A 59,941-nucleotide genomic window follows, 5' to 3' on the forward strand; every position below is an offset into this window, starting at 1 on the left:
CTGGAAAAAAACAAGAGACCACTCCACTTTTTCTTTTTCCTTTCCAAGTTTTGAGTGAGGAACAGTGGCGTTCAATTTGCAGTGGTCTCTTAATTTTAACCCATCTGTTCCTCACTCAAAACCATGCTTTTTGCCTTTTTTGGAAAGAAAAGAAAAAGGTGCAGGGGTAGAGCCGAAACCAAAGCAGAAAAACCAGTTAGTTTGTATGTGTGTGGGCGTGAGTGTGGGTGTGTGATTGAATGACTGACGTTGTTGCTACATGTTGGATACACACAAGTTACACGTCTTCTTTTTATTGTAGTGAGCCATTTCCCTTGGAAGATTCTACCCTTAAAACTATTTTACAATAATTAAATTAAAAAGTATCATAAACTTAAATCTAAATTGTCCAGTACTTCAACAAGAACAGCCAGTACACATAAGATGTGAGTGAATCTATCTGGTTCCAACAATGAATGCAATGTTCCCTCAGTACCTTCAAGATGGCAAAGATAATCATGAGGGTTTAAAAAGTTGATTTAAATAAATGGTTTGGATAGACCCTAGAACGTAGTCTCTAGTAAATTGGTGTTCACACTCGTTATTATGTGAGAAAGACATCTAGATCAGTATTAATTTCAGTTTTATTTAATATCAGGAGTTGGCTAAAGAGTAGTCAGAGGTATAGGCTGGGGTCAAACATGGAATGGCAAATATACAGGCAGGTCTCAAAAACACAGGCAAGCAAAATAGGTCATATACGGAAACAATGATATCAATATACTTTTACTATTAACTGAATAGTGGGAGAAAACAAAGGAAGAGGTAATTGACAACAGGTAATCAATATTCAGGTGGCGTTAAAGGGGAGGTGCTCTGGTTCCAGGTGAGGGGTGATGTAGACGGGGCTGTGAACGGGACACCATTGTGTGTTCAGGTTGCATGGAAGTTACTGAATCAGGGAGTGAGCTAGTTTCTGAAGGTGTGTGACGTGAATGGGGCACAGACCTTACACAGGCCTGAATAATTATTTTGGCCTGGTCCAGTCTGGGTTTCATTTTGAATCCCCAGGAAACCCAGAACTGTTGTCCCACAATAAAGTCTACAGGGTTTTGTCCATCCTTTTAACTTTCCTTACCATCAGCAGGACAGTGAGAACAGCATGGTTTCAGGCAGTAAGAATGTCTTACTGATAACCACAAGGTGAAGCTTAACCAAAGAACCCAGTGGAGGATGTTTCAAATAACTGTGTCCTCTTCTCCAACAAACAGGCCTTAACCCCATTCACCACAATCAGTAGACAATAACAAACACCTTCTCTAGTGCAAGGCAGTGGTGTATGTGTGTGTATGAGTCTGTTTCTTTGTGAGTGTGTGTGTGTGTCTGTGTGTCTTCAGTGTGTGTCTACCATGGCTGGTAACTCCTGTCCCATTCCCTTCATGTTTCACTTTCTACCGGCTATTTAATTCCACTCAACTGCTTTACTAGGTCTGAATGACACACTGATTAGGAGAGAATAACATCACCAGTTTTGGACTTCTAACAATGACATTGAACCTGGCTAAAGCTTTATGCCCTTCTCCTCCATGTCTTGAGTGCAGATTCTCCCAAGGGTGTTAAACTTTGACCCCAGGTCCCCCAGGAACTCCAGGTCATCTCCAAGGTTGCTTAGTGACAGCTGTTCCAGTGACTGGCATTTGCTCCCTGTCCCCTCGTTGGCGTAAATGTGGGGTTGTTCAACAACATTGTTTCCAATCATGTACAGCCCCTGAACATCAAGAAATTTTAGAACGCTATCAATTCTTATGTTCTTTATAGTAATAATTAGATTTGACAGTAATTTTATTTTAAAAAAGCTGAAAGAAAACAATAGTACTAACTAAATTATTTGGTATGATGGAGAGAAATGTTTTACGTGACTGAAAGTTTGTAACGGAAATATCGCCACCTAATAGACATTTTGACCTATCTGTTGTCTGATCCCATGGCAACATAATTGTTTTCTAGATAACCATGCCATTATCTAAATGTCACTGGCATGTCAGTCCTATGATGTGCTACGACCTCAAATTGCAACAATGTCTGATCTTCCACCACAGTTAAGGGGTTCTGCTAAGATGCCTCTTATAGAGGATTATGTTGTCTCATTGGGGCTGGCCAGAGGGGATTTACCCCTCAGGGACACACTGTTCCCTCCATGGGGCCTTTCAGGGCCAGTGTACACAAAACTGCTGTACAGTCTGTGCTGCTGAGTGAAAGATATCTTACCCGCTCTACTCGCTCTGAGATGCTCTGGTCTGACAACAGGCTGAAGGAGCGAGTGTACTTGGAAGAATTGGCCTGAGGAGAGAACCAAGAAATAAGTGAAAATCATGAGAAACAAACACGGAGGGTGGAAAGAGGAACCACAGTGTTTTCTAGTGTCCACGTTATGTATCAGAGGTTTCAAGTGGACCAGGTTCTGACACTGACCTCACAGCAACACTTACCCTCACGGTACTTCTCCTGCTTGAATTCCACGTCTGGTACTACAATTAGAATAAACACTCATATTGTTGATTTCTGAAAGATTATCAGCAATAATGCATTAACTTCACTAGAATAAACCTTGATTATCTGGGGTTTATCTGTAGTAACCTGTCATATATTACAACCCTGTTTCCCAAAAAGTTAAATAAAAACAGAATGCAATGATTTATCCCTGTATTTATTTGAAAATAATACAAAGACAACATATCAAATATTGAAACAGAGAAATGTCATTGTTTTTGGAAAAATAAATGCCCATTTTGAATTTGATGCCAGCAACATGTTTAAAAAAGGTTGGGACTGGGGCATGTTTACCACTGTTTTGCATCACCTCTTCTTTTAACAACACTCTGTAAGGAACTAAAGAGACTAGTTGCTGTTGTGTTGAAAGTGAAATGTTTTCCCATTCTTGCTTGATATAGGATTGCAGCTGCTCAACAGTTCAGGGTCTTGTTTGTCATATTTTTCATTTTATAATGCGCCAATTGTTTTAATGGGTAACAGGTCTGGACTGCAGGCAGAAAAGCTTAGCACCCAGACTATTTTACTATGGAGCCATGCTGTTGTAATACGTGCAGAATGTGGATTGACATTGTTTGAAATAAGCAAGGCCTTCACTGAAAAAGATGTCTCGTTGGTAGCATAGATTGCTCCAAAACCTATGTTGTTCAGCATTTATGGTGCCTTCCCAGATGTGCAAGTCATCCATGCCATGTGCACTAATGCAACCGAATACCATCAAGGATGCTGGCTTTTGAACTGCGCACTGATAACAAGCCAGATGGTCCCTCTCCTCTTTAGCCCAGAGGACGCGGCGTCCATGATTCCTAAAAATAATTTCACATTTTGATTTGTCAGACCACAGGACAGTTTTCCACTTCGCCTCTGTCCATCTAAAATGAGCTAGAGAAGTTCAAGTTCAAAAGATTTATTATAACAAGTTATGGCAATTAAATGCTTGGTTTTCCTATTCCCGACAGTGCAGTTAAAAGTTAAAAAAGTAAGAGTAATTATAATATAAAAATAAGATGATAACACGAACTGTACACTATACACTATACAAAAAACACACATCAATAATAATAACTATACAACTGTACAACCGTAGTGCAATGTAAAAGTGACAGGTGTGCATGATATGATTGGCAGATGTGCATGATATAAAGTGACAGGTGTGCATGGGACTATGGATGGAAGGGAGGAGGGGTTCCTGAGTTGAGCAGCCTTACGGCCTGAGGAAAGAAATTGTCCAGTAGCCTGTTAGTTTTGGACGGAATACTCCTGTACCTTCTGCCTGACGGCAGCTTGGTAAACAGTCCGTGGCATGGTTGGCTGGGATCTATAATAATTTGTTTGCTCCTACACAGAGATCCTGCAAGGATGGCAGGTCAGACCTTGTGATGTGCTCTGCTGTTTTAATCACCCTCTGAAGTGCTTTACTGTCGAGGGCGATGCAGCTGCCATAAGGTGCCAAAAGGTGGCAGCGTTTCTGGATATTGTTTATATACTGTATGGTTTCTTCTTTTCATGGTAGAGTTTTAACTTGCATTTGTGGATGCTGCAATGTACTGTGTTCACAGACAATGGTTTTCGGAAGTGTTCCTGAGTCCATGCAGTGATTTCCACTACAAAATCATATCTGGTTATAATGCAGTGCCACCTGAGAGCCCGAAGATCACGGCCATTGAATACAGTGATTTCTCTGGATTCTCATAATCTTTTAATTATATTATGTACCGTAGATGATGAGATCCCCAAACGCTTTCCAATTTTACATTGAGAAACGTTATTCTTAAATTGTTGAACTATTCACCTGCACAGTCTTTCACAGAGTGGTGAACCCCTCCCCATCCTTCAGACAGACCCATCCTCTCTGGAAATATCTTTTAAAACCCAATCACGTGACTGATATTCCACCAGGTTTAGTTTTTTAGCTTTACACAACTTTTCCGGGCTTTTGTTGTCTCCGTCCCAACTTTTTTGAAACGTATTGCAGGCATCAAATTCAAGGTGGGCATATATTTTTCAAGTTATTTTCAAGTTTGAACATTTGATATGTTGTCTTTGTACTATTTTCAATTGGATATACTTCTACTATTTCTTTTTAAATTACTTGTACATCATTGTATCCTGTTTTTATTTGCAATTTACGCAAAGTTTAACTTTCTGGAAACAGGGTTGTACATCAACACCACAAATGTAGCTGTACCACGGTCTAATCATACAGTAAAAGGAAAATTTGGGCTATGCAGTCCCCTTGTGGGTTCAGAAAGCAGATGTCACTCACTCTGCCTCGCCGAATTTGGCTTGTCTGAGTTCCATTGGCCTCACCCACTCTCTGGAATGTTCCCTCTCTTGAGAACCTCCTCCCCCCACTGGAAGACACAGTGGTGACCTGGGGAGATGGAAAATGTAGACTAAAACACGAGCACTACTGTCAATGTACTGTACCTGATAATGTGTACTGATATCCTTCTCATTTTTTTTATTGAATTATGTAACACAGTAATGCAATTATATAAGCATGTAGGTAATGATGTGGTGATGATGGGAAATGCACACAGTATGAAATCTGGGAAGTGTAAGGAAAGCGGTGATGGAGAAATATGAAGATTTATTTTGTGAGTCCCACTCAAGTGGATACTGTGGAAAGTATTCTACTGAGACATATAAGAAGAACATTTAAGATCTAGACAATTTGAGAAGTTACTCAATTGTAGTTGAAAGAGGTCAAAGACTATTGCTATTAGGCCTTGTGATTTGGACAGATCAGATGTTGTAAACAATATATTGTAACTAGTCCTTTTAGAGAGAGAGAGCGTTAAGGAACAGAGGTTATGTAACAGAGGTTAAATGAAGAAGCAAGTAGACCAGCATGGGAATTTAAATGCTCAATAATTCATTTCAGCATGGATGGTCATTTTCTATTGGCAAGCTGATAATATGTTTATAAGCACATTCAATATGGGAGATTCTGCTCCATGTAACTTAAAATCTTCTAAATCTCTCAAATGTGCTTCACCCACCCTGTATCCCAGTGTCCTAATGCATGCTATGAATTGCCCTAAACAAAGCAATATTCCATAAATCACCACAAATCACTAGTGAATCTCCTAACTCTAAACTAGGATTACAGACAGTATTGTCAACAAGCCCATTTTACAGTGTAACTGCCACATTCTTTGGATTCAGACCAATTCTGAGTCACACGCAAATCATATATGCAAAACATTTTAGTTTCTCTCGTTGGCACAGTATAAAATATTCCTGGAGATGTGCTAGTTGTGAAATAGCCTTGGGGAATCCACAACAGACAACATGCCAAATGGGGGAGGGGGGGAGGGGGGGGCAATTATACATGTAATTGGACTGAGCTCCAACTGTGCTCACTCAATAAGAATCGTAGTAGTGCAATGGTGCTACAGGGTGTCTAGGAAGCCACTGAGTAAAACTATCAAAATATGTTGATGTGTTTTGATATTTGGATAGAGCACACTTCACAACAAAAACGATTTTCTCTGCATTGTTGCAAATTGGCAGATGGAACAGCTCTGTGCCCAAGGTGCCTTACTTAGTCTAAAAACAGTAATGAAAATGAAAGGCTGCAGAGATGGGCGTCCGAGGAGCTTTAAGTGAGGGAGCATGGGTTTTAAAACAATTCTTATACTAAACCGTAGCTTTAAGATTTACACTAAACTTAACCTTTACCTAACCTTAACCCTTATCCAACATTTATTACATGTATAATAATCTGTTGTTCATTTCTAACTGTAATAGACAAATGTCTGTTTATAATGTTGCAGCGCACACACTCAAACACACCTGAAAACTTCAGACCCTGTTGGTACAAGAAATTTGTGAGAGAAAAACAAAACAATTTGAGTAGGAAGTTACAGTAGGCCAGTTGCCGGTTTACCAGTATGCTTTGGTTGGTCTGCTGCATTCCGCAATCTGTCTTGTCCACGGTTTCAAAATTGGGCGGGGTGGCAGTCAGGGTCAACATAGGCTCACTCTGAGACAGGTGGGCAGAAGGGAAGTAATTTCAGCATTCAGATGGGGAGAGAAGCGGGAAAGGGTGAAGAGTGGAGAGGAAATGAACAGAAGAAATGCCAAGAACAATTAAAAGTAATTACACTCATGGGAGGCACATTCCAGAGAAACTGCTGCCTGTTGGAGGAACATTAAATATATGTCTTTCAGGTGTATATTGCTTGTGCCAACCATTAGAGAACATGTTATTCCTGTTAATCTGTTGTGTTGTATTGTCGTTAACGTTTAACACGTTACATACATGTACGAATTCCACCACAGCTTATGTGAATACTTACAAACGTTATTGCATTTAATCAGGCAACGTAATAGTGCAACCCATATTGTTTTTATTATATTCAGTGGTATAGAATAATCATAAATATCCAAGGACAATTTTCATATGCTCTGTACAAACACAATTTACAGGAATTACAGTTATGCTAATGAACAGCCAAACAGAATAATTTGAGAGCCACATTCCCAATGTAATTGTGTACTATCTTCATAATGTGTTATTAAAAGGTTCTCATCAGAATCCTTCAAGGAACCTTTTTGAACTGGAATGGTTTCAAGGCATGGCAACCCAAAACAAGTACTTTCTGTCTGTGTGCTAATATACTTATAGTATTATTACACACAGACACACACACCCAGTGGCACACACACCCAGTGGCACACACACGTGAACCAACAACCGTGTCGTACAACCTCATGCACGGAGGCCCACACACCTTGCATGCGGAGCCCCCTCCCTCCTCATTGTATTTGATGAGTGTCTGGTTCCCCTCGTCTTGCAGGTAGACTGGGATTTTGGAGAATGCCCTGCCACACTCACACTGCAGGCAGAAAAGCAGCAGCACTGGGGAGAGAGAAACTGAGTCGCTAGCAAAAATGTTACCGTAAAAACCTAGTTCAAAGTGGCTGTCAATCGACCTATTTTCACAAGTCTGAAATTGTATTTAAATAGTTAATTGATATCTGTTGATACTCTCCACTCCAGATTTCAGGCCATACATATGGTACTATGAAGAGTACTAGCTAAAAGAGTACTTTCTCTCAAACTCTCCCATACCTCTGTCTACAAGTATTCCATGATATATTGTTGTTACTTACGTAAGAGAAGCAGCAGTCCAGCTAGCAGTAGCCCAATAGCGGCCCAGCCCAGGGTGGATGTCCTTGGCAGAAGGGCCCTACAAATATCCACTTCCCCACAGTCACACACCAGCACATGGACAGTGGAATTTCCCACCTGGCCCTGCTGGTCCTGGACCACAAGAGGTACCGTGTAGTTACCATACGGCAAGCTCTTCAAGCTGACCAGACCCACCTCCATCCCTGATTCACAGAAGATGGAAAGAGATAAGTTAGAAGAAGAACGTAAGGGTTAATGTGATTACATTCAATTTGGGTATTTTTTGTGTCTACAGTTGGGTTTGAGACCAGTTCAGAGCCTGAGAGTTGGGGTGCAGAATGGTAATGAAGTTTTGTATCTACCATTCAAGAGTATTTCTTTAGCATTTTTACTACCCACCTTTGGGTAGTATGATGACAACTATGATGACATGCCATTAAAAATAGAAGGTACTAATTTGGGCCTAATTTAAAATGCATATATGCAATCAAAACGTTATTTCCTAGAACGATTTTCGGTGGGATGTTTCTCGGTTGCTATCTCTGTTTGAAAAACCCACTGGAAGTTAAGAGGGTAGGGACAATGGCCTTTTCCTTTAATGGGTTTTAATAAGGAGATGAGAGAGAAAGTGAGCACTGTTAAAATTTCCAGGTAAGACATTTTTAGTTGATTGTTCACATATATTTATTTGTATCATTTTTATTAAAAAATGTAACAGAAGTTCATTGAATGCTTACTCAGCACCACTACATGTTTAGGTAAATGCCCAAGGTATTTTGACATTAAACATCTGCAAAGCTGGCTTGTTGCATACAGTTTCTTTTTTCTGAGTAGTACTGATGACAATGGTGCCCTCTACCTTTCAGGAGATAAAGAAACCTGTGTGAAAACCCACACAGCTTCACATTACTGATTTTGGAAGAGGTCTGTGTCTACTACGCAACCCCATGAGCTATGTATGCTTTACTGGTAGGATAAAAGCAGAACTGGTTTGTGTTTGTGATTATACTGACCATTGGCAGGGTTCAGTTTCCAAAGGCTCTTCAGTGAGTTTTTATTTTTGTCTGCTCCAAGTGAGAAGGAGCAGGGACATCCATAAGGAGATTGGTCCTTGTCTTCAACTGTCACATTCACCTTGTTACCACACATGACTAACTCCTTCTTCACCACATGAGGAATGTTATCATTGATGTCTCCCAGGTGGATCAAAACAGTTCCTGTGGCCGTGGCAGGGGGCTCACCTGAGAGACGAAGATACAGTCATTAAATACTTTCTTTTGTTTGACACCATACACATTTACACACACACACACACACACACAACCAGATACAAACACACAACCAGTCACAGACAGACAGACAGTGGAATACACACACACTGACCGTCATCTATGGCTCGCACTAAGATAGTGTAAATGTTGTCTTTGTTGACGTAACTTGACTCCCGGTCCATTGGCTTCACTGTAGTCACCGCCCCTGTCTTGGGATCTATAGTGACCCAGCCTGCTGGGTCAACCAGCTCATACCTGGTCGGAACATGGAGTGAACAGAAAGAAAGACAGATGACACTGTCAGTACATGCATACCTGCAATGTCAGTTGTGGGACTCATTATCACATCCCGTAACATTTCTGAGACATCACATGTGCCCACTCACCTGATATTCTTCACATCTGAGTCAACGTCTATGACTGTGGGCTTGTAGAGCACCTTCCCTGGTTGGTCCTCCTCCTTCACGTACACTTTTGTTATATTCTCCTTGAACTCCGGTGGGTCATTCACATCAATCACCTTAACGGTCACGTTTACTGTCTGGGTCCTAGGAAGAGATGTGTCCTGTCCGGAAGGACACACAAACAGAGGCTCCTCGTTCTCCACAGCGATCTGCACGTTGGTCAATGTTGTCCTCTCAAAGTCCTTCCCCTGGGTAGTGTATGTTGGAGCGAAACAGTTTAAAATACAACAGAAATAACTGCTTGAATCTAAGCTGTCCCTTGAAGATTTAAATGTGGTAGTCCCTGAATAGCGCAGCAGACAAATTGATAGCAAATTGCTTTGGAAAGTGCCGAAGGCCTACTCATACAGTGCATTTGCAAAGTATTCAGACCCTTTAATTTTCAAAAATCTTTTCCACATTTTATTACAACCTTATTCAAAAATGTATTTAATAGATTTTGTTTTGTCAACAATCTACACATAATACCCCCCTATGACAATTCAATTCACACTGTGCTCCTGGGAGGTTTCAATTCTTTAGCAATATTTTTAGAACGTTCCCCAGGTCTATGCCATGACACAATCTCGGAGGGCAACAAAGAGTACCCTAGACTTCTTGGCTAGGTTTTTGCTGACATACACTCTGACAGGTGGGAACTTTCATATAGGTGTTTATGGTTCTAAATCATGTTGAATCAACTGAATGTGCCACAGGTGGACTCCAATCTAGTTCTAGAGTATCAAAGGACACAGGATGCATCAGAGCTCAATTTGGTGTTTCATGGAAAATGGTCTGAATACATATTTACCTGAGATATATAGTTTTTTGCCACATATTTCGAAAAATAAAATGTCACTTGTTCATTATGGATGATTGTGTTGTTGTGTGTAGATTGATAGGAATAATAAATATTATTAAAAATAATAACACAACACAATTTGGGGGAAGTGAAGGGGTCTGATAAGTTTCCAACAACGGCATAGGTTTGTATTGTTTATTGGGGGGTTCAGGGTCAATGGATCCCAGGGTTTTCACTCTTTTCCAGGGGGGGTCACATTGACCTGTCTATAATATTGGGGGGGTTATGACCCCCCCACCCCCCCCTAATTCTACACCCCTGTTTTATAATGACTGAATATGTTCCTTAAGTCAAACGGACTCACCTTGATTACACTCAGTACACCCTCATTGGTCTTTGGGTCAGTCACAATCTTATAGTTCCCATCCTCATTCCCTTTTACAATGGAATATACGGCCCGCCATCCAGGGGTGTTAGGGGTGTCTGCATCAGTCACAGCTACTCTTACAATTTCCTTATTTGATTCCATCTCTTTTATCTCAGCTTTGTACTACAGAGAAAGATGGTAAAGTAAGCGTGTGAGTTTCACAAATAAATAAATAATGAGATGTTTAATCTGTTGATAAATTGATTTGACAACCAATCAAACAACAAAACATTCAACCATTTAATTAACTATTCAAGCAATCAACCAACCGGGGACTTACAATATTTTCTTTGAATACTGGTGGGTGAGTGTTGGAGTCGACTACGTCGAGGTAGACCACTGCTTCGGAGGACAATGCTGGTTCCCCACGGTCCTTTGCTTCGACAACCAGTTTATACTTCTTTGCTTTCTATGTGAAAAGCAAATACATTAACTGGTGGTTGATGATTCAAAAATGTCTACATAGAAAAAAATTAATTTGAGTGTGTTGCAATGCATCCTCACATCGTAGTTGAAGCAGCCGGTCAAGGTGAGCTGGCTCATCTTAGTGCCCTCTACATGCTTTACAGAGATCTTGGGCTCAGCAGGATCCTGAGACAACAGACTTATTTTGAAATTTGAGTTATCTGTGTTCTCTTGATCTCTGTCTATGGCTATCAGTTGCACTGGTAGATACCCTGAGAAATGCAGAGTAGATCCAGAGGAGAAGGAAGGAAAAATGGAAAAGTGGGGAAGGGAAGTTTGAGATGAGAAAGAGGAGATAGAAGATGAATTCTCCTTAACATGTTCTTTGTGGTCAATGTTCTTGTATGACCAGTTATTCTGTATAAGTTTTATTTAAAGCCTATACTGTTCACCCATAAAATGCATTATATTTGTTTGTGCAAACCTTCTGGTGAGTTCTCTGTTATACTCTCTGTCATGACAGGATGTTCAAAGATAGGTGGATTGTCATTAATGTCTTTGACTGCCACGTTGAATTTTAGAGTCAGGTCGCCTTTACTGCGATCATCGTTTAAGATATCAAACATCATCTGTGGGAAAAAATATATATCACCATGAATTTATGTCCAGATATTCTCCCAGTCTGTGAATGTATGTGTGTTAATGCTCACATAAAAATGGCTGTTTTTCTCCCGGTCGATGCGCTTGTGTTGGGTTAGCGATCCATTCTTAAGGCCAATGGAGAACACTCCAACTGGTTCCTCGTCCGCTCCATTTCCAGATAAATGGAACACTTGTGTATCTAAGTTGATTTTATCATTGAACATCTGGAAAAATAGATGTTCACACACCCATTTTGAACCGTTTATTAACAATTTGAACCAGAGGTGTGGATTCAAATCAGACTCTAGTCACAAATATGATGACTTTAAACTTGACTTGACAAAATCAAAAAAGACTTGCAACTTGACTTTGACTTTAACACCAATGACTTGTGACTTTACTTGGACTAGAGACTTTTGACTCGATCTGACTTGATACCCTACCCAAGCCCAAATATTGAAAATGATGCTATTAAAAAAAAAAGAGTGCAGTGCATCAATTCTACATTTAACAGATTACAGTTTGAATCTGACAGCAGCCAATCAAATTGTCCCAGCAGAGAAAAAGTTGAACCAGAGAACGGTAACTTGTGCCTAATATAGCCAACAGCTATATATACAGCTCAGTAAAAAAAATTCCAGACTCATTAGACGACCAGGTGTTTGGCAAAACTGAAAATTTGACTAGTCAAATAAGATGACCTTACACTACTCCATGGTCCAATCCTTATGGTCTTTTGCAAACTTCAGCCATTGCTCTTCATTGCTTCTCATTGATGAAAGGCTTTTTTCTAGCTTTGCACAAATTCAGCCCTGCATCTAGGAGCCTGTTTCGAACCGTTCTGTTTCGAACTGTCCAAAATGTTCAGGATGGAAGCAACCTAACACTTATTGTATCCCTCTGCCAGTAATGCCAGAATTGAACCCTTCTTTTCCTTACTCAAATCTTTTTCTTTTAAACTCTTTTGTCATGCTGAATAGTTATTTTTTTTATTCAAATTACCTTTGAGGTACCACTTGCACGGTTTTTGCCATCCAGCTGGTCCTATTGCAAGAGGATAGTGATGACCACAGCAGCGGTTTTTACACTTTTCCTCATTAAATTAGATTTCGTTCAGGTAATCACCTATTCAGTATCTCAGTAAGCAAAATTAGGTATGCCTGTGTTGGAATTTAACAGACAGTGGAATGTAATGTATGCCATACATGTAGAGATGCTTATTTAAGAAAAATAAGGAGTGGTCTCTTAATTTTTTCCAGAGCTGTATACGGTTTGCTAGTGTAGCATATAGGCTGATGACATGTTAAATCAGTGGGCCTCCACGAAATTAGTCAGTGCGATCGTCAATTTGTCTTCAAATTGTAAGCCTATAGAGAGACAATACAATGTGTAACATTGATTGTGCCTACCAACAACAGTCGATCAATTGGAATAAGGCAACAGCACTTTTACAAACTACAAGCTGAACTGCAGAAAACCATAAAACTAGCAGCAATTAAATTGATTATTATTACATACATTTTCTAATGATTCTTTTTGGATGGCGGTGCATGGTTGCCAGTCATAGCATAGAACATTTTTATTTTATTTATTTTATATATCAATATATGGGGGGGTGCAATTTGAACAATATACCTTAGCCTGAGTATATTGGTGAAGTAGTGCTCCTTATGCATAATCATCAGCTTTTCTATCCTTACTGAAAAAGCATGATTAACAATTAGGTCATTTGTTGTGCTCTGAAATGTTTTTACGTGTGTGACGACTTTGGGGAAAGGTCCTAGGTCCTCTTCCACTATTTCAAAGGTAGACAGGTCCCACCTTCTTTTGGAACGCACCAATAACTCCTTTAAGAAAGGGGGAGCGATCATTGTTTTTTATTCAAATGTGTGTACTTGTATTTTGTATATTGTTTACTAAATGTTTCATGGAAAAACAAATTACATACCCTCTTTTCTCGTTCATTCAGTGTATTCTTGCCAGTATGGTGTGCTAGTGCTAAGGAAACCATTACGAAGACCTGATGACACACAATATAGACATGCAATCATAGGATTTATGTTTGCAGTTATGCACAGTATACATAAACATAAAATGTTATTAATTCAGTCATGTTACATAATATACTCTGCAGGTGAATCACAGGTAAAATTGACATTTGCTTTCCTACATTTTTATACTGTTCCAGAATCGGTTTATCCATACACAGGAAGTCACGTTAAGTAATAGCACAACAGTAATCAGCCAGTGGGCTTACAGTGCTGTGATGTGTATTCTGGGTTGCAATATCCATAAAGTAGAGGAAGTTCTTTGAGATGAGTTTGTTTGTAAGAACAAGTAAGGTCGGGTCTGCAACATCATGAACAATAGATGCTGAATCAAATGCTGCAATAAATATTTGAATGACTCCCTTGACAACTGGGTACGCAATCATTATTTCACCACTATACAAACGGGTGGTTTATAACAGTATATATAATGTACAAAAACACTTATAAACCGGGTAGTCTGAATCCGGAATGCAGTTTCCAAAAATGTTGGGATGCTGTGTAAAATGTAAAGACAAACAGAATGCAATAATATGCAAATCCTTTAAACCCTATATTCAATAGAAAATAATACAAAGACAACATAGCTAATGTTGAAACTGAGAAATGTTATTGTTACTTGAAAAATACATGCCCACTTTTAGTTTGATGCCAGCAACACATTACAAAAAAGTTGGGACAGGGGCAACAAAACTATGGAGAAGCTATGTAATGCAAAAAAACTGAAAGAAAACCAGGCAAGCCTAGTTCAGCTGGCCTGCAATTAAAAGTTAGAAACATTGTTACCCTCACTGGAATCAAACCCAGGTGTTCCACCTGAGTGGCTGTGTCTTTATCCACTACACCAGGGTGCCTTGCAAAAGTATTCGGCCTCCTTGAACTTTTCGACCTTTTGCCACATTTCAAGCTTCAAACATAAAGATATAAAACTGTAAGAATCAACAACAAGTTTTGCACATCGAGAGACTGAAATCTTTGCCCATTCCTCCCTTGCAAAACAGCTCGAGCTCAGTGAGGTTGGATGGAGAGCGTTTGTGAACAGCAGTTTTCAGTTCTTTCCACAGATTCTCGATTGGATTCAGGTCTGGACTTTGACTTGGCCATTCTAACACCTGGATATGTTTATTTGTGAACCATTCCATTGTAGATTTTGCTTTATGTTTTGGATCAATGTCTTGTTGGAAGACAAATCTCCGTCCCAGTCTCAGGTCTTTTGCAGACTACATCAGGTTTTCTTCCAGAATGGTCCTGTATTTGGCTCCATCCATCTTCCCATCAATTTTAACCATCTTCCCTGTCCCTGCTGAAGAAAAGCAGGCCCAAACCATGATGCTGCCACCACCATGTTTGAAAGTGGGGATGGTGTGTTCAGGGTATTGAGCTGTGTTGCTTTTACGCCAAACATAATGTTTTGCATTGTTGCCAAAAAGTTAGATTTTGGTTTCATCTGACCAGAGCACATTTGGTGTGTCTCCCAGGTGGCTTGTGGCAAACTTTAAACGACACGTTTTATGGATATCTTTAAGAAATGGCTTTCTTCTTGCCACTCTTCCATAAAGGCCAGATTTGTGCAGTATACGACTGATTGTTGTCCTATGGACAGAGTCTCCCACCTCAGCTGTAGATCTCTGCAGTTCATCCAGAGTGATCATGGGCCTCTTGGCTGCGTCTCTGATCAGTCTTCTCCTTGTATGAGCTGAAAGTTTAGAGGGACTGTCACGGTTAGTTGAGCAGCAGCGCCACCGTTCCGTGCACCTTCAGTTTCCCATCACTCACATCCCGGACTGTCACATGTTTTCAATCTTTCACACCAGGTCCCAATTTGTATCGTTTGTATGTGTTTAAATGTTTCCCCTTTGCTCCCCACATTGTAGATCATTGTTGCTGTTATGTCTGTTCGTATGCAGGTGAATGTTGTTTGATGTACTGTTTGAATGTTAGTTGTTAAGTTGCGTTGTCGCACACTTTATTTTCATTCAGTCCTTAGTATCGTTTTCCGTTCGTGTTCGGTTTGTTTGTTTTCATTAAAACCCACGAACGAGAAATGCCTGCGCCTGGTTCCCTTGCCAACACTACACCACAACTACAGCATTACAGGGACGGCCGGGTCTTCGTAGATTAGCAGTGGTCTGATACTCCTTCCATTTCAATATTATCGCTTGCACAGTGCTCCTTGGGATGTTTAAGGCTTGGGAAATCTTTTTGTATCCAAATCCGGCTTTAAACTTCTCAACAGTATCTCGGACCTGCCTGATGTGTTCCCTGTTCTTCATGATGCTCTCTGCGCTTTAAAAGGACCTTTGAGACTATCACAGAGCAGGTGCATTTGTACGGAGACTTGATTACACACAGGTGGATTCTATTTATCATCATTAGTCATTTAGGTCAACATTGGATCATTCAGAGATCCTCACTGAACTTCTGGAGAGAGTTTGCTGCACTGAAAGTAAAGGGGCTGAATAATTTTGCACGCGCAATTTTTCAGTTTTTTATTTGTTAAAAAGGTTTGAAATATCCAATGAATTTCATTCCACTTCATAATTGTGTCCCACTTGTTGTTGATTCTTCACAAAAAATTACAGTTTTATATCTTTATGTTTGAGGCCTGAAATGTGGCAAAAGGTCAAAAGGTTCAAGGGGGCCGAATACTTTCGCAAGGCACTGTATATAGTGCCGGTATAGCATCTCGACATTAGATCATTTTGTCAGCTGTTAACATTGGGCTAAATTTGGAGATTTTGTTTCTTGTGAAGTTTATCTCGACCTCAAATATCATCTATGAAATGTATGGCATTTGCCACAGGCTGTTTTAACAGCTTGTTAGCCAGTAATAGGCCTTACTACTTGAACTTAACACAGCCAAAGCTATTTCATGGCGCAAAATAGTTTGTTTTTCTTTCATTCTTGAATGACATTGATACAATAACTATCAATATAGGTGATGATTACTAACAAATCCTAACGCATAAAATATGAGATAACCTGCAGGCTGCAGTGCGAAAGGGAGGGAGAAGCCGCTCACTTGCGCCACTGCTCATATCTAACAGGGCAGTCACAGACAGAGAGAGGGCTCGCTGAGTCTCTAATAGCCACCTGTGGAGGCAAAATCATTAGTCATTTAGGTCAACATTGGATCATTCAGAGATCCTCACTGAACTTCTGGAGAGAGTTTGCTGCACTGAAAGTAAAGGGGCTGAATAATTTTGCACGCCCAATTTTTCAGTTTTTTATTTGTTAAAAAGGTTTGAAATATCCAATGAATTTCATTCCACTTCATAATTGTGTCCCACTTGTTGTTGATTCTTCACAAAAAATTACAGTTTTATATCTTGCGAAATGCGGGACAGAGAGGAGCCCGGCATTTGCATATGGGACGTTTCGCTGAAAGCGAATGAACGTCGTGATGGCAATGCCAGGCTGAACTCTTAGAGCGAGTACACTCGGAACTGGTCGGCAGCGGAATGAGAGACTGTCTGAACCCGCTAGCTGGCGCTTATGTCAATGGGAGAATGCGGGGAGAGAGGACAGAGTAGTTAAACTTATAACTCCCTGAGAAAAGTCACTACCCTAAACATAGCTAACACAACGCTTACCATTACACTGAAAAGGGAAGGGAATAGAGCGTGCACAAGCGAAAATATGAGATAACCTGCAGGCTGCAGTGCGAAAGGGAGGGAGAAAGGGAGGCCTGCACAAAAGCACAACTTACACCAAAGCACCATTTCACTTTTTTATTGAAAGAAAAAGGTTTGTAAGGCTGAATCTGCGACGCCGACAGACTCGGCGTGTACCTTGCGGAGGGAGGGAGACGCGGGGGCCGTGGGGTCGACGTCGCCGCTCACAGCCTCCACGCCTAGTCAGGACGGGCTTCTTAGACGGCCACAGAGTATCCAGTCTGGGGGCGGGTTGTCTGCGTGGCATGGGAGCAGGAGCCGCGGGAGGATTGCCTCAAGATATCCCGCTACCTCCTCAATGTCACATGACGACGGGGTAGGTGAACGGTCTAAAATATGCGAGTTGAGCAACGTTGTTCGCCACGGCCAGGGTCTGTGATCCCAGGACGTAAACTTTATCCCATAGCTGCCCTGTGTAGCGATCCTTGGTAAATGGCAAGGCAGGCTTCTTCCCCGACCAGCCCAAGAAAGGCAGGAAATGCACGGCCAACTCGGGATCTCGAGGGGGGACGGCTAAACTGATAGGGGTCTGCCTACCATTGACTCTGGTAAAGGTAGCGTAGGACTTTACCGGAGCTCTGGCAGAAGCTGGAATGGACCAGGAACCCTCGCTGAAAGCCTTAAAACCTTCAGGCACTGTGGAGTCCACCGGCTTGACACGTTCAGCCCAGGAGCAGGAGGACATGTCAGACGGTTCCATCGGCGTGGGTAGCTGAATTCGAAGAGCCACCCTCTCGACCATGCCACCACACCCCATGTGGGGAGGGAGTGTGTCCTTCTGGGTCAGGGGTGATGGGTCCTGCGTAGGTGCTTCCTCCTCGTCGTCGTCCCACTCGAGTCCAGCACGGCAGAGATGTCCTCTTCTTCCTCGAAAAAGTTTGCGCAGGGGGAGCAAGCTGAGGGGTCGCTGAGAAACTCACGACCTGTGTCACGACAGGTCGGAGCAACAGCATGCGGCGGAAAAAAACGTATTTATAATGAGACGTTGAACTAAAGAATGCCGAAGGCAAAACTTCTCAGGCTGAAGGGCAACAAGTAATCAGTTACACAGCAAAGCTGAATAAAAAGGAAGGGCTTTCTCTGGGCTCACGGGTCCTATATAGGTGTGCCCTGATTGGCTGTCACAGCTTGCATGATGAGTTTTCAGTACCACCGCTTACGCGGCAAGGGTAAACTACTAGGAGCTAAAGCCCCTCTAGGGGGCAGAGCTCCACAACATATAACGGGAAGACACATGGTATTTTCTTTTGTTTATGACTTTTTACTTGTCAGTTGGGGCAAATATGTTTCTCTTCCACTTGCCCTACAAAAAAATACACTTGTCCTGGACAAGCGATCAAGCCTTGGAGGGTTCAGGGTTGGAGGCAATTAAGTTGATCTGCCTAAATTGTGAGGCATTAAAGGATTATGAATTTTACAATCAAATTTTTACATTTTCATGCATGAGTTTCAAATATTCTTTAATGGTCCCCCAGTGTGAGTTTTCAGAATTTGAACAGTTACCTTGCCAGGTAAGGAACACTACATACATTGCATTGCAAGCATCTCTTATTGACTCGAATTCAAAGAGCTGCAAAAGCTGGTTGATGTGTAACTGTAGCTAGCTAGCAAACGTCAGCTAACCGCTAGCTAACAAAGCGTGACCTATAATTTAGTGCAGTGAAAATGAATAAACTATATAAAAAGCATAGTGGCGCCCACAACGGGTAACGTAACTTCTAGAAAGATTTTACACAATGATTTTGACCGGTTGTCAGCTCTTCCAGGAAATGTTAAGATGCTCTATAGTAGTCGTTAATATCGTTCGTTTTTGTGTATTATGTTTATTGTAGAAAAATTGTACTGCTAGTGTTGGCTGTCTGTTGGTACATAAGTAATACTTCTTGTCCTGATTTGAATGCTTGCTACCTGGTTAAACCAGAGAGCAACAAGAAATTAGACATCCTTACTTATTTTACCTCAGTGAAAAACCCATGTACATGTTTAATGGATACCAAACCATTCATAGACACGTGTGATGGACCTCAATTAAAAAAGGACTGAAGACTAAGGAAAGTTGTTAATGAGGCAAAAATAATGATAATAGCGTTTTAGCACAGCTGTCACGCATTAGGAAAATTTTAATGTTTATAACAATTGGGTTGGTGTCATATTAATTGCAACAAGTTGTCATGTCTCATCCAGCAGTCTGAGATTGTGCGGCTACACTCTGAGGCTGACTGTGCTCCACACACTGGCACGAGTGGCTGGGCTATCATCACCCACTCAGTGATTTGATCAATTATAGCTTTCTCTCCAATGATCCTGGGGGGTTTCATCAGAAGCTGTTAACAAAGCCATAAAATATTCAAAGCTACCAACATGCTTAGACAGGTAGCTGTAGAGTGGAAATATATTTTCCTAATTAGATGAATAAACTTTGTACATGTACAATCAGACAGTTCAGTTCGTTGGAAGTGGAGTGATGAATAATGAATGAACATGACTGAGATGCATAATGGTAATGTCTCATGTGTAAGGAATTATCGTGTATTTTACAGTTAAGTACAGGTTTTATTTTCATTCTAATATATTTTACAAAATACACACAAGCAGCACATTGGTATTCTTACAGTACAGTAAAATATAAGGTAATAAAATATAAGGTATCAGAGAAAAATAATGGATAAAAAAATCTGGTATTAAAATGTAAACAGTAAAATACCCTATTTGGAAAAGTGAACACCCTTACCCACATGCCCAGTTTGTTCACTGCTATGCTCACCAGCTGAAAGTCTGAGCTGACCACTCTGTGCCACCACACTGAGCTTCACACTGGTAAGACGGCCTAATCTCTGTTAAGATCCATCCATGAGAACAACCTAGAGGAGGCTTTTGCTGAGATCGTCACTCTGCTGAAAATTATAATAACTACACCTATGACGACATCCGAGTCAGAAAGGAACCTGGAACGTTTCCACCTTGAAGAGGGTAAAAACCTTCACTCACAATACCAAGGGGGACAGCCGCGACTCAATGCATTCGCCATGTTGTCCATCAAAAGCCAGCTGATTCAGCAGCTACATTACTTAAATCCCAAAGTCATCGAAAAGTTTGCACAGAGGAAGAACCACAATACCACCTTTCTCTTCAAGCGAGCCCTCAGCCTTGGTGAGTAAAAGCACATTTTATCATCCTTTGTGGTGCTGGTCCGTGCATTGGTCATATTTTTGTGCTGGATCGATTGATATAGATGGTGACAAGTGTCAGTGTGTCCATGCTTATCTATTAAGGTTGTTGTCATAGAATGGATCTCTATCCCTAAAAAGTTGTCTTTCCACTTCGTGGTGGCCTTCAGTGGTGTTGAGCTAATTGCTGTTCGCGTATGGCCCATCAAGCAACCAAGCCTGACCAATTTGTTCAATGGTGCAGTGTACTGTAATCTAATTGCTTACCTGTATTAAAGTCATTGCTGTTTATTGTTTTATTTATGATTTAGTATTTTATAATTTGTGTTTTGGTTAAATATTTACCAAATTATTGTGTATTTTGAGGAAAACTTCTGGACAAATTGTTTTTGTTAACTTTGTGTAAAATAAACAATGGTTGACATTGCTTAATGCGTTTCTTTTTTTATAAGATTATTGTTTTCGTATCATATTGTCTGGTACTAAAATCAGTATCACTATCAACTTTGAGATTTTGGTACTGTGTCAAAACCACTCTGGAGCCACACAGCTAAACTAAAAGTGTTGACAATAAATGTTTGCACTGTACAGAAATCGTACAGAGAAAATGTACTCTCAAACCCTTAAACTGTCCTGAACCTTGATTTGGGTTGCACACATACTACAAATACAGCTATCTAATTAAGCATGTTGGTATGAAATGGAAATAATTTTTTAATATCAACTTTCCCTGAGACAACCATAGTGCGTCGGGCCACAGCCAGGATTAGGCTAGTAGTGATAACAATTCTGAAGCAGTTGCCTTTTCTATGGCAGACCAACAGGCTTTTTCTCTTGCCTTCTCAGGAAATTGGGTTTCTGGCCCATCTCTAATTTCTTGGCTGTCTGCCTGTCATTTACTACACAGCTTAAAATGAACTGAATATGAAAGTGAATCCTACTACTGTTATGACATGACAATGCATCTCAATCTGTTCATAATCTGCATTTCTGGAATGTTTTCATTTAAGAAAATTTACTTGTTATTTGTAAACTTCTTTTACACAATCCATTCTGTAGAATTAGATTTTGTACTCACCAACACTGGAAGCAAAGAAATCATTGCCATTTTCGACTATCTGTTATCGGCGTGTTGTCGTCTGGGTATGTGTGAATATCTTACCTGCTGAGAGGAGTTTTGTATGGACAGTGTGTGAGGGACAGCCCACTACACCTCCAGGCACTTCGGCATAGAGAGGTGCTTGTTCCTGTGTTTGTGTTTGTAAAGAGAGCGGGTGAGCCAGTAAGAATGTTTATTTACAATTTGCATAATTAAATGGTTGCATGTGTGCGTGCGTGTGGAGTGAGGGTTACATGTGTCTTTAATGACATATGGCTGCTCCGTAAAACCTCAGTTCCACAGGGCTTTATTGAGAACCTTGTTAAAGTAGGTGAGACTGATGTGAGAAGGTTGCTTTTTTTCTCCAAAGGACATTTCAAACTGACCGCAAACTTTAGAACGGTTGTGTATAAAACTGTATATTACAGTTTATGTTTCCAAAAAAGTTGGGACACTGTGTAAAATGCAAATAAAAACAGATTGCAAGGATGAGTAAATCATGTAATCCCTATACAGTGGGGAGAACAAGTATTTGATACAATGCCAAAGCATGTAGAGGTCTACAGAATCCAGAAAATCCAGAAAATCACATTGAATGATTTTTAAATAATTAATTTGCATTTTATTGCATGACATTCTCCACTCATTACCTGTATTAACTGGACCTGTTTGAACTCGTTGCCTGTATAAAAGACACCTGTCCACACACTCAATCAAACAGACTCCAACCTCTCCACAATGGCCAAGACCAGAGAGCTGTGTAAGGACATAAGGGATAAAATTGTAGACCTGCACAAGGCTGGGAATGGCTACAGGGCAATAGACAAGCAGCTTGGTGAGAAGGCAACAACTGCCTTCTCTTGGAAGAAGTTCAAGATGACAGTTAATCTCCCTTGGTCTGGGGCTCCATGCAAGATCTCACCTCGTGGGGCATCAATGATCATGAGGAAGGTGAGGGATCAGCCCAGAACTACACGGCAGGACCTGGTCAATGACCTGAAGAGAGCTGGGACCACAGTCTCAAAGAAAACCATTAGTAACACACTACACCGTCATGGATTAAAATCCTGCAGCACACGCAAGGTCCCCCTGCTCAAGCCAGCGCATGTCCAGGCCCGTCTGAAATTTGCCAATGACCATCTGGATGATCCAGAGGAGGAATGGGAGAAGGTCATGTGGTCTGATGAGACAAAAATAGAGATTTATGGTCTAAACTCCACTCGCCGTGTTTAGAGGAAGAAGAAGAACCCCAAGAACACCATCCCAACCATGAAGCATAGAGATGGAAACATCATTCTTTGGGGATGCTTTTCTGCAAAGGGGACAGGATGACTGCACCGTATTGAGGGGAGGATGGATGGGGCCATGTATCGCGAGATCTTCGCCAACAACCTCCTTCCCTCAGTAAGAGCATTGAAAATGAGTTGTGGCTGGGTCTTCCAGCATGACAACGACCCGAAACACACAGCCAGGGCAACTAAGGAGTGGCTCCGTAAGAAGTATCTCAAGGTCCTAGAGTGGCCTAGCCAGTCTCCAGACCTGAACCCAATAGAAAATCTTTGGAGGGAGCTGAAAGTCTGTATCGCCCAGCGACGGCCCCGAAACCTGAAGGATCTGGAGAAGGTCTGTATGGAGGGTTGGGCCAAAATCCCTGCTCCAATGTGTGCAAACCTAGTCAAGAATTACAGGAAACGTATGATCTCTGTAATTGCAAACAAAGGTTTCTGTACGAAATATTAAGTTCTGCTTTTCTGATTTATCAAATACTTATGTAATGCAATAAAATGCAAATGAATTACTTAAAAATCATACAATGTTATTTTCTGGATTTTTGTTGATCGGCTTTATCAAATACTTTGACTGTCATATTAGAATATTACCAATGAATCTTATTTACATTCACACATGTTAATTTGTATCAATTATTTTATTATTTAGAGCAAATTGAAGTGTACACACATACACCAAATGATCCACTGTTAACATGGATCATTTTAAAATCAGAAAGGGCATGCACAATCCCAGACCCAAGCAATGAACACAAATTCTAGGTTGTGGTCTCTGTCACACCTGAGCTGCCATCGCTTTTGTGTGGGAAGTATCCAGTGTTGATAGGCAACCCTCAACTCCCTACTCAGGAAGATGCCATAGGGAAAGACACCCTGTTTAAACTTTCACCTCTACTTACATGCATTACTAGACATTTGCACTTTAATAGAAAGTGCTGAAAATAATGGAAATCATGCACTAGATTTCACAATGATCAAACTGTTTCAGAGCATTACATGTATACTGTAACTTGGCATGCATTTAGAAACACAATTACATTCATGGAACTCAGGATTGGTTATGTATGCTGCCCTGCTCTCTATGTCTCTCTTCTAAAATAACACCAGGATATACAAGCAACGTGATGGGAATCTTACCTTGGAATGGTATGGGTGTAGGATTTTGTTCAAACAAGCAGAAACCAAAGCCTGGGTAAAATTACCCCTACTTTCTTAAGAAAACTAAAGCAACTTCCCAGTACCCTGTAGAAATGCTACTAACTCATACATGGAAACTCTACTAACTCAATGATATTTTTAGTACAGTTTACAAAATGGTTATTAAGCAGTTTCTATTCCTATGAGGATAATTGAATGGATGAACAAGATTAACGGATATCATAACAGTTGGCAAATTGACATTCTACAATAAGACAATAAGACTCACTTTAACAAAGTAATGTACAATACAGAGACCAAGGCACACTTTAAAACTTGATACATTTGGTGAACTAAATATTTTTGAGGAAACCAATTACCTCAAAAATAATAAGTAAACTAACTAACTATAAAAGTGACATACTTCTACTTAACCGAATGGTTTTATTCAAAAGAAATATTGTAACTCTACTTCAAAATATTATTTGATTAATGTAATGTATTTGATTGTACCCTACTTAATTGCCATGCTTTTACTGTACTCTACTAAGTACTGCAACACTGGTACTGAGTATCACCTCAACATATTTACTTCATTTTAACTCAAACATTATTATGACATTACTCAATACATTTTTGGAAACCAATTACCTCGATTCTTTTTTGTGCATTTAACTCAAAACCCATGAAAACCTACTTGCTTAAATTAATTGAGTAATATACTAAGCTGCGCCTACAGTACAATACAATTCCCCAATATGCATTTCCGTTTCAAGTGAACTCTAAGGTTACCACCCATGACTGTATTTGTTAATGATAAACAAATACATGATTATTGAACACTTTTATTTTCTCTAAATGCACTTCCTTGACTGTTATAAAATAGTCAACTGTGAATACCTAACACATCCCATATATCCTTATTTTGAAGTCTTGCAACCTACATTGCTCATGGACAATTCATTTCAAATGTCCTCAAAATACACAGTGCTGTAAGATTAAAATCCTTGACCAGTTGCCAGAAAGACGTGGCTAAAAAAAACTTTTGAAACTTTCAGGAAATTCCCAGATTTCCAAATATGAAATCACTGCTTCCACTGACATTCCTGGAGAACCTGGGAACTTTACCAGAATTTTGCAAATATACACATAAGGCATTGGCTTGCAAAAGAACACATAATTCCTATTGGAATCCAGCACAAGTTTTGACAGGAATATTTTTTCATGTAATTGTTACAATAATTTCAGTAGTAGTTGCAAAATATTTGTTTTACTACATGATTAGATTACTTTAGACAAATGTATGTGTTTGAAGTTTGTGTAGCTAAGATAAATTAATCATTCACTATACATGCAAAGGATAATAAAACAATTCCAAAATGTCAACCTGAAGCAGAGCATGCTGGGAAATATTCAGTAAAATCAGTACAACATTTCTCTAACTTTGAGTTAAACGTAGTAGAAACATTTGTGTAAGGAATACATTAGGGTTTACAGTGCAGCTCATCTAATGGAGTGTATTGTGAATGATAGATAATGCCTGCTGTGGTGGGTTAAAATGATAGATCGTCATATGCAAACATTTTAAAACAAGAAACCAGGCAACCCTAGTTCAGCCGGCCCGCAATAAAAAGTGTTGCACTCCCAAGTTTCAAACCAAGGTCACCCTCGTGAAAGGCTCTGTCATTACCCACTATACCACAGAGCTATACACTGGCTATGTGTCAATATAGCCTCTTGTCTTTATCCTGAACAAATCCTCTTTTGCAACTGGCCATTTTAACAGTTTAGTGGCCATTTATGAATGACACTGATACAGTTAAACAGACTAACGTTTCTTACTAAGTTTACCTCCACCACAAATAGCATCTATGCAATGTATGGCATTTGCCACTGGCCCTTTTAACAGCATATTAGCCAGTAATAGGCTTTACCGGTATCTACTAACTTCCTGGAATAGTCAGAAGAATTGAGCAATTGCTAGCGAGTCTGCCAAAGCTAATTCATTTCATGGCATAAGGATGCATTTTTTTATTTCAAGGCATATTCAACATAAATTTTTCTTTCATTTGTGACAATAACTATCATACAATAACTACCAATAAAGGTGACGATAACTAACTTTTTCTTTAAGTGAAAAGACGAGAGAAATAGTCGCAATACTGTATAACTGTAGTTTTATTGAAGCCCACAAATAATGAATAAATGTCGAAGCACTCAATAGATTCAAACTTAGGTCTTCCAAATGAGAGGCACTGTCTTTAACCACTACGCCACAGCATTACACGTTTCAGCAATCGCTAGACTCCATTGAGGATTGTGTTAAACTGTCTAACGTTTCTTATTAAGTTTACTTCCACCATAGCGTCTATGAATTGTATGGCTTTTGCCACTGGACGTTTTAACAGCTTATTAGCCAGTAAAAGGCTTACTAGTATCTACTAACTTCCTAGGAATCATCATAAGATTTGAACAATTTCTAGCGAGACTGAAGATGAACTTTTCAATGCCCGAAACAGTCACAATATAACTGTATACATTTATAGTTGAGGCTTACTATAACGTAACTACTCTATGTTGTAGCCAGCAAATGTGTGTGTCTATCCTGACCCAAAACGAATGCATGGATGCATACTTTGTTGTGTTATAAAAAGAGAAGTTATAAGAATGGTAATCTAATTATTTTATTTATTATCACTGAAATACTATGAGTTGAGTAACTCAAATGATTTGTGGTAACTAATAACTTTTTTAAGTGTAGATAGCTTATTTTGTCTTCACTGTTACCTGTGTGATTCTGAGTGGGTGTTGCCCTTGTGCAATCCTAACTCATGTCACAGTGGAGGAGAAGACACGATAATTTGACACTCATAATGTTTAACTATTAATTTTGAATTCCAAGGTGTGTTAGAAAGATGTGTTAAGATGAAACCAAAGCAGTAAAACCAGATTGTTTGTGTTTTTCAGACATCTCTCAAGTAACCTCATCCTGAGGCAATTAAACAAGTAATAGAACAAGAATTTGGGATTGGTGACCATAGAAATATGTAGAAGTGAATGACTGAGTCATTAAACTTCCCATAATTATCAGCATATTACTGAGCAGTCACAACAATTTCCACCCCAAAAAAATCAGAATAAGTAATAAAATCACAATATATTTGTAATATTTTTTTCTAGATTAGAAGAGGTTTAAGTTTTAATGTACAGAGGAAAATGATAGTAAATATACTTCAGACTCAAGACAAAATTCTTAAGACTAAATGTCTGTTAGATGAGGTGTTTGAATATATACTAAAATAAATGGGTAGGTTTGAACCAGCTAGTATTTAGTTTCTTTAATTAAAGTACTCAGGTTTTTTTGTCTGACAAATATGTACTATACATCTGACTTAATTCCTCCTTCTGACAATAATATTTTGTGAATAACAGTCAGAGTTGGGGACGTTACTCAGAAAGCAATGTATAACATTACTTATTACTTCGAAAGCAACAAATTACTTTTACTCCCTTGGAAAATATATTATTTCCTCTCCTTTTAAATAGCTTTTGCGTTGCACCACACATATTTGCAATCGATAGGCTAAACCAGGTTCTCAGCACAAAGGGGCAAACAAATATTTTTTGTTTGGTTTAGATCCCTATCAGAACAAGGTAGATTGGTCCTATTATTGAAATTAGAAAAATGAATGCAAATAGTAACCAAACACATTTGTTTTAAAACAAAAAATGTATGTGCGGCTCCACTGAAAATTCAAGAATTAATATCCAGTTTTGGGTTACAGCATTTTGAAACCAAACTTGCCTTTCTTGTTCTTTTTAAAACTTAGATGTATATATCCCCAACATTGATGACAGGTGTGGTGAACTTAATCTTGGAACCTCAATGACTAGAATGTTCTGAAGCAAAAACAAATAGAACAGATTATGTATTATATAGTTAGTGCCAAGTTAGAACAATTAAGCATCATCATTCTGTTTCATAGTCACGTAGGGAATAACAACACAAAACCATTACAAGATTTGTCCATGCTAGGGGTTTCCCACAGGGAGGTCCGGGAGCATTCGTAAGCTAACATGGAATGACAGAGTGATGATAGTAGATATGTATGGATCTCTGAATCAGTCTGTTTACCCTTCACCTTGTTGTCTCTGACCACATTCAACTTTGACTTGTATCTCTATGACAACGGAGCAGACATTCCAGTCTCCTCTTTCGCCGCCTCTTCCTCTGTCTCTTCATCGTTTGTTCGAAGCACAGATGTCAGTAGCAAGGTGTCAGCATGAACCTCCTCATCATCTGATTGGACCACAGGGGTCTCGGTCGCACATCTGCTGATGTCACTCGAACCGGAAGAAGTTGAAAACATACGAGATTTGGACAGGTCACTGACGATATGTTGACATATTGGCATACGTTCCCTGTAAACCACCTCTTTGCTTTCGTCTTCCTCATCATCGTCTTCATCTTCTATCTCTGGGTTGGGCAAAAAATGCAGATGGTATAGATAAATCACAACAATTATGAGTCTCAAGGCGTGGAATGAAAATGCCTGACATTACCACGGAAAGGAATTGGTGTCAAGCCAGATGGCCTTTTTTCACCATTTTTGTTATGCTTTGTTAACGGACTAAATAGTACCCTTTATAAATCTCTTGATGATAGGTGGGGCGAGCAAAACACTTAATTTTACCATTGTGCAAAGAACAGAATAACAACCTGGAAGCATTTAGGGTTAATTGTCTCGCTCAGGGATGGAATGACAAGGTTTTCATTCTATATCTTATAAATGAACAAAATAAATGATATCCAGAAAATTCGAAATAGAAATACACATAAGAATTTGTTTTGTCTATATTTAAAAATTCTAACCAAAAAGTTAACACCCATCTTCTCTGAAAGATTTTCTCAGTAACTCTGATCTGAATGTATCCTGATGTCAGGGTGTTTGCCAGTGTTGGTTTTATGTGAACAGACTTAAATGAACAGACATGCATGCATTAGCTGGATAGAAATGCAACAGAAGATACAAGGACAAAGATTTTTTCAGTAACTCTGATCTGAATGTATCCTGATGTCAGGGTGTTTGCCAGTGTTGGTTTTATGTGAACAGACTCAAATGAACAGACATGCATGCATTAGCTGGAGAGAAATGCAACAGAAGATACAAGGACAAGATTTTTTCAACTTCTGAATATATTATGAATTTTGGCATAAACAAATCTGTTCATAAAACATGCTTTCAATAATTTCCATATGTGGTATTCATACACATCGATTTGGATGTTTGCATTTGAGAATGTGGTTACACTTTATTTTGAGAGCCCCAATTCCCATATGTAGGTGTTCTATAGATAGTAATACTATCAACAAACTTTCAACAAACTATCAGTTGATAAACAACTGCTTGCTAAGGTTAAGGTTAGGCTTTGAATAAGTTTTAGGGTAAGGGTTAAGGTTAGGAATAGAATAATGGGTGGTTGTTCAATAGGGCCTATACTAATTTGAAAAACAGCTTATTTGAAAATAGACTTCAATTTTATTACGACTGTTCAAGGAAGCAACAACAGAGCTAGCCAAATAACTCATTTTGGTATGCACTCAATGTGTAACACCATACCGTCTAAATCTCTTTAACTCAGAGAAATTGTTTTCTTTTCTATTTCTGGTGTCTTTATTGGATCAACATGCAAATAGCCAAGGTTGTGCATGACCACGGGGGCTAAAAAGGAGTGGACCTTACCAATGGTGAGTTCCAATTCATACACACATTTCACTCTTAGGATTGCTTGATAAGTCACACTTTTTCAATGCTATACAATCTAAATTCCGTTTGTAAGTACTGTATTTATGTAAAATTGTTTCTATGCAATATTGATAAAAGATCTCGTAGGAGCATATTTTGGACATGCCTTTTCTAAGTTGTCTTTTAGTGCACTTTACAAATGCCATCCCTCTGATCTCTTTTGGGGCCTAATTTATCAATATTGCTTGAAACTATCCTAATTTATGAACAGAGTTTAGATCGCTGTTGATGAATACCAATCGTTCTTACCTCAGTGCTCATGCATAAACTTGGCTTTTTCCATTTGGTACCCCTAACTTTCAGCAAAATCATCCCTGGGGATTATGGGATGGCAAAAAACGTAAATAATTTTTATTAAATGTTAGCAATAGCTATATTACTGTGCAATGTAGACCCTATTTTCTGTCAAGATTGCAAAACACTTTGGATGTCCATATATTGGCAATCGGTACCATGAAGAAGTAATATAAACTGTTCCCAAGATCCAACTCGGTATAGTGAAAACGTATTTTACCGAAATGTCCATACAGCTTGATTACTTGCCTGTTAAGGCCTTGGCATACTTTGGCAATTTTGTTGCTGAATTCGTTTAGAACGCATGAAAAAAAATTCAATCTAGAAATGATAAATGGGGGAAGGAGGCAATTTTACTAGAAGACAGCTGAGCTGAGGTGCCATCTGCTAACCCAATCCCAAAGAAGAGCTGGTAGTAGCCAAACAAACAAGGAAAAATCCCAGACATGGAAAAACAAATATTAAAACTTACAGCTATGGAATGCCATTTTGGTCTTTGGGTTTCAAAATTAACAAGTGAAATGACAGTATTAAATGCATCAAATGTGTTTATTGACCAATCAGCACTTCAGTACAAACATTTTCATGTAATTATTTTTAACGTGTACGTAATTACTCATGTAGTGGTTACACTATTGTAATGCATATGTCACAGGATGTAGGACTGCAGACCAAAAAAATAAATAATAATAATTAACTTTCTGCAATGCCAGAATGAGTAATCGGGAGAGTTGGGTTTTTGGGCCGGTGATGAGGGTCCGGAAAGCAATTTTATCATCACTATGCTTGCTGCAGCGCAGAGTTGGACACCGGCCCGGTAGTGCGGGCAACTCTCTGGGCGCCATTCATACTAGTGATGGGTCGTTCGCGAACGACTCGGCTCTAAGAGCCGGCTCGCATATCAGAAGAGCCGAATCTATTTATACAAATATTATATATTTTTTTATATACGAATAATTAAACGATTTAAATGAATAGAGTTAACTAATTAAAATAACGAAAAATAAATACAATAATATAGGCCTTAATGCTCAAGCACACATTCGCTTTGACTGTCTGCTCAGACCACCGTAATGCCCCGTTTATAGCCGCACCGTGTATAAACGGTACTAGTGCGCAATAGAGAGAGCCGTGAAAACACCTTTCATCGTATCTATTTTGAGGCATATTTCAGCATCACAGACAGAGATCGGAGGTCTAATTATCATTAGTCATTTGTTTAAAATTGAAGAAATGCATTGAATTACATGCTTATTTCTAGTAGGTAATCAAGGGTTGTTCAAAACCCCTTGATATTTGGCACAATATAGACAAAGTCGTTGTAGTTTAAAAGTACAGGCCTGAATGTCCAAGTTTCCTCTCATAAATGTCTATCCTTTCTATATGGGACACCTGGTCACACAGTTCACAGGTCAAAAAGCATTCGAATGATGCTGTTCAGATACGTTTTGAATGGTTAGATTTATATGCACTTTGTTTGTATACATGAAAAAGTTATATTTTAAACGCAAATGTTTAACAGCATTATTTTCATAACAAACGAATGCATTTTAAATACATTATGGTTAAGGTAGTTTATGATTTACAATTGTTTTAACGCCAATCATAGTCAAATTATCGCAAACTGTTGAAATAATACAAAACATATTTTTTGGGAGACATTTGGGAGCAAAAAGAGACGGCTCCTTTTGATGAGCTGACCTGAACGAGCCGGCTCACTGAAAAGAAACATGTCCATCACGAATTCATACCTCACATTCTCTCTCTCTTACACATAAGCACACAAGCCCTGCTAATTGGGCTGGCATGCCCCCTCACCCGACCTGATTTAATACGTTAGACCGGTAATACGTAATCCTGAGTACGCTCTATCTCCATGCCCTGTTGTTCTGTTCACATACCAGTGTTGCCAACTCCTCAGTAAGGAAAGTTGCTATTGGCTATCCTAAAAGTTGCTAGAAGTCGCTAAATGACGTCATCGCCTAATTTGCATAATTTCCCATTAGCATCATGAATGGATATTTTTTTTTTGTACATACAAAACTCTCTTTGGGGAAAATAACATACATGCGTATTTACAAATGTTGTCCATGTAAAATAAATAATCACCTGAGCAAAAAAACTAAGAACAAATCAAAAAAGGGGGCGCTATTTAAGACAAAATCAAAAGGCTAGAAAAAAAATAAACATTTAGAGACACACAAGGGGAGTAATCACCATGGTCATGGATTAAGAGAACTGCAGTGATTTATTTTAGACAAAGAACATTTACATTTTACATTATGGGCGGGAAAAGCCAGCAGGGGCTTCCCGCATGCGCAATGCGCGATTCATTTTCAGTCTGTACGCGGAGGAGTTAACATCTCCTGCTCTGACTGCAGTTCGGAGGAACTGCTGTGCAGGCCTGGGCCGCCTGTGAGTGCTTTCAGATGGGGGAGGGGCCCACGGCGGCACCCGCTGCTCGTTGAGAAGAGTAAGAGCAAGTCTCCAATTACACCACAAAAAGTCGCTAGATTTGTCGCTAGTCGCTTTTTTGAAAAGAATCAGGGGTTCTGAAAAGTCGCTAAATCTAGCAACAAAGTCGCTAAGTTGGCAAAATTGACATATACTAGTCTTGGGATGGTGTTGTCCCTAATCATCTTTAATGACCCCATACATTTCAAATAGACAAACAAATATAACTTGTTAATCAGGAGTGTATGGAAAGTTTATGAACCTGTCGATTTTGCAGGCATGTAGGAGCTTGCTAATTTCACGTCCAGACTGAACCACTGTTGTCTTTGTTCCTAAAATGTATTGCTTGTCAAACTGCATTGCAAATTAAATGCCAGTTTGGGAGTGGCTGATTAAGCACATGTGCCTGCAATTACGGGTTTCTTTGGAAAGGTGTTTGGTTAAGAGTAATACTTCAACCACCAGCAATATTATTTAAAAAGATGCAATCTGGGGACTTTTGTGAATAATAAAAAAAACTAAAATAAAGAGTAGAGTAAAATATTGCTTAATTATTCCCAAGCAGTATACAAACCTGCTATTTTTGACTGGATATGTAATATGTTGTTTATATTTGCATAATCTATAATTATAATCATGCTTCAGATATCCTAGAAATTCCAAGTTTGTTATAGAGGTTTTTGACATGTGCCTCGACAGCACAACTTCTACAACCACTGACCAAGAATCCCGGTCAGATTTATTTTGCTACTGGGCTCAGTGGGGAGTTTAAATAACACATTAGTGTAACCAGTTCAGCCCGGAAACCCAAGTGGTAATTGGCCAGCGATGCATCGACAGATATTACATCGCTCCAATCCCAATATCAGATTTTATACCTGTCTATTTCATCGTCAGGTTATGCAGTCTGAAATGCTGATGGTCGTACTAGCATGTGGGTGCAAATCCACCAACCACCTCTGCCTCCACTTGTTTGGTTCTGTTTCTCTTGTGGAGGGCTTGGTACTGAATACCTTGGTCATTGCCTATGGGGATTGCTATTAATAATATAGGGTGATGTTATTATTGGTAGTATCATATATACAATCATGTGAAGGCAGTTAGTAACCCCAGAGAAGTAGAATTCAATGCCATATTGTGTGTACATTGCTGTGCACAAGTTTTCCAGTAAATGGTTAAACTAATGTGTGGTGTTTCCTGTCTGAACTGGATAGTTCAGTTATAGATGTGACTTCTAGTTTTTAATCTGGCTGTACATTTGGTCTAGAAGTCTGGTCATTGGAAAGATGGAGAGGCAGGACCATACTCCGTATCTGAATTGGAGTAAAAGTTTGAAAATACATTTGATTAGATTAGATTCAACCTTTTTGAAAAAAATAGAAACATTTTCATCATCATCATCTTCCGCTTATCCGGGGCCGGGTCGCGGGGGCAGCAGTCTAAGCAGAGATGCCCAGACATCCCTCTCCCTAGTCACTTCCTCCATCTATTCCGTGGGGACACAGGGGCGTTCCCAGGCCAGCCGGGAGACATAGTCCCTCCAGCGTGTCCTAGGTCTTCCCCGAGGTCTCCTCCCGGTGGGACGGGACCGGAACACCTTCCCGGGAAGGCGTTCCGGAGGCATCCGAAACAGATGCCCAAGCCACCTCAGCTGACCCCTCTCGATGTGGAGGAGCAGCGGCTCTACTCTGAGCTCCTCCTGGGTGACTGAGCTTCTCACCCTATCTCTAAGGGATCGCCCAGCCACCCTGCGGAGTAAGCTCATTTCAGCCACCTGTATCTGGGATCTTGTCCTTTCGGTCATGACCCAAAGCTCATGACCATAGGTGAGAGTAGGAACGTAGATTGACCGGTAAATCGAGAGCTTCGCCTTGCGGCTCAGCTCTTTCTTCACCACGACAGACCATTACATCGACCGCATTACTGCAGAAGCTACACCGATCCGTCTGTCAATCTTCCGTTCCATCCTTCCCTCACTCGTGAACAAGACCCCTAGATACTTAAACTCCTCCACTTGAGGCAGGCACTCTCCACCAACCTAAAGTGGGCAAGCCATCCTTTTCCGATTGACCATGGCCTCGGATTTGGAGGTACTGATTCTCATCCCCACTGCTTCACACTCGGCTGCAAACCGTCCCAGTGCATGCTGAAGGTTTGAAGGGGCCAACACGACAACATCATCCGCAAAGAGCAGAGACAAAATCGTGTGGTCCCCAAACCTGACACCCTCCGGCCCCTGGCTGCGCCTAGAAATTCTGTCCATAAAAATTACGAACAGAACAGGCGACAAAGGGCAGCCCTGCCAGAGTCCAACATGCACTGGGAACAAGTCTGACTTACTGCCGGCAATGCGGACCAAGCTCCTGCTTTGGTCGTACAGGGACCTGACAGCCCTTAGCAAGGGACCCAGGACCCCATATTCCCGAAGCACTCTCCACAGGTTGCCGTGAGGGACACAGTCGAATGCCTTCTCCAAATCCACAAAACACATGTGGATTGGTTGGGCAAACTCCCATGAACCCTGTAGAGGGTATAGTGCTGGTCCAGTGTTCCACGGCCCGGACGAAAACCACACTGTTCCTCCTGAATCCGAGGTTCTACTATCGGCCGTATTCTCCTCTCCAGAACCCTGGCATAGACTTTCCCGGAGAGGCTGAGAAGTGTGATCCCCCTATAGTTGGAACACACCCTCCGGTCCCCCTTCTTAAAAAGAGGGACCACCACCCCGGTCTGCCATCCCAGAGGCACTGTCCCCGACCACCACGTGATGTTGCACAGGCGTGTCAACCAAGACAGCCCCACAACATCCAGAGACTTGAGGTACTCAGGGCGGATCTCATCCACCCCCGGTGCCTTGCCACTGAGGAGTTTCTTGACTACCTCTGTGACTTCAGCCCGGGTGATGGACGAGTCCACCTCTGAGCCCTCATCCTCTGCTTCCTCAATGGAAGACGTGACAGTGGGATTGAGGAGATCCTCGAAGTATTCCTTCCACCGCCCGACGACATCCCCAGTTGAGGTCAACAGCTGCCCACCTCTACTGAAAACAGCGTTGGTAGGGCACTGTTTCCCTCTCCTGAGGCGCCGGACTGTTTGCCAGAATCTCTTCGAGGCCAGCCGATAGTCCTTCTCCATGGCCTCTCCTTCTTGAGCTTGATGGCATCCCTTACTTCCGGTGTCCACCACCGGGTTCGGGGATTGCCGCCTCGACAGGCACCGGAGACATTACGGCCACAGCTCCAAGCGGCCGCTTCAACAATGGCGGTGGAGAACATGGTCCACTCGGACTCAATATCTCCAGCCTCCCTCGGGATCCAGTCGAAGCTCTGCCAGAGGTGGGAATTAAAGATCTCTCTGACAGGAGACTCGGCCAGACGTTCCCAGCAAACCCTTACAGTACGCTTGGGCCTGCCGAGTCTGTCCAACTTCCTCCCCCGCCATCGGATCCAACTCACCACCAGGTGGTGATCAGTTGACAGCTCCGCCTCTCTTTACCCGAGTGTCCAAGACATACGGCCGCAGGTCAGATGAAACGACAACAAAGTCGATCATCGACCTACGGCCTAGGGTGTCCTGGTGCCACGTGCACTGATGAACACCCTTATGCGTGAACATGGTGTTCGTTATGGACAAACTGTGACTAGCACAGAAGTCCAATAACTGAACACCACTCGGGTTCAGATCAGGGCGGCCGTTCCTCCTAATCACGCCCCTCCAGGTGTCACTGTCATTGCCCACATGGGCGTTGAAGTCCCCCAGTAGAACGATAGAGTCCCCAGTCGGAGCACTTTCCAGCACCCCTCCCAGAGACTCCAAGAAGGTCGGGGTACTCTGCAATGCCGTTTGGCCCATAGGCACAAACAACAATGAGAGACCTATCCCCGACCCTTAGGCGCAGGGAAACGACCCTCTCGTTCACCGGGGTAAACTCCAACATATGGCGGCAGAGCTGGGGAACTATAAGCAAACCCGCACCAGCCAGCCACCTCTCACCATGGGCAACTCCAGAGTGGTGAAGAGCTCATCCTCTCTCAAGGAGTGTGGTTCCAGAGCCCAAGCCGTGCGTAGAGGTGATCCAGACTCTAGTCGGAACCTCTCAACCTCTCGCACGATCTCAGGGTCCTTCCCCGCCAGCGAGGTGACGTTCCACGTCCCTTGAGCTAGTTTCCGTGTCTAGGGATCGGGCTTTCTAGGCTCCTGCCTTCGACTGCCGCCCGATCCTCTTCGCACCGGCCCCTTATGGTCCCTCCTGTGGGTGGTGAGCCCACGGGTAGGCGGCCCCACATCGCTCCTTCGGGCTGAGCCCGGCCAGGCCCCATGGGGAAAGGCCCGGCCACCACGGGATGGCGGCCCCACGTAGAAACATTTTGATTCACTAAATATATTAATGTCTCTAAATAGCATGGTTGAATGGTTTACAAATTGAGTTGATGAAGAGAGATGTTGATGTAGATGTCATATTTTAAAATAGAGATATTACCTTCAAAAGTCTAACTGCCACTGCTCTAGTTCCTCCAGAATTACTTTATTTCCATTCAGAACAATTCAATTGTTACATTCCGCTCCAGAAAAAAAGATTCTCCAAAATTACCAATTATTATGAACCTGTGTTTTTCTCCCAAACCTGTGTCTTTAACCCAAACCTGTTAAGCAGTCATAAGGAAAAGGTCAAAGGGGCAACATAGTATTTCACCTCGTAAAGGGGAGTCCAATGGGCTGTCATCGGCTTCAGAGTTGAGGAACACATCCAGTGCTTCTTGGTCAGAGATGTCCATGAGGTCCATTTGCTCCAGCATGTCTACATTCACCTCCATGGAAGAGATGCTGCCCATAGGAGCTGTATAGACAACACAGCAGATTCAGACTGACTACCACGCTGCTTATTAGGACTGTAAGGTTCTAAAAGGTTCAAACATTATATAATAGAGGAATATTGTATTTCTGCCTGTCTTTATGTGTTTGTGTATGTTTTGTGTGTGTGTGTGTGTGTGTGTGTACTGGTTTCTCAAGCTTTTCAGGACCACATTTCATTAAATGTCCGGACATTACATGAAATTATGGTGAAACATGGTGAAAAGTCCAGACTTTTAAAAATACTGTTGTAGACTTATTTGGTTAAGTTTATGGTTGGCAGTTCAGGTAAAGAGGTTTTTTAATAAATTAATGACAAAAAATGTTTTGTCATAAAAACATGGCGTGTGAATGTGTGTGTTGAGCATCTCTCACGTTTCGTGCAGTCAGTGTACAGGTGGGATGAAGACAGGAGGAATTCCATATCATGCTGGTACACGTCTTCAAAGTAGCGTTGTCTCTCACGTAGCTTCAAATGCTGGGTCGAATCATTGTCCAACACCTTCTGAGAGTTGTCCGTCTCCGCTAGCATCCGGAACAGAACACATACAGCCCAAATGTCGATTACGTGAAAAACAAGTACTGTGTATTCATTTACATTACTAGGCCTACAGAGGGCGGTGACACTTTCAGTCATCCCATTGGACCATTTTGGTTTTTGGATTCTGTGGTATGTTTGTTGACATCAATTTAGGACAAAATCGGTAAATCAAGGTGGTGTCATGCCCTGATTGGTTTCACCTGTCTCGCTGTTGTCTTCTCCCCCACACCACGTTTCTCCTATGTTCCTTTTACCACTTATCTATTTATGCCTGTGTTTTTTGTTCGCCCGCTGCCAGATCGTATTGTCTTTTCATGCGTTTCCAGCAATTACTCCTGTGTTACCTGTCTCCTGTTACCCGTTCTCTGCTCTGCCTTCCCAGTTACCGAACCCCTGCCTTTCTGACGCAATGCTCGTTGGTATTCGAGCTACAGCCCTCGTCGTTCCCCACCGAACGTTCTAAAGTACCGTACATCATGACTCTGATGATGGGCAGGGCTTTGACCTGGGCGACTGTCATCTGGGAACAGCAATCACAGGTGTGTGGTAGCCTGGAGGCATACTCCACGGAGGTAAAGCAGGTTTTTGGTTCTCCTGTGTCGGTCAGGGAGACCGCTCAAGGTTTATTCTGTTTACGTCAGAGTCCCCGCAGTGTTGCTGACTATGCTGTCAAATTCCGCACCCTGGCAACCGATAGCGCCTGGAATCCCAAAGCCCTGTTTGACGCTTTCTTCCAAGGCTTGTCAGAGACCATCAAAGACGAGATCGCTGCTTGGAATCTACCAACAGATGTGAATGCCCTCATCTCCCTTGCCACCAGGATCGGTAGTAGGATACAGGAATGTCATCGGGAGAGAAGCCATCACTCTGGCGTTTTGCTTCCCTTTGAGTACCCAGCTCAACGACATATACAGCACAAGGCTGTCCTGCCGCAAGAGTTCCCCCGGGAGTTCTCCAGCCGCTGCCGAACACTCCCTTTCCGAACACATGCAGGTGGGTAGAGCAAGGCTGACACTTGCTGTTCGCCAACAGAGGCTCCTCTCCCGCAGCTGTTTGTATTGCGACGGTCCCGGTCACTTTGTGGCATACTGCCCAGTAAGACCAGGCTCACCAATAACCATGGGACTGTCGGCGAGCCGCTTATCTACTCTCTGGACACCCACAGCCCGGCGTCTGCTCCTTGCCACTATCATGGTAGGGCCCCGTTCTCTGTCTGTCCAAGTCCCCATTGATTCCGGGGCTGACGAATGTTTCATCGATTCCACCCGCCTGGTTCAGTTGAACATCTCGTCTCGCTCTCTCCACGTCCCTGTCGATGCCACTGCCCTGGAAGGGCATCCTACTGGGCATGTCAACCAGATCTGAGCCGGTGTCCATGCTCATTTCCGGCAATCACCAGGAGATTATCCAATTCCTACCTTTAAACTTGCCACAGGTCCCCATTGTACTGGGCCACTCATGGCTCTGTTGGCACAACCCACTCATCGATTGGTCCACCGGCTCCATCTCAGACTGGAGCCTGTTCTGCCATGCTCACTGCCTCCTCTGGACCAGAGGAAGCCATTGATCTCACGTCGGTCCCTACGGAATACATGGGGCTTAAAGGGGGTAGTGGTTTTCACCAAACTCGACTTGTGCAATGCCTACCACCTGGTACAAATAAGCCAGGGCGATGAGTGGAAAACCGCATTCAACACAGCCAGTGGGCACTACGAATACCTCGTAATGCCGTTTGGACTGACAAATGCCCCTGCAGTATTCCAAGCCCTCGTCAATGATGTCCTCCGGGACATGCTGAATGACTTCATTTTTGTCTATCTGGATGATATCCTGATATTCTCGTGCTCAGCCCAAGACCACTTGTCCCACGTACGTCGGATTCTCCAACGGCTCCTGGAAAACCAATTGTACATGAAGGCGGAGAAGTGTGAGTTCCATCGCTCCGTTGTTCAGTTTCTGGGATTTTATCGTCTATGCAGGCGGCGTTCAGATGGATCCAGAGAAGGTACAGGCAGTCATGGAGTGGCCTGTTCCTGCCACCCGACTTCAGCTTCAACGTTTCCTGGGATTTGTCCATTTCTACCGGCATTTCATCAGGGACTACAGCACCGTGTCCACCCCCCTCACTGCCCTCACCTCCACCAAGGTCCGTTTCGTGTGGTCCTCGGCTGCGGAACTGGCTTTTGCCTCGCTCAGACGACGGTTCACTACCGCCCCCATCCTCATCCATCCCGGCCCGATAGTTCATCGTGGAGGTTGACGCTTCGGACCTTGGAATGGGAGCGGTCCTGTCACAGAGATCGGACGTGGCCAACAAAGTAAACCCCTGTGCGTTCCTTTCGCTCCGGCTCTCCCCAGTGGAGGAAAACGATGACATTGGGAACAAAGAACTCCTAGCTGTGAAGGTGGCATTGGAGGAATGGGGGCACTGGCTGGAGGGGGCAGAACAGCCTTTCTTGGTATAGACAGACCACAAATATCTGGAGTATCTCCGGTCTGCTAAGTGGTTGAATGACCAACAGGCTAGGTGGGCTCTGCTCTTTGCACGCTTCAACTTCAGGCTGGCCTACCGACCAGGGTCCAAAAGCGTTAAACCGGATGCCCTCTCCAGGGTGTACAGCCCTGCCACACAGAAGACCGTGCCGGACACCATCCTCCCTGTAGCCTGTCTGGCCACCACCATCGTTTGAGGGGTGGACGCCGCGGTACGCCGAGCCCAGCGCACACAACCGGATTCCGGAGGGGGTCCGACCGGGTGTCTGTTTGACCCTGACCTGGTCCGCACCTCAGTACTGGAGTGGGGTCATTCATCCGCTCTCTCCTGTCATCCAGGGGCATGCCGTACCATGGCGTTTATCCATCGTCATTTCTGGTGGCCATCCATGGGGAGAGACATTCCTGATTTTGTGGCCGCCTGTGCCATTTGCGCCCGAAACAAGACATCTCGACAGGGCCCCAGCGGGCTCCTACAGCCTCTGCCCATTCCCCGTCAGCCCTGGTCCCGTGTGTCTCAGGACTTCGTCACTGGTCTCCCGCTGTCTGACGGCAACACCACCATTTTGACGGTGGTTGACCGGTTCTCCAAAGCGCCACGTTTCATTCCCCTACCTAAGCTCCCATCTGTCAGGGAAAAACTGCCCTCCTGGTGCTGCACCACGCTTTACGAACACACGGTCTCCCCTCAGAAGTTGTGTCTGACCAAGGTCCCCAGTTAGTCTCCAGCTTCTGGAAGGCTTTCTGTTCCCTGATAGGCTCAACGGTCAGTCTGTCATCCAGTGGCCAAGCAGAACGGGCAAACCAGGATCTGGAAACCGCCTTGCGGTGCATGGTTTCCTCCAACCCCACTACCTGGTCATAACAGCTCAGGTGGGTCAAGTACGCCCACAATTCCCTTCCCTGTTAGGCTACCGTCTTTTCGCCCTTTGAGTGCTCCCTGGGTTATCAACCGCCCCTGTTTCCCAAACAAGAACCAGAGGTGGGAGAGGCCTTTGTCCGGCGCTGTCGCAGTGCCTGGAGAAGGGCCCTCTCAGTCCTCATCCATATCGCCTCGAGCTGTCCGTTCGTGACATGCCCCTCAAGGTCGACTCCCGGAAATTGGCCCCCCGGTTCATTGGGCCGTTCCAGATCACCCACGTCGTCAATCCTGTGGTAGTCCGGCTCCGTCTGCCCGCCTCCCTTCGTGAGACACTTTGTGTCTCGTGTCAAGCCTGTGTCTAACTGTCCCCTCTCTTCTGTTCCCAGAAGAGAGGTTTTTTTTGTCCCCTCTCCCGCATTTGGTCGACGGTCACCCTGCTTTCATCGTACGCTGCCACCTGAGGGTCCGACCCCGGGGCAGGGGTTTCCAGTACCTGGTGGACTGGGACGGCTACAGGCCGGAGGAACACTCTTGGGTCTCTGCCCGGCACATCCTGGACCCGGGCCTCATCGCCGACTTCCATCAGCGGTGCCCCGGTCTGCCAGGTGTGCGCCCGGGTCGGCTGCCAGGTGGCTGTCATGGTGGTGGGGGGGGGGTGCTATCACGCCCTGATTGGTTTCACCTGTCTCGCTGTTGTCTCCTCCCCCCCACCAGGTGTCTCCCATTTTCCTGTTACCGCTTGTCTATTAATGCAGGTGTTTTCTGTTCGCCCGCTGCCAGATCGTATTGTCTTTTCATGCGTTTCCAGCAATTACTCCTGTGTTACCTGTCTCCTGTTACCCGTTCTCTGCTCTGCCTTCCCAGTTACCGAACCCCTGCTATTCCTGACCCTGATCCTGCCTGCCCCCTGTGCTTCTGCCTTGTGGACCACTTCGTTACGACCTTTGCCTGTCCTTGACCTCGAAACAGCCAAACCCTCTGTACCTCTAGTGTTCTGATTCGTTTTCTGACCTCTGCCTGCCTGCCGACCACGACACTGCCTATCCCTACTATAAACGTCTGTGCACAACACCCCCTCTCTGCCTCTGTGTCCGTGCTTGGTTCCACACCCCCAGCCCTGTCAGGTGGATTTATTCCCAGTCTTGGGAGTAATTGAAAGGCGCGTCCTGGGTGTGATTAACTGTCATGCTCTCCTCAGCACACTCCCACCTTGACGCTGTCACTCATGTGCGTGTGCAAATGACTGAAAACTGTGACTCTGTCATCCTCTTTGTTTGTGCTGGATGACCAACGACAGGGGTTCCTCTACTTTTTCTACCCCATACCACATTTTTATATGAAGAAATTTACAACCTCACCACATAATCCACTACTAATATTTATTTTCTTAATTGGAGCTATTTTTGGCAGATTAGCCAATAATTATGTTTAAAATAAGAATATAATTTGTTATTTTCTTTTCCTCCCTGTCTAATTTACAGCCTTGTCCTGTCCACTCTGTTTTAAGGAGTTCTGAAGGAAACTGAAGAATGTTCCTTAAAAATAAAAAGTTAGAAAACTTTCTATTTAATAGAATCACATTTCATAGCTACCGAAGTCTACTTGTCTATACCTAGAACCTTGTTCTACATACAAGTATGAGAACAACTTTCAATCCGGATTCAATTTTAAAATCAGGCAATCTTGCATGGGGTCGCGACACCTAGTTTGGAAAACGCTGTCTTGGAGAGGGAGTCAGCCTCTGTAAATTTTTTTAGATTTTGTTCTATATTTTTTCTGAGACATCTCCATAGGAGGCAGCCTGGTTTGGGCCAGCTACAGAATAGCATGGGACTGTGTGTGCATGTGTGTGGGGTCAGAGATGCAGGGGGCCGCTTAAATAAGACAGTCACACAGGCCTATCAAGGCAACGGAGAGACTGCTGATGATGATTTCACTGTACAGCTTACGTAAAGCTACAGCACCCAGAGCAATGAAAGCCAGGGATCTGTCAAAGAGATGAGACAAGTGGGCAAGCAGAAATGCGCACACATGAAGAAAGTTAAAGTTAAGTGTACACCGTGATCTTTGTGCGTTTCAGTACTACGGCGGAGTACAGGAGGACAGGGCACATTTATACATCCAGCTCTTCATGTACTGTAGACCCTTGTGTTACTCTCCCAGACCGGATCCCATGTAGGAGCCCATGGATGTAAAGCATGACTTCCGTCGACTCACACACTCTTTTGTTTCAGCATGTAGGGGAAACAGTGTAGGCAGCCTCAAACCCCTGAAGGAAAGGGCGTCAAAAGCATGAGAAGAACAAATTAAGTGGTTCTCGTGGGAAGAGTACACTCATTTGATTTCAAAACAGGGATACCCACGCCAAAAGTCTATGCTCCCGACACTCATGTGAGTGGGCCAACTCAGAAAAGGTGCTACAGGTAGATTGTCCTGATCCCAAGAAAGCAATTATGCATTCTTCATTTATCTCCATGTGAATGTTCACTACCAATCTTTAAGTGGGGATTCTCCATCCCTAAGTGGGAATTTTCTATATTTCTGTAAATGGATGTTGTCCAAGTAAATCTAAGTGGGAATTTTCAATGTATCTCTAAATGGATGTATCTGATTGGGAATTGTCAGTATGTCTTTAAATGGATTGAAGGACTATAAGTTTCCACGGGTGTAGTTATTTTGTTGACTGTTGAATTTTGATCCTCACATAAACCAAATTGGGGTTTGTCTTTTGAGGTTGATTTCTACCTCACCTCCTACCTTCACCATTCTGGTTTGGTTAATATAAGGCCCTCCATGGCCCTGACCACACCTACTGTGTCTGTTCCCTTGTTTCTCCCTGTTACAATCTATACATGCATAATTATACACCATTTGTGCATGAAATGACTAGTCACATAAGTGGTTCCCCTACAGCTCCACTGCTGCACTCTTCTCTCTTTCTTTCTTACTCTCAATCTCTGTCTCGCTCTGTTCTTTCTTTCTTTCTTTCTTACTCTCAATCTCTGTCTCTCTGTTCTCTCTTTCTGACTCTCAAACTCTGTCTATCTCTGTTCTCTCTTTCTTTCTTACTTTCAACCTCTGTCTCTCTCTGTTCTCTCTGTCTTTTTTATTCTCAATCTCTGTCTCTCTCTGTTCTCTCTTTCTTTCTTACTCTCAATCTCAGTCTCTCTCTGTTCTCTCAATTACATTTTTCAAGTAAATTCAGCTTAATTAGCATGACAGTTATTATAACCCTATTGCCAAAGCTAGATGTACAATAACAACAGGAGACTACACAGTAGCAGCACCATTCAAGGTGACATCAAGAACAACAATAACCAGCATTGTCAGAAATATTCTCAGAGTGAACAACAACAAGTGCAAATAAACAAATAACAGTCATTACAATCGTATTGCTAAAGCTAGGGGGACACCATCAATAGACAACCCCACAGTAACAACACTAAGAAGAGAAATGACCGCCATCATCTGAAAGACATAGCAACCACAAAAACATTGAGGTGAACAGTAACAATAAAAGTGAAGATACATAAATAAAAAATAAAATGTAACAGTTCACAGCAGGTCACAGGTTATCCCTTATTTTGTGGCACTCTCCAAGGAAGCATCCAGCTAGGGGGGCTTTGTGTCCCTCTCCCAAGACCACCTGCATCTTTTCCTCATCGGACAGCGTGGTGAATGATGACACTAGTGTTTCCAATGTATTAAAGAAATGCTGTCTGGTGTTTGTGTCATGTTGGGAGTGTAGTAGAAAGTGCATATCTGTCTCTACGTCACCTGTGACCACATGTTCTGGAGTCTTTTGGTAACCAGGTTTTTTTGTGCCTGCCTTTTCTGATGGCTAGGCTGTGGTCACTGACCCTGTACTTGGTCAGGATCTTTCTTTCTTACTCTCAATCTCTGTCTCTCTCTGTTGTCTTTCTTTCTTACTCTCAATCTCTGTCTCTCTGTGTTCTCTCTTTCTTACTCTGAATCTCGGTCTCTCTCTGTTCTCTCTTTCTTTCATACTCTCAATCTCTGTCTCTCTCTGTTCTCTCCTACTCTCAATCTCAGTATCTCTCTGTTCTCTCTTTCTTACTCTCAATCTCAGTCTCTCTCTGTTCTCTCTCTTTCTTACTCATTCTCAGTCTCTCTCTGTTCTCTCTTTCTTTCTTACTCTCAATCTCAGTCTCTCTTCCTCCCTGCAGACCAACGTGTATTACTTGACACGTTGTATACTGACCCTGGCATGTCAAAGAAACATTTCTCGTGATTCAGTTCAAGCTTACGTTATTCCAGGACTGAACTGGAGAGCGAATATCACTGTGAGTATATTGAAAGACCTCAGGTATTTAAACAGGCCAGAGTAGAAGACCATCGGTCCAACTAAAGCCATCCTGATGATCTGGCATTATTTTGAGGACATTTTGTTATTTCAGTGCAAATAAAATATTTAATCTGAAGCCAAATAGAAATTAATGGAATAAAGTACAAAAGCCAGAGGCCAGTGATTGGATTCATGAGTGTTGGACCTTAAGTGTGTCACGTATTAAAACTAATCTTTCATGTGCAGTCCTGCTGCAGAGCAGGACATAGGTTAGGTAACAGGTTTCCTTGGAAGCATCCACTTCCCACCTTTTTTATTGATGCTCCATTCCTTTCATCAGCTCCCTCCCTCTCTCTTCAATTCATTGGCACCATTAGGTTTTCTTCACGCAGTGTTGTTGCAGATTAAACTCTCTAGGAGTGTCACCCAGCATGTAAAGGTGAGAGGTTGGCCTGTGGCCAGAGGGAAGAGGGACTGTGAGCTGAACCTCATGATTCCCCGTTGTGCTATACACATGGTTATTCATTTGGGGTTGAACCCATTTTCCGTTTCCTATCCCCTCACACTCTCTCATTCTTAGTTCCTATCCCCTCACACTCTCTCATTCTTAGTTCCTATCCCCCCACACTCTCTCATTCTTAGTTCCTATCCCCTCACACTCTCTCATTCTTAGTTTCCTATCCCCTCACACTCTCTCATTCTTAGTTTCCTATCCCCTCACACTCTCTCATTCTCCGTTTCCTATCCCCTCACACTCTCTCATTTTGTTTCCTATCCCCTCACACTCTTTCTCATTCTCCATTTCCTATCCCCTCACACTCTCTCATTCTTAGTTTCCTATCCCCTCACACTCTCTCATTCTTAGTTCCTATCCCCTCACACTCTCTCATTCTTAGTTCCTATCCCCCCACACTCTCTCATTCTTAGCTCCTATCCCCCCACACTCTCTCATTCTTAGTTCCTATCCCCTCACACTCTCTCATTCTTAGTTTCCTATCCCCTCACACTCTCTCATTCTTAGTTTCCTATCCCCTCACACTCTCTCATTCTCCGTTTCCTATCCCCTCACACTCTCTCATTTTGTTTCCTATCCCCTCACACTCTTTCTCATTCTCCATTTCCTATCCCCTCACACTCTCTCATTCTTAGTTTCCTATCCCCTCACACTCTTTTTTCATAGTTCATTTCCTATCCCCTCACACTCTCTCATTCTCCGTTTCCTATCCCCTCACACGCTTTCTGTCATTCATTTCACTCCCTTTCTTTTCTTTACTTAATTTTTCTCCTCACCTCCCTTCTCTGCTTTTGTCATATCTCTTCACTTCTCAACTCTATACTGTCTGCCTGTAGGTTTATTCTGCCCAACTCTGGTCTCATCTCCCTGACCATAGCTTGTGAGGGCCAAGGAGTAACCAACTGAATTCTACTCATAGTTTTATTTTTGTAAATTGTTACAACCCCATACATTTACTTCCAAAATGTGGACTACATTTTCTCAAAACTGTAAAGATATTTATGAAAATTCACACCATATGAATTGAAACTCAGATTGCTCACATGAAACAACACATTATAATGACATTGTATTCTGTCATATAAAGAAAAATGTGCGTTCAGTTGCCACACATACGGATCAAATACAAAGACACTACTTAATATCCATTGTACACTGCTGGGAGGAATTTAAGACATTGGAATAAAATGGTATTACTGTTTTTTTCATTTGCTAAGATACTTCTAATGAAATTGGGTTCAAGTTGATCTTCCTTTTTACACTTCCTTTGTTTGCAAAACGTTTAGTATGGTGTTAGTATAGATACAGTTTGACACATTGAATGGCTTGTATTCTACGTGACAACATGGAGGCAGCTGTGCTTTAGAAAGAGAATTGTGTTTAGGTTTTGGCAAAAAATTCATTAAACTTTGTGTGAAAACATTGCTTTGGGTGGGGGTACATGATGTTCTTTCCAAAACTTAACTTGCCAATATCGTTTGTGTGATTAGTTTTCAGAACCAGTTTTAATGTTTTAAAGATTGTGAATAACGTCAACATAGCTGGCTTCATACACTTCCATTGTGGCAACATTTCTTTGGGTAGCTGTGTTTTCATGTCCTGCCTTTTTGTACTGCTACTGTAGGCATTAAATTAGCGTTTCGAGTGAAGGCTGGGTCTAGTTCAAGATTAAGGTTAGGGTTATGGTTGGCGATATCCATAAGCATAAATCATGTGTGTGTCCGTGTATTTGGGAGACTGCGAGAGAAAGAGAGAAAATGGATTCTCTGACAGCTAAAGCCTAGCTCACACCCACTCCTCCTTCCCAGGGGGTGCATCGACTGCCCCTCCACCTCAACCGTCTTCCTCCTTACTGCCCCCAGCTGCACTCTGGTTATTACTGTCATTATTTACAGGCCCTGTCCCTCTCTCTCCCCCTCCCCCCTCTGTACCTCACTCCCTCTCTCGTTGTTACTCAGGAGCAGTCTGGTGAGGGATAAATCATTCATACAGTAAGTGAGAGCTCACTGCACCACATTGTCCTGCTGCCTGCTCCTTCATACAGTCCTACCATTACAGTACAGTACAGTCCTACCATTACAGTATAGTACAGAACAGTCTTACCATTACAGTACAGTTTTACCATTATAATACAGTCATACCATTACAGTCCAGTACAGTACAGTCATACCATTACAGTGTAGAAAAGTACAGTCCTAGCATTACAGTACAGTACATTACAGTCGTACCATTACAGTATAGTACAGTACAGTCCTACCATTACAGTACAGTACAGTACAGGACAATAAAGAACAGGACCGTCATACCATTACAGTACAGTACAGGACAATAAAGAACAGGACAGATTTACCATTTCAGTACAGGACAGTCCTACCATTACAGTATAGTACAGTACAGTCCTACCATTACAGTACAGGACAGTAAAGTACAGTCCAAAAATTACATTACAGTCCTACCATTACAGAACAATACAGGACATGACAGCACAGTACAGTCCTACCAATACAGTACAGTACAATCCTACCATTACAGTCCAGTACAGAACAATACAGGACAGCACACGACAGAGGAGCCGAGATCTTCCAAGCAGCTACTGCCCTTCCCCCAACCTTCCCCAATAGGGCACTTAAATACGCCAACTTCAGCCTGAAGCCTTGTCGTATAACGGGAGACTTGTCAGCAGATGTTCAGGAATACCTTTGCGGTCATAGTGAGGTGTATGACATCAGTCATTCATCATCCCTCTGGACGATCCCTTTTATCCATTGATTTCTCCAAAGAGATGGACACAATGTTTCTGTGCCTGACTGTTTTTCCCCAAAGAGGACAGGTCAACTCTGTATGCCTCCAATTCCCAAAGCAATTAGAGAAGGGTGGGACAATCCACGACCAGCCTTGAGCCCTTCCCAAGGCCATCCATTTAGTTCAATCTGAGATAGTCCGTAACTAAGGTCTACATAGATTTTACAGACACTTAACGTAGACGTGCAAACCATCCAGAAGTGAAACCGTAGTGAGCATGGTAGCACCCCCCCCCCCCTCTCCTCCACCCACAAGGATACTTTCAAAACACAGGAGCTTTTCTAGCTAACAAAAGGACTTAGCTTTCTCAGCCATTTTGGCTGCACTCCCAGATTAGTGTGAGTTTCCTAAGCCTTTGGCTAAATTAGTAATCTCCTCCTCAAGCTTACATGAAGGTAGCTCGTGCTAGCATGTTTAGCCAGAGACAATGTTAGGCAGTTCTTACTTAGTGACAGAATGGTGTGAGGTTGTTAAAACATAACTATTTGTGTTTTCTAAGTCTACAAGCATACAAACATTGAAACGTCCATTTCAGACAACCAAGCAACTGCAGATAACTTGTTTTGACTGTCATGTGGTTTGGTACTTTATCAATACTTCCCAGCATTGTTTGCCAGACGGGCAAGCTGTGGAAAGTAATAACCTGACTGAGGTACCAATACTTTAAACTCCTGTTCAGTATCTCAACAGTGTGTCACAACCAGGCCTTAAACCAATCTAAAAAGTTCACATAAGTTAAAAACAAATCTCTCACATCTCTCAGTTCCCATCAGCCCAAAAGTGAGTAGGACCCTGGGAGGGTCTTGTGTTGATTTGAAGATAGACCTGTTAGTCAGCAATATTTATTTGAGGTACCTAAGGACATCAGGTAAGCCAGGGTTTTAGAATCCATTAAGTTACATAATCTCTTTGTCATTGATTTTTTATAAATTGTCATGGTGCGGTGAGCAGCAGCGCCACCGTGCCATATTTTCACAAGTTCCCATATTCTCACGAACACATCCCGGACTGTCACATGTTTTCAATCCTGCCAGTGGCAGCAGCCTGCACCGCCTGAGGCCGAGGAGGAGTGGCCTGCACCGCCTGAGGCCGAGGAGGAGTGGCCTGCACCGCCTGAGGCCGAGGAGGAGTGGCCTGCACCGCCTGAGGCCGAGGAGGAGTGGCCTGCACCGCCTGAGGCCGAGGAGGAGTGGCCTGCACCGCCTGAGGCCGAGGAGGAGTGGCCTGCACCGCCTGAGGCCGAGGAGGAGTGGCCTGCACCGCCTGAGCTTGCCGGGGTTAGGCTGCCACCGCCCTCTCCTGTCCCGGCCGCCCCGGCGCCTCCTTCGGCTCTTCCGGCTACCGACCCTCCTTCGGCTCTTCCGGCTACCGACCCTCCTTCGGCTCTTCCGGCTACCGACCCACCGTCGGCTCTTCCGGCTACCGACCCACCGTCGGCTCTTCCGGCTACCGACCCACCGTCGGCTCTTCCGGCTACCGACCCACCGTCGGCTCTTCCGGCTACCGACCCTCCGTCGGCTCTTCCGGCTACCGACCCTCCTTCGGCTCTTCCGGCTACCGACCCTCCGTCGGCTCTTCCGGCTACCGACCCACCTTCGGCTCTTCCGGCTACCGACCCTCCTTCGGCTCTTCCGGCTACCGACCCTCCTTCGGCTCTGCCGGCTACCGACCCTCCGTCGGCTCTCCCGGCCTCTGACCCTCCGCCGAATACCGACCCTCCGTCGGCTCTCCCGGCCTCTGACCCTCCGCCGAATACCGACCCTCCGTCGGCTCTCCCGGCCTCTGACCCTCCGCCGGCTACCGACCCTCCGTCGGCTCTCCCGGCCTCTGACCCTCCGCCGGCTACCGACCCTCCGTCGGCTCTCCCGGCCTCTGACCCTCCGCCGGCTACCGACCCTCCGTCGGCTCTCCCGGCCTCTGACCCTCCGCCGGCTACCGACCCTCCGTCGGCTCTCCCGGCCTCTGACCCTCCGCCGGCTACCGACCCTCCATCGGCTCTCCCGGCCTCTGACCCTCCGCCGGCTACCGACCCTCCGTCGGCTCTCCCGGCCTCTGACCCTCCGCCGGCTACCGACCCTCCGTCGGCTCTCCCGGCCTCTGACCCTCCGCCGGCTACCGACCCTCCGTCGGCTCTCCCGGCCCCTGACCCTCTGCCGGCTCCTGATCTTCGGCCGGTTCTGCCTCCCCGGCCTGTCCCGACGGCTCCGCCACCCTGGCTAGTCTCGGCTGTTCCGCCCCCTCGGCGGGTTTGTGCTGATGGGGGTACTGCGCTGCCCCGCCCCCCCTCCCTTGGGCTGGGGTTCGTCTTGGCCCGTCCGGTGGTCGGGCCTTTGGGGGGGGGGTACTGTCATGGTGCGGTGAGCAGCAGCGCCACCGTGCCATATTTTCACAAGTTCCCATATTCTCACGAACACATCCCGGACTGTCACATGTTTTCAATCCTTCACACCAGGTCCCAATTTGAATCGTTTGTATGTGTATATATGTTTCCCCTCTGCTCCCCACATTGTGGCTCATTGTTCTTGTCGTGTTTGGATGTCGTGTGTGTTGCCGGTATTTGTAAGTAGTTGTGTCATTTCTTATTGTCGTTTTTGCTGCTTTAGTCAGCCCTTTGCTTGTGTGTTTTGTGCTCGGTGTTTTGTTTATTTCTTATAAATTAAAGTGTCAACACCGACTACCCCTGCCTGCACCTGGTTCCTTGTCCATGCAACACTGCACTACACCACTGCTTGTGACATAAATACAGTTGTGCGCATAGGTTTGCATACCTTGGCAGAAATTGTAAAATGTTGGCACTGATTTAGAAAATATGACTGATCATGCAATAAGGTTATCTCCGGAGAAACAATGGCTGCTCTAGAAAATGACAGTGTGGCTGTTTCAAGGAGCACAATATGACATTACTTGAACAAAAATGAGCTGCATGGTCAAGTTGCCAGAAAGAAGCCTTTACTGCGCCAATGCCACAAAAAAAAAGCCTGGTTACCATATGCCCAACAACACCTTGACCTGCCTTATAGCTTCTGGCACACAGTAATTTGAAGTGAAGAGACCAAAATATTGTTTTATGGTCACAACCACAAGCACTATGTTTGGAGAGGGGTCAACAAAGCCTGGACAGAATACCGTCCACACTGTGATGCATGGCGTTGGCTCACTGATGTTTTTTGGGGGGTGTGAGCTCTCAAGGCATGGGGAATCTTGTGAAAATTGTTGGCAAGATGAATGCAGGGGGTTATCAGAAAATACTGGCAGACAATTTGCATTCTTCTGCACAAAAGCTGTACATGGGACGCTCTGGGACTTTGCATTACAACAATGACCCTAAGCACAAGGCCAAGTTGACCAGTGGTTACAGCAGAAAAAGGTGAAGGTTCTGGAGTGGCCATCACAGTTTCCTGACCTTAATATCATTGAGACACTCTGGGTAGATCTCAAACGTGTGGTTCATGCAAGACAACCAAAGACTTTGCATGACCTGGAGGCATTTTGCCTAGATGAATGGGCAGCTATAATTTGGGGCCTCATAGAAATCTATTACAAAAGACTGTACACTTTCATTGATGCTAAAACGGGAAAAGGAAAGTTTTGAGTGAGGAACAGAAGCGTTTCATTTTCAATGGTCTCTTAATTTTAACCCTTCTGTGAAGTAAACTGGAAAGGGCACGAGATAGCAAAGGGGCATGTGGTCCGCACAGGTTGAGTCTTACCTGTGCACATGCCTGTATATACAGCTCTGGAAAACATTAAGAGACCACAATTTTTCTTAAATCAGCATCTCTGCAAGTATGGCAGCCATTCCATTCCAGTGTTTGTTAAATTCCAACACAGGCACACCTCATTTTACTTAATCAGGTACTGATTAGGTGATTATCTGAACCAAATCTAATTTAACAAGAAAAGTATAAAAAAAAAAACACTGCTGTGGTCATCACTATAATCATGCAATTGGACCAGCTGGATGGCAAAAACAGTGCAAGCAGTACCTCAAAGGTAATTTGAATTTTTTAAAATACTATTCTGCATGACAAATGAATTGAAAAGAAAAGCTTTGAGTGAGGAAAAGAAGGGTTCAATTCTGGCTTTACTGGCAAAGGGATACAGTGAGCTTCCATCCTGAAAATGTCAAAGACGACGGTTCATAAGAACAAGGTCAAGCAACAGACATTGGGGACAACAGAGCTACAGACTGGCAGAGGGCGAAAACTACTGTCCACTGACCGAGATGACCGTGAACTCATTCGAATGTCACTCAACAACCATAGGAGGACATCAAGTGACCTACAAAAGAATGGCAAACAGCAGCTTGGGTGAAGTGCACGGTGAGGATGGTTCAAAACAGGGCTCAAGTCGTGCAAAGCTAGAAAAAAGCCCTTTATCAGTGAGATGCAAAGAAAAGCCAGGCTGAAGTTTTCAACAGACCATAAGGATTTAACCATAGAAGAATATAAGGTCATATTCTCTGATGAGTCAAATCTTCAGCTTTGCCCAACACCTGGTTGTCTTATGGTTAGACGGAAACCTGGAGAGGCCTACAAGACACAGTATCTCGCACCCACAGTGACATTTGGTGGAGGATCAGTGGGATGCTTCAGCAAGGCTGGAATCTGGCAGATTTGTCTTTGTTAAGACGCATGAATCAAGTACAAGGTTATCCTGGAAGAACACCTGCTTCCTTCTGCTCTGACAATGTTCCCCAACTCTGAGAATTGTTTTTTCCAGCAGGACAATGCTCCATGCCACACAGCCAGGTCAATCAAGGTGTGGATGGAGGACCACCAGTTCAAGATCCTGTCATGGCCAGCCCAATCTCCAGACCTGAACCCCATTGAAAAGCTCTGGAATTTGTTCAAGAGGAAGATCGATGGTCACAAGCCATCAAATAAAACGGAGCTACTTGAATTTTTGTGCCAGAAGTGGCATAAAGTCACCCAACAGCAATGTGACAGACTTTGTTTATATAAATATGTATATATATATATATATATATATATATATATATATATATATATATATATATATTTATATATATATACTGTGGGGAGAACAGGTATTTGATACACTGCCGATTTTGCAGGTTTCCCACTTACAAAGCATGTAGAAGTTTGTAATTTCTATCATAGGTACTGTTCTGTAAGTGACAGAATTAAAAAAAAATCCATAAAATCACATTGTATGATTTTTAAGTAATTAATTTGCATTTTATTGCATGACATAAGTATTCGATACATCAGAAAAGCAGAACTTAATATTTGGTACAGAAATCTTTGCAATTATAGAGATCATACGTTTCCTGTAGTTCTTGACCAGATTTTGGCCCACTCCTCCATACAGACCTTCAACAGAACCTTCAGGTTTCGGGGCTGTCGCTGGGCAATACGGACTTTCAGATCCCTCCAAAGATTTTCAATTGGGTTCAGGTCTGAAGACTGGCTAGGCCACTCCAGGACCTTGAGATGCTTCTTACGGAGCCACTCCTTAGTTGGCCTGGCAGTGTGTTTCGGGTCGTTGTCATGCTAGAAGACCCAGCCACGACCAATCTTCAATGGTTTTACTGAGGGAAAGAGGTTGTTGGCCAAGATCTCGCAACACATGGCCTCATCCATCCTCCCCTCAATACGGTGCAGTCATCCTGTCCCCTTTGCAGAAAAGCATCCCCAAAGAATGATGTTTCCACCTCCATGCTTCACAGTTGGGATGGTGTTCTTGGGGTTGTTCTCATCCTTCTTCTTCCTCCAAACACGGTGAGTGGAGTTTAGACCAAAAAGCAAAAAAAAAAAATCCCATCAGAGCACATGACCTTCTTCCATTCCTGCTATGGATCATCCAGATGCTCATTGGCAATCTTCAGACGGGCCTGGACATGCGCTGGCTTGAGCAGGGGGACCTTGTGTGCCCGGCAGGATTTTAATCCATGACGGTGTAGTATGTTACTAATGGTTTTCGTTGAGACTGTGGTCCCAGCTCTCTTCAGGTCATTGACCAGGTCCTGCCATGTAGTTCTGGGTTGATCCCTCACCTTCCTCATGATCATTGATGCCCCACGAGGTGAGATCTTGCGTGGAGCCCCAGACCGAGCGAGATTGACCGTCATCTTGAACTTCTTCCATTTTCTAACAATTGCTCCAACAGTTGTTGCCTTCTCACCAAGCTGCTTGCCTATTGTCCGGTAGCCCATCCCAGCCTTGTGCAGGTCTACAATTGTATCCCTGATGTCCTTACACAGCTCTCTAGTCTTGGCCATTGTGGAGAGGTTGGAGTCTGTTTGATTGAGTGTGTGGACAGGTGTCTTTCATACAGGTAACAAATTCAAACAGGTGCAGTTAATACAGGTAATGAGTGGACAACAGGAGGGCTTCTTAAAGAAAAATGAACATGTCTGTGAGAGACGGAATTCTCACTGGTTGGTAGGTGATCAATTACTTATGTCATGCAATAAAATGCAAATTAATTATTTAAAAATCATACGTGATTTTATGGATTTTTGTTTTAGATTCCATAACTCACAGTTGAAGTGTAACTATGATAAAAATGACAGACCTCTACATGCTCTACAAGTAGGAAAACCTGCAAAATCGGCAGTGTATCAAATACTTATCCCTACTCTATATATACACACCCCTGTTAAAATGCCAGGTTCGTGAGATGTAAAAGAATGAGACAAAGATAAATCATGTCAGAACCTTTTCAACCTTTAATGTGACCTATAACATGAACGATTCAATTGAAAAACAAACTGAAATCGCAATAACCTTGTTGCATAAGTGTGCACACCCTTAAACTAATACTTTGTTGAAGCACCTTTTGATTTTATTTCAGCACTCAGTCTTTTTGGGTAGGAGTCTATTCGTTTGTCTACCGTTACGTCAGAGGACGTGAGAGGATGCTGGCGCTACTTATTCGCCGCTTCTCCGTCTGCTACTCTTGTGTTCCTGCCGCTGTCACCCCAATCCTTAAAAAACCTGGTCTGGATCCCACCTCCCTCAACAACTACCGCCCAATATCCAACCTCCCCTTTCTGTCTAAAACCCTGGAACACATAGTCGCCACACAACTACAAACCCATCTTCATGCTAATAACCAATTAGATCCCCTCCAATCTGGCTTTCACCCCCTCCATAGCACTGAAACCGCTCTCCCCAAAGTCCTAAACGACCTCCTCACCTCTGCTGACACCGGTTCCCTCAACATCCTCATCCTCCTCGACCTGAGTGCAGCCTTCGATACCGTGAGCCATAATATCCTGCTCACCAGACTCAAAGACCTCAGTATCGAAGGTACTGCACTCAGCTGGCTCCACTCCTACCTATCCAACAGATCCCGGCCCACTCCTCTTCATCATCTACATCCTCCCTCTTGGTCAGATACTCCGCCACTTTAACCTGGACTTCCACAGCTATGACACCCAAATCTACCTCAGCACCAAATCCTCCCATAATCCTCCCCTCTCCCACATCAACTCCTGTCTGTCAGCTATTAAAAACTGGATGCAACACAACTTCCTCAAACTCAACAACGACAAAACAGAATTTCTCCTCATAGGCTCCAAATCCACACTCAGCAAAACCAATAACCCCACTCTCACCATCGACGGCACCATTGTCTCCCCATCTCCTCAGGCCCGCAACCTTGGCGTTATCTTTGATTTTACCCTCTCCCTTGAGCCTCACATCCGTCAAGTCATTAAAACCTCCTTCTCTCACCTCTGCAACATCGCCAAAATCAGACCCTCTCTCAAACCCCCCGCTGCTGAAAGACTCATTCACGCCTTCATCTCCTCCCGACTGGACTACTGCAACTCACTTCTCCTCGGCATCAGCTCTACCAACATCAACCGACTCCAACTGGTACAAAACGCAGCAGCCCGACTCATCACCCGCTCCAAATCCTGGCACCACATCACTCCAGTCCTAAGACAACTTCACTGGCTTCCTATCTACCGGATCACCTACAAAATCCTGGTCCTCACCTACAAAGCCCTCCACCATCTGGCCCTCTCATACCTCACTGACCTCCTCTCCCCGTACCAACCCTCACGGCCCCTCAGATCCTCCTCAGCTGGTCTCCTCTCCATTCATAAATCCAACCTCTGCAGTTTTGGGGACAGAGCCTTCTCCAGGGCAGCTCCCAGGCTCTGGAACTCGCTCCCCCAAGAGATCCACACCTCTGAGTCCCTCACCATCTTCCAGTCCCACCTCAAGACCCATCTATTCACCTCTGCCTATCCGTAGCCCCATGCCCCCCTCCCTTCTTATGTGTCTGAATCTTGTCTTGTTTGATTTATTTTGTTCTATTTTTATAACCTACCTGCATTGTAAAGTGACTTTGAGTCTAAGAAAAGCGCTATATAAATAAAATGTATTATTATTATTAGCATGGCACATCTTGACGTGGCAATATTTGCACACTCTTCTTTGCAACAGCGGTCATCTCCTGCACAGCCCTTTTCAGATCACCCCACAGATGTTTAATTGGATTCAGGTCTGGGCTCTTGCTGGGTCGTTGTTGTGCTGAAAGGTGAACTTCATCTTCACCTTTCTAACAGATGCCTGAAGGTTTTGTGCCAGAAATGCCTGGCATTTTGAACTGTTCATAATTCCTTCCACCCTGACTAGGCCGACAAACAGACCCAAAACATGATGCTGCCACCACCATGCTTCACTGTGGATATGGTGTTTTTTGAGTGATGTGCAGTGTTGTTTTTGCTTCAAACATACCCTTTGGAATTATGGCCAGAAAGTTCAACCTTGGTTTCATCAGACCATAACACATTTTCCCACGTGCTTTGGGGGGACTTGATGTTTGTTTTTGCAAACTTCAGCTGGGCTTCAGTTCTCTTCTCGTCTTTTCATCAACTTTGGAGGGATGTCCAGTTCTTGGTAATGTCTCTGTTGCGCCATATTTTCTCCACTTGATGATGACCGTCTTCACTGTGTTCCATGGTATACCTAATGCTTTGGAAATTATTTTCTACCCCTCTCCTGACTGATATCTTTCAACAATGAGATCCCTCAGATGCTTTGGAAGCCATGGCTTTTTCTCTGAGATGCAACTAAGAAAATGCCAGGAAAGTCCTACTAAAACAGCTGAACTTTATTTGTGATTAATCAGAGTCACTTGATGGCAGGTGTGTAATGACTTATATTTAACATGAGTTTGAATGTGAGGTGTATTCTGAACACAGCCACATCCCCACTTATGCAACCAGGTTATTGTATGGTTTTTATTTTTCATTTTCTCCCCTTGAAGATTTAAATTAGTTTTTCAACTGAATTGTTCACATTATAAATCACATTAAAGTGTGAAAGGTTCTGACATCATTTATCTTTGTCTCATTCTTTCACATCACTTGTCAGACTTGTCAGATGCTCTGACCACTAGGTTACGTTGTCACTCAAACTGATGTCAGACCATCAAGTCCTAAAATGTGGAATTTAGTCACATAGATTGGAGAAATGTTTTACATTATATTGACATATTGGACCATAATTTCCCTGTCCATTCTCTGTCTCTCTCTTCAGTATGGACCATATGCATCAACATCAGTTATGTAACTCTGACCATGTCAGTCCTGTTACGACAAACCAAAGTCAACAACAACCCTGCTTATTGTCACCTATCCAATCACAGAGGACCTTACGGGTTCAACGAATTGACCATAACCTTTCCATTTATAACATCTTTATACAATTAAAGCTAATATCAAACAGATGTATGAATGTAGTAAATGTCCTGTCACAGATCATATCTATTGGTGAGTAATGTTATTCTATGAGGACTTTCTTTTAAGACTTGTTTTGACAGCATCTCAGGTCAGTATCTCATGTCTCTATAACACTACTATTGGAATGGGAAAAGTTATCCTCAGACAGTATCTAGTATTGCAGCCTGTTATTATAACATGCTGAAAATAATTTGAATAATCTTTGGTATACTATAATCAGGTAGTTAGTGGACTTATTGTCTAGAAATGAGAAACTTTATTATAAGGGGTAAGTTGCAGGACTGTGGGAGCCATCAGCGCACCATCTTGATGAACTCTTTATAATCCTTCATTTATGACTTTGTTTTTACTATCAGAGGTGGTATAGAATAACAAGAGAGAAGTACTCACATGACAAACGCTTTTTGTGATTGGTCGACCCAGACGAGGACTTGGACATGTTCCAATCGAGAGGCAGTGCAGTGAAGGAGAACGTCTTCCCCTGTGTGTGTATAAGGGTGTGTGTGAAAGAGAGAAAGAGAGCTATGAAGATGAAAATAGAGTGCGTGTGTATGAGGGTGTGTGTGAAAGAGAGAAAGAGATCTATGAAGATGGAAATAGTGTGCGTGTGTATGAGGGTGTGTGCTTCCAGTCCTGTCAGAGTCCTAGATCATGAATCGAAGGTGTATGAAACACGGTCATCTAGTCTGTAGATCCTTTCAAAATGTGTAAAAGGAAAAAAAGAACATGAAAGATATTCCTTTGAGGGAACCCCTTGTTTTCCTTTTCTCTCTGACCTCCTCTTCCTATCTAGTTTAGCAACTCTTTTAATCTTTCTCTTATTTGCTCTCTTTTTTGCAGAGCTAGTAAGGTGGTGCAGGGTGTCGTAGATCCACAGCTTAGGGACAGTGTGAGTGTTAGTTAAGAGTGGCCTGTACCAAGTGGCCATCCAGAGGGGGGACAGCATGTGATAGGATAATGAGGAGAAATGCTTTTATATCATGTGGTCCAGGGGATAAACCCCTCCCCTCACTCTTTTGAGCCTGACCGTAATAATGAATTGGATTTATATCACACTTTTATAACAACAAAGCACTTTGGATGTTAAGAGAGAAACTCAGCAGATCTTCCACTGGTGTGTAGCACCAGCCTGGGTGATTAAAGGAGACCTAAAGCTATGACACATGAGGAGTTATACAATATGTGATGACAATATAGCAACTATGGGGTGATTAGAG

General features: G+C 43.0%; 2 protein-coding genes across 2 annotated transcripts; both read right to left on the reverse strand.

Moving 5' to 3' along the window:
* Positions 1-235: 235 nt before the first annotated feature.
* Positions 236-21,691, reverse strand: LOC105030890 (cadherin-like protein 26). Its single transcript, XM_029123959.2, has 18 exons — positions 21,630-21,691; positions 13,611-13,682; positions 13,417-13,509; positions 11,731-11,886; positions 11,505-11,649; positions 11,120-11,292; positions 10,896-11,024; positions 10,553-10,738; positions 9,330-9,595; positions 9,056-9,198; positions 8,686-8,913; positions 7,654-7,875; positions 7,272-7,399; positions 6,425-6,520; positions 4,796-4,903; positions 2,469-2,507; positions 2,248-2,319; positions 236-1,747 (listed from the first exon to the last, which is right to left on the reverse strand). The coding sequence occupies exons 1-18, from the start codon at positions 21,657-21,659 to the stop codon at positions 1,541-1,543; spliced, it is 2,493 nt and encodes an 830-aa protein (XP_028979792.2). The 5' UTR covers positions 21,660-21,691; the 3' UTR covers positions 236-1,540.
* A 4,945-nt stretch (positions 21,692-26,636) lies between these two features.
* Positions 26,637-59,594, reverse strand: LOC105030892 (dysbindin). Its single transcript, XM_010905013.3, has 4 exons — positions 59,115-59,594; positions 37,858-38,007; positions 37,325-37,468; positions 26,637-28,553 (listed from the first exon to the last, which is right to left on the reverse strand). Exons 1-4 carry the CDS (start codon positions 59,161-59,163, stop codon positions 28,258-28,260), a joined length of 639 nt encoding a protein of 212 aa, XP_010903315.2. The 5' UTR covers positions 59,164-59,594; the 3' UTR covers positions 26,637-28,257.
* Positions 59,595-59,941: the final 347 nt, after the last annotated feature.

The sequence above is a fragment of the Esox lucius genome, chromosome 12 (genome assembly GCF_011004845.1).
Source record: "Esox lucius isolate fEsoLuc1 chromosome 12, fEsoLuc1.pri, whole genome shotgun sequence".
NCBI lineage: Eukaryota > Metazoa > Chordata > Actinopteri > Esociformes > Esocidae > Esox > Esox lucius.

Bases quoted from the DNA above. Each gene is read 5' to 3' on its own strand.
- LOC105030892 (XM_010905013.3), bottom strand. From the start codon at position 59,163: ATGTCCAAGTCCTCGTCTGGGTCGACCAATCACAAAAAGCGTTTGTCA. The intron at 38,008-59,114 runs GTGAGTACTTCT...TCCGGATGCTAG, and splicing joins TCACAAAAAGCGTTTGTCAT to CGGAGACGGACAACTCTCAG. The intron at 37,469-37,857 runs GTGAGAGATGCT...TTGTCTATACAG, and splicing joins GTACACTGACTGCACGAAAC to CTCCTATGGGCAGCATCTCT.
- LOC105030890 (XM_029123959.2), bottom strand. From the start codon at position 21,659: ATGGCAATGATTTCTTTGCTTCCAGTGTTG. The intron at 9,596-10,552 runs GTGAGTCCGTTT...TACACTACCCAG, and splicing joins GTGTACTGAGTGTAATCAAG to GGGAAGGACTTTGAGAGGAC. The intron at 2,508-4,795 runs GTGAGTGACATC...TTCTAATTGTAG, and splicing joins GCCAAATTCGGCGAGGCAGA to TACCAGACGTGGAATTCAAG.